At 44.8% G+C, this 67,023-nt stretch overlaps 4 protein-coding genes across 7 annotated transcripts in view; 3 read left to right on the top strand and 1 right to left on the bottom strand.

Moving 5' to 3' along the window:
* The first annotated feature begins 6,170 nt into the window (after positions 1-6,170).
* Positions 6,171-11,364, top strand: smkr1 (small lysine rich protein 1). The gene is made up of 2 exons (XM_078553858.1): positions 6,171-6,209; positions 11,076-11,364. Exons 1-2 carry the CDS (start codon positions 6,171-6,173, stop codon positions 11,322-11,324), a joined length of 288 nt encoding a protein of 95 aa, XP_078409984.1. The 3' UTR covers positions 11,325-11,364.
* A 3,562-nt stretch (positions 11,365-14,926) lies between these two features.
* LOC144687554 (carboxypeptidase A1-like) lies at positions 14,927-27,178 on the bottom strand. Its single transcript, XM_078553844.1, has 11 exons — positions 27,114-27,178; positions 23,584-23,665; positions 22,427-22,561; positions 21,342-21,440; positions 20,671-20,772; positions 19,759-19,860; positions 18,639-18,749; positions 17,567-17,657; positions 16,817-17,016; positions 15,693-15,777; positions 14,927-15,111 (listed from the first exon to the last, which is right to left on the bottom strand). The coding sequence occupies exons 1-11, from the start codon at positions 27,176-27,178 to the stop codon at positions 14,927-14,929; spliced, it is 1,257 nt and encodes a 418-aa protein (XP_078409970.1).
* A 4,342-nt stretch (positions 27,179-31,520) lies between these two features.
* On the top strand, positions 31,521-55,904 carry tmem209 (transmembrane protein 209). Of its 3 annotated transcripts, XM_078553087.1 has the most exons (15): positions 31,521-31,573; positions 31,900-32,044; positions 32,668-32,726; positions 33,479-33,610; positions 34,994-35,235; positions 37,603-37,807; positions 39,538-39,716; positions 40,495-40,566; positions 42,843-42,939; positions 44,033-44,158; positions 44,838-44,935; positions 48,240-48,354; positions 48,967-49,064; positions 49,877-49,950; positions 52,266-55,904. In XM_078553087.1, exons 2-15 carry the CDS (start codon positions 31,902-31,904, stop codon positions 52,318-52,320), a joined length of 1,695 nt encoding a protein of 564 aa, XP_078409213.1. In that variant the 5' UTR covers positions 31,521-31,573; positions 31,900-31,901; the 3' UTR covers positions 52,321-55,904. The 3 variants fall into 3 exon arrangements, 2 of the variants coding, with proteins under 2 accessions (XP_078409213.1, XP_078409214.1); XR_013578102.1 differs by lacking the exon at positions 48,967-49,064; XM_078553088.1 differs by lacking the exon at positions 31,521-31,573 and having other exon boundaries at positions 31,900-31,985.
* Positions 55,905-64,672: 8,768 nt separating this feature from the next.
* Positions 64,673-67,023, top strand: part of cax1 (cation/H+ exchanger protein 1) — a 53,669-nt gene continuing 51,318 nt past the window's right edge. For both annotated transcript variants that reach the window (XR_013578101.1, XM_078553084.1), the window contains exon 1: positions 64,673-64,868. Coding sequence is in view for 1 of the 2 variants with exons in the window: in XM_078553084.1 (XP_078409210.1) it covers positions 64,805-64,868 (64 nt within the window). In the remaining variant the exon portion in view is untranslated. The remainder of the gene's footprint in view (positions 64,869-67,023) is intronic.

The following is a 67,023-nucleotide window of genomic DNA, read 5'->3' as shown; positions in this document are numbered from 1 at the left end:
ATCTCCAACAAGAGAGAATCTAACCATCGCCCCTCGACGTTCAATGGCATTACCATCACTGAATCTCCCACTATCAACATCCTGGGGGTTACCGTTGACCAGAAACTGAACTGGACTAGCCATATAAATACTGTGGTTACAAGAGCAGGTCAGAGACTAGGAATCCTACAGCAAGTAACTCACCTCCTGACTCCCCAAAGCCTGTCCATCATCTACAAGGCACAAGTCAGGAATGTGATGGAATACTCCCCACTTGCCTGGATGAGTGCAGCTCCGACAATACTCAAGAAGTTTGACACCGTCCAGGACAAAGCAGCCCACTTGATTGGCACCCCATCCACAAACATTCACTCCCTCCACCACTGACGCACAGTGGTAGCAGTGTGTACCATCTACAAGATGCACTGCAGGAACTCACCAAGGCTCCTTAGATAGCACCTGCCAAATCCATGACAACTACCATCTAGAAGGACAAGGCAGCAGATAGATGGAAACACCACCACCTGGAAGTTCCCCTCCAAGCCACTCACTATCCTGCCTTGGAAATATATCACCGTTCCCTTACTATTGCTGGGTCAAAATCCTGGAACTCCCTCCCTAACCGCACTGTGCGGTGTACCTATACCACAGGGACTGCAGCGGTTCAAGAAGGCAGCTCACCACCACCTTCTCAAGGGCAATTAGGGATGGACAATAAATGTTGGCCCAGCCAGCGAAGCCCACATCCTGTGAATGAATAGAAAAAAAAAAGTGCCAATCTGATGGATTGAATGGCCTCCTCCTGTGCTGGAAAGTTCTCTGGATTGGAGGTTTGGAGGGTTTTAACTGCAGAATTTTGTGCTCTTGTCCTGTCGTGGGATGTGCTGCTGCTTATATTAAATTGTGGATCCCCAGTAGTGTTAGTCACAATGACACACAAGACAGTGAAATGTTGAGACACAGTGAAGCGCACGATGCTAAAGTGCTTTTAGTTAATGTCTGGGAACCTTAGCCGAATTGTGCTGGTGGCTTCATATAAAAGTGTTTTTTTTGTGTTGCTGATGTATTTAAATTGTGCAATAAGTTGTGGGCCAGGCTGGTCCAAGCAGCACTACTCATGTGTGGGACCTGTAGCACAATTGTTAAGTTTGCATCTTAGCTGAAGCTGCCACCTCACTACCTGAGAATGCAATCAGGGCTTTGGTTTAATGTCCCGTCCAAAAGACTGCGGCTCTCCCTCGGTACAACACTGGGGTCTCAGCATAGATTCTGTGCTCACGTCTCTGGAACGGGACTTGAACCCACGACCTTCTGGCTTAGGTGCGAGAGTGTTACCACCGAGTTCAGGCTGACACCATTGCGTCAACCAATGAGTTTGAGATGGGCAGGGACATCCGATGGAGTGGCAATTGAGTTGGGTTGCCACTCCGCTCAAAATGACTGACCTGGAAATCCAGGCGATCCTATCTTGCCCGACCTTCCAACTCCAGCCAGGCGAGATCTATGTAGTGCAGCTTGCTCCCAGGGCATACAATTGAGGGCAGCTCAGTCAAAGGTAGATAATTTTATGGCGCTAGCTGCTGTCAACTACGTAAGCTGAAAAGTCCAGCCAAGTTTAAAGGTCTTTAACAAGCCAGAGAGAAGATAAGTGTATAAAGTAAGTGGGTAGGTTTTTTTGGGGGTGGTGGGGGGTGGAGGAGGGGTTTTTGTTGGGAGGTCGGGGATAGGTTTCAGGGAGTCGTGACTCAGGCCTGGGTAGCCGGGTGGGGGTGAGTTGGGCCTGGGGAAGGGGTGGGAGGAGCCGTGAGTCAGGCCTAGGGGAGTGGGAGGTGTCATGAGTCAGGCCTGGGGGTTGGTGGAGAGTCAGGAGTTGGGCCTGGGGGGTGGTGGTGAGTCGGGGCTGGGGAGGAGTGGGGTGGTGAGTCAGGAGTCTGGCCGGCGGGGGACGGATGTAGTCGGGAGTCGGGGCTGGGGTTGGGCGGGGTGGAGGGAGTTGAGCATGGTGTGGGGGAGGATTGAGAATCGGGCCTGGGGAGTGGGGGGAGGGTTTCGGGCCTCGGAGTAGGGGGAAGAGGGTTGGGAGTCGGGCCTGGGGAGGGAGCAAAGGGTCGGGAGTCGGGCCTGTGGGGGGTGGGGAGAATCAGGAGTCAGGACTAGGGAGGTGGTGGTGGGGGAGCAGGGTGTTGAATGGGGTTGTGTGGGTTGGGAGTCAGACCTGGGTTCAGGAGTTATGCCTGAGAGGTGGGTTGGGGAGGGCAGTCGGGGTGTATTGGGCAGGTTGGGGGGAGTCCAGTTTGGGGTTAGGAGGCTAGTCCTGGGAGATCAGGGGCATGGTGTTAGTCCCATGGGGTAGTCCTGGGTGGGGTTGGGAGAGGTTGATGGAGTCCTGTGGGGGTTGATTGGTGTGGGGGGTTGGTCAGGGGAGGTCAGTGCAATAGTTAACCCAGAAGCTAGAAGTGGTTTTAATTCTTCTAACTTTTTCTAGGTAACTATTACTGCAAGATAGTCGGAACCATCCAAAGTTTGCAATTTAAATCACATTTTCAGATGTTTCCCAGTGCAGGGCAATTATTGCCCATTGGAAGTTTGAACTTCCTGGGTAATTGTCATGCAATCCTTATCTGGGAAATTCAGGGTTGGGTGGGGGTACCCCCCAGATACACTGCCCTAGAGCTCAGAAGTTACATCCCAATATTTCACAGCAGACAAAAGTGCATTTATTCAGCAAAGAGTCTATGTAAACAGCTAACAGCCTACAGAGTCTACTTTAAATGAGTATTTACAAACTGGAAGAATCAAAACTCAGAATTTGAACGGCAGCAACTTCTGATAAAAACAGCCTGGTTTCTCCAGAAAAATGCAGTGAGTGGGGAATAGTGGCATGATATAAATTGTGTGTGTAAAATCAATCCAGTCGCTCACTACAGTGCAGTTTCCAGAATTGATCAACTGGCTAATTCTCCCATCATCTCCATTGTGACTGGGAACAGTGGTGTCCCCATATTGCTGCCCAAAGGATTGGTAAACATCATTGGATTATGCAACACAGAAGGAGACCATTTGGCTCATCTTGCCTGTTTCTTTAAATGAGCTAATTAGTCCTACTCCCCTGCTCTTTCCACGTTGCTCTGTAAACCTTTCCTCTTCAAGTAATTATCCAATCCCCTTTAAGTTACTATTGAACCTGCTTCCACCATCTTATCAGCACTGAAATCTAGATCATCGTATCCCACGGCTTAAAAAAAATTCTCCTCCCACTACAGTTTTTTTTTGACATTTATCTTAAATCCATGTTCTCTATTCACCCCCCAAACACCCTCTGAATCCCCTCCCCAATCAGTGGAAAGCTTCTTTTCATTTACTCTAGCAAAGCCCTTGGCGATTTTGAACACTTCTGTTAAACCTCCACTTGACTTCCCTGCTCCAAGGAGAACAATCCAGCAATTCCACATAAATTAAGTTCTACAACCCTGCTACCATTCTAGTAAATCTCTACATTCTCACCTTGACATCTTTCCTATTGTGTGGCGCCCAGAAATGGACACCATTCCCTAGCTGGGGCCTAACCAAGAATTATGAAGGTTTACCTTTGGATTAATTTTTTTGGACCACTTGGTGTAAGTAATGGAGTTGTAGTTAAGTGTATTGATATGGGGGGAGGGGAAGATAGCTTTCAAATAAAGATGTTACAAGTGCTGTGTGTAAAGGCAGTGTGCAGTCTAATACATTCACCATATTCCTTAACATCATGAAAGGAATAATATGCAGTTGTACTTTTTGCCACAGTAGTAACAGGCCATTCTGGTCGATGCAGTTGATTATGCTGCATTTAGTTGTGCTGTTCTATCAGCACATATCTTCTATTACTTCCTTCAACAAGTGTTAATCCTAGCTTCCCCTTAAATGCACCTATACTATTCTCAACCACTCCTTGTGTTTGTGAGTTTGTCATTTCTCCTGAATTCCCTATTGAATTTATCGACTGTCTTCTATTTATGGCTTCGTGGTTTTGGACTTCCCCCAGAAAGGGTAGACATACAGAAAGCGTTTTACATCAACCCTTTTACAATTGTAAAGAGCTCTTATCAGGCCAGTTATTCTGGAGAAGCCTCTGTTCCCCTTTATTAACCCATGTCAGCCATATTCTGTAAGCCTCACTCTGCTGTGATGACATGAGTAGTGTGTGTTGCCCACGATGCACTATCCCTATTCATGATGTCACAGCAGATAATGCATTAGCTGAAGGGTCTACCTGTAGGGCCTTCCTGACCAGCTGTTCTGGAGCCAAAATCCAGGTGGCGTGGTTGGCTGGGAAGCGGTAGGTGTGCAGATTATAGAGATATTTATTGCATAATTCAGTAACATAAATGAATGAAAATCAATGAGGTGGAAAATAAATATGCAAACTGTCAAATACTGGGGAGAGGGTGTATGGGGGGTGCGGGGGGAGTGAGAAAAATATCTTGATTTGCTTAAAATCTGTGCTGCCAGGTTGGATGTGTGAAACAGAAGTGCAAGCATTTTGGGATTGAAAGATGTCTAGCAATGTCAATAGCACACAACCTGATAACGTTTATCTTATGGAAGGAAGTAATTTGGCCCATTGTGTTTGTACTAAAACAATACAAAACTCATTGCGCTTTTTCTCCACCTGCTTCAAATATGTGTTCAGTTTCCCTTTAATAGAAGCAGTGATTGCTGTCATATCCTTTCCATATGGAATCGCATTCCTGTGATCCCCTTGCTTTGCAACCTAGTGACCATCCTAACCAGAGAATTATTTCCCTATTCACCCTATCAAAACTTTTCATAGTTTTAAGAAATTTAATAAAATCTTCTCTCCTCCAATGGAAATAATCCCAGCATCTCAATTTTCACCTTCTACATAGGATCAGGAGTCAGGCATTCAATTCCTCTTGCCTGTTCCACCATTCAATTAGATCATAGTTGAGTTGCATCTCAGCTACATTTTACCGGCCATAACTCCCTATCCCCTGATATCCTTACCTATTGATCCTGGCCTTGCATTGATGTCATGTGATTGAGATTGGCCTCCACAAACTAGAACCATCTTTGTGAGAGGTATGACTCCAGCCATTGAAGGATTTTCTCCCTTGACCACACTGACTCCCAGTTTTGCTGGGGGCTTCTCAGCCAAATGCTGCCTTAATATTGAGGACAGTTAGTTTCACTGCTCCTGTTGACCCTTGTAGCCATGTCTCGATCAAGGCCTTGATGGAAGTCTGAAGTCGCATGATTCTAGGTGAACCTACGGACCATTGCTGAGCAGATTATTGGAGACTGGCTCATGTGATGGCACTATTGATAACTCCCTGCATTACTTTATTGATGATTGGGAGGAGATGGATAGGGCAGTAATTGGCTGTTAAATTTATCCTGTAAAACATTCCTAGGTAATCTTTCATATTGTTAGGCGTCCTAGTTAACTTGACTTATACAGGCCAACTCAGTTAATCTGAGAGGGAAACATTTTATCACTAAAGGTGAAAAAGAAAATCATTAACACATTTATCCATCTTCACATTTCTATTTTTCAGCCCTAGCTGGTGATTTTCCACACATTTCCCTTTAGTCCACAGCATAGATTCCATTCTTTCTCAGAGTATTTGAACACCTTGATCTGTACTTACCCCTAAAACCACTAAATCTAATTGCTTCCTTTCCACATGTTCGTACAGTTCATTTCAATGCCTGGCCCTGATCATTTGTCACCAAACAATTGTCTTTTAAGTTGACAACTTCTGCCTAACTTTCATTCTTACTCAAACTTGTGGCCAAGGTTCTTGGTTGGTGATACTGGCACCTTGTCACCTACACCCATCTCCAAGGGTTTCACACAATGAATTACATTTTGGAATGCGGTGACTGTCATTCTGGAGGCAGATATATTTGCCATTTTATATTTGCAACACTACAAATAGCATTCAGCAAATGACCTCTCTAACTCTTTCTCTCCTGCTTTAAGATGCTCCTTAAAACTTCCTCCTTTGACAAAGCTTATCAAATTTTGTTTGATAATTGCTCTTGGGAAGCATCCTGGCATGTTTTACTACCTCAGAGGCACTATATAAATGCAAGTTGTTGACAGTTATTAAAGGGGCTTTGGTGTCTATTGATTGAACACTTTTGGCTAGGCATAAGGACATTATTCCTGTTCTTCAAACAGTACCATGGTGCAGTACAACTGCTCCTGGGTTCTAATGCAGGAGGTAGTTTTTCTCAGAGTCTGTGCAGACGCTGGGCCAGAATTTCATCCCTCCATGGGAGGTTTTGGCCAGTGGCCTTAGATTTTGTTGAGTGATCATTGTTGTTAACAGAATAACCAAATGCTCTGACCCTGGACTTGTTGTATGGTGCTAATAGTCCTTCATGAAATCCCTATGTAGCAAACAAAAACCATCAAAGCAAGCTTGGTTAAGGAAGGGCGGGTCCACCATCCTATCCACTACTGTGCGTGTTGGGAATAAATTAAAAAGGCTGTAATGGATACAGGGTTACAAACCAATATGGTATAAATGTCATCTGCCTTTACAGATTATATTACAGTCTCCTTCATTCCTCAACACAAACTTTTCTTCTGAATACTGCTGGCATGATAGAATCAACGACCATTTATAATCAATTGCTGCAGCGTACTCCCCCATTGAGTGTTCATTCATCGAGCAACTGTAGAATATTCCTTCACAGACTAATCACTATTAAGAAGTGATATTTCAATAAAGTGCTTTATAATATTTCAATAAAGCTTTGGAAGGTGTCGTTGACAGTGCTATCACATGAAATTTCACAGTGTCACAGTATTGTTACAGTGCAGAAGGAGGCCTTTCGGCCTATCAAGTCTGTACTGGCTCCCTGAAAGAGTTTATTCTTGGTTTGGATTCCACCAGAAAGGTAACTGGGCCAGTTCTATTAATATTGTTGTGACAAAAGCAGGTCAGAGGCTGGATATTCTGCTGCTAGTAAATTATCTGACTTTCAAAACCTGTGCATCATTGAGAAAACACAAATCAGGAGTGGAATGGAATACTCTGCATTTTCCTGGATGAAGGCAGCCCACTTCATGAGCACTCCATCCGCCAACTTAAGCATTCACTCCTCCCATCACCAGCACAACAAGTGCATTCTGTAATATATGCTGCAACAACTCAGCAAGGCTCCTTTTGCAGCGCCTTCCAAACCCACAACCTGTACCACCTAGGAAGACAAGGGCAGCAGGAACAAGGGCACACCACCACCGACGAGTTCCCCTCTTAAGTCTCACACCGTCCTTACGTGGAAATATATCAGCCACTATTTAACTGTTGATGGGTCAATATCCTGGAACCCCCTCCCTAACAGTACTGTGGGAGTACCTATATCACATGAACTGCAGCGGTTCAAGGTAGCAGCTCATCAGCACCACCTCGAGGGTAATTGGATGAGTAATAAATGCTGGCCTTCCCTTGAATGAATAAAGAAATTACTGCAGAGTACAACTCTGTTGATTTTTAATTAATTAATAGGACATGAGCGTTGCTGGCTAGGCCGGCATTTGTTGCCCTTCTTTAATTGCCCATGAGAAGGTGGTGGCGAGTTGCTACATGTGGTGTAGATACTCCCACAGTGCTGGTAGGAAGGGAGCTCCAGATTTTTGACCCAGTGACAGTGAAGGAGTTTCAAGTCAAGATGGTGTGTAGCTTGGAGAGAAACTTGCAGGTGATGGTATTCCCATGTGACTGCTGCCCTTGTCCTTATAGTTGGTAGAGATTCTGGGTTTGGAAGATGCTGTCGAAGGAGACTTGATGTATTGCAGCAGTGTGTCTTGTAGATGGTACACTCTGCCACCACTGTGCCCCTGTAGTAGATGGAGTGACTGTTTAAAGTGGTAAATGGGGTGCCATTCAAGCAGGCTGCTTTGTCCTGCTTCTTGTCAAGCTTCTTGAGTGTAGTTGGAGCTGCACTCATCCAGGCAAATGGAAGGTATTCCATCACACTCCTGACTTGTGCCTTGTAAATGGAGGCCAGACTTTGGGAGTTAGAAGACAAGTTACCACAAAATTCCAAGCCTCTGACCTGCTTTTGTCACCACAGCATATATCTAGCTGGTCCAGATATGTTTCTAGACAGTGGTAACCCCTGGATGTTGATGGTGGGGGAATTCAGCAATGGTAATGCAGTGAGCATCGTGGGGAGATTGTTAGAAACTCTCCTGTGGCAGATGGTCATTGTGTGGCTTGCATGTTACTTGCCACTTACCAGCCCAAGCCTCAATATTGTCCTGGTCTTGCTGCACACAGGCAAGGGCTGCCTCAGTATCGGAGGAGTTGCAAATGGTGCTGAATTCTGTGCAATAATCATCAAATATCCCCAGTTCTATCCTTGTGATGGAGGGAAGGTTATTAATGATGCATCTGAAGATGGTTGGGCCTGGGACACTGCCCTGAGAAAGGAACTCCTGCAGTGATGTCCTGGGGCTGAGATGATTGGCCTCCAACAAACAGGGCCATCTTCCTTCGGGCTAGGCATAGAGTAGTTACTGCAGAGAACTCCATCATTGAGAAATCACTGCAGAACAGAGCAAGACCTCGTTTTGTTGCATCCAGAATGTTTTCACCCCCACACGCAATCTGAAGGCTCTGTCTCACGCAGAGATTAAACTGCACCCTCTATTATCTTTCATTTTTCATGGTCTTAAAGGGAGATTAATCCACTATTCGACAATTGAGAATGAAGCAAAGGTTCTCAATGTTTGTGGAGTGGGCTTATCCTCACACGCATTCACATACAGTATATAGCACCTCTCAATTACTAAGTGTTTCTAAGGAGACGGTCTGTCAACAATTAGTTTCGACTTGAGTGGACAGCGAGAGTTTATCATTTCAGCTCTGATTCAGACTCCAGGCAGTGGGAGAGATCAGTAAATCCCGACACAGGGAAAACTCACCAGCTCCTGACAAACTTCAGGAGAAAGCAGAGGGGGGGGGGGGGGGGGAAAAACTTTCTGAGACCAAGCAAAGTTCTTGCAACTTTGAAGAAGCCCTTCCCCAGTCGGTGCTGCCTCTTTGTTAGTCTCGGTTCCCCCTGTGACCTGAGCCTGGACATTTCCACCGCCGCCCCCCCACCCCCGTGAAGCAGATCCAGTAAGTGTTTTATATCCATGCAATTTTTGCATTCGACAAACCGAATGCTCTTGACTGTAAATGTTAAAAAGAAAAACCGAATACGGTTGCTGGTGATATACAGGTCAGCGAATGTGTGAAAATGTAATACACAGGTTGGCATTAATATTCCCGATGATATAGAAATGATGTTTCCACTTAGCAACGGGACCCTGGGCAGCATTAATATAAGACAGTAACTACGAAATTTGATAGAGAATTCAGGAGAAATCTCTTTACCCAGTGAGTGGTTAGAATGTGAAACTCACTACACAGTAAGTAGTTGAGGCGAGTAGCCCAGATGCATTTAAGGAAAACCAGATAAACATGTTGGAGAGAATAGAGGGATGTGTTGATGGAGTTAGAAGAGGATGGGAGAGGCTTGTTGGAAGCATTAACATGGATTCTTTTTATTTGTTCATGGGATGTGGGCGTCGCTGGCTAGGCCAGCATTTATTGCCCATCCCTAGTTACCCTTGAGAAAGTGGTAATAAGCCACCTTAATGAATTGCTGCAGTCCATGTGGTGTAACTCTTTCGAGTTATCAACAGATCGCATGTAACTCTTTCGAGTACATTCACAGTTCTTGGTTTCCGGGAGTGGGACATGAACCCACAACCTTCTGACTCAAAGGCGAGGGTGCTATGAACTGAGCCACAGCTGACACCTCAATCCATGTGGTGTAGGTGCACCCATAATACTGTTAGGGAGGGAGTTGCAAGATTTAGACCCAGTGACAGTGAAGGAACGGCAATACATTTCCAGGTCAGGATGATGTGTGACTTGGAGGGGAACTTGCAAGTGGTGGTGTTCCCATGTGTCTGCTGCACTTTCCCCTCTAGGTGGTAGAGTTTGCGGGTTTGGAAGGTTCTGTCAAAGAATCCTTGGTGAGTTTCTACAGTGCATCTTGTAGATGGCACACACTGCTGCCACTGTGTGTTGATGGTGGAGGGAGTGAATGTTTATAGGGTCCCAATCAAGCAGGCTGCTTTGTCCTGGGTGGTGTCGAGCTTCCTGGGTGTTGTGGGAGCTGCACTCATCCAGGCAAGCGGAGAGCATTCCATCACACTCCTGACTTGTGCCTTGTTGGTCGTGGACAGATTTTGGGGAGTCAGGAGGTGAGCTACTCACCTCAGAATTCCCAGTCTCTGACCTGCTCTTGTAGCCACTGTATTTATATGGCCAGTTGAGGTAAGTTTCTGGTCAATGGTGGCTATTTTAAATTTGAGGCTTTGGGAGACCAGGAGTTGATGTAGGCCAGTGAGGTCAGCATGATGGGTAAATGTGACTTGATATGTGGAATAAGGTTTGGGCTTTTTGAATGAGTTGAAACTCATGGGGTGGGGGTGGGATTACCATCCTGGAGACCACTGGAGTAATAAAGTCTAAAGTTAATATAGAGGAAGGTTTCAGTAGCAGATGAGCTGAAGTAGAGGCAGTGACTGGCAAAATGCTGTTATGGTAATGTCAGTGATGGATTTATTGGGTTTTGGCTGTGTCAATGGTTACTGTCCAACTGCTCTTTTTATCTAGGAAATGGTTGCCTTTGAACAACACTAGGAAGTTACGTCCCCTGCAATCCATACAATTTCACAATGGCAAGTATTGATTCATCTTCTTTGTTTTAAGGGTGTTTATACATTGATGGGGGCAAGCTTTGTCCATCAGTTTCCTTCCTATCATATCACTAAGTCCTGTGCCTCTGCTGGGATGAGAAAGGATGACTTGACCAATGTCTGCCACCTCTTTGATTGACCAGTGGAAGGCCAGTGACACTGATTCTGTTGCTCAATGGTGGGGTGGGGGGGGGCCAGGAGAGTGCCACCAGCTATCAGTTTCTTTTGGGGTGCAGGTGTTGGGACCCTTGCCATTAGGCACCTCTCGTTGTGAGTGACCATTTGGTTGGAGTGAAGCTGAGCTTGTCTGCTTCTGTTGCAGCTCTCCAAAAGCCGCAAGCCAAAGGGAAAGGCCCAAAGTGCCGGCGGCAAGAAGGGAAAGGGCGGTAAGAAGGGAAAGGGCGGCAGGAAGAAGAAGAAAAAGGACAAGAAGGAGAAAGAAACTGAGGTGGATATTCTGAGCCCGGCAGCCATGTTCAACCTGTACTACATCTCTCACAATGCCACCGACAGCCTAACCTTTCGAGGCTTTGCCTGGCCTGGTGGTCCAAAGAAGAAAGGACGGCGATGAATTGGCTAAATAAATAAAGCAAGAAAGAAAAAAGACATATGTAGAGAAATAAATATTTAATATTTTAATACATCACAGTTGGGAGGAAAAATCCTCTCTCTTTCTCATTCTGGGCTAAATCTTGAGAGTTCATTTGACTCTAATTGCCTCATCTGAAGACAGCCTGGGTACAATCCCATTATGTCTGGGTGCCACCTGATATTTTGGAAACGGTGGATAGGGTGTAAAAAAGAACAAAATTGATTATATTTTGTCAGTACACCAGTGGTGGGGACATATACCAGGGATGTGCTACACTGTCACTGTAATGTTATCTAGCTCGCAACAAAACAGGACACAGACTGTCCAGATAGCTGAAAGAGGTAAGCTGTGTCTCACCCCAGGCAACTATAGTTAAAAAGAACCAGGTGGATATAAAGGATCCATGGCACTGGTCAAAGAACAAAGGAGTTCTCCTGGTGTCCTGGCCAACATTCCTCCGTCAGACACCAGCACCAAGAAAGGTTCAGCGATCATTTATCTAATTTGTTCATGATGTTTAGATTGTCTGCAAAATTACCCTAAGTAACAACAGTGACTACACTTCACAAGTGGTCCCTAACTTGTGAAGCAGTTTGAGATTCTTGAGAATGTGAAAGGTGATTTATAAATGCAGCTTCCATTTATTTTCATTTATTCTATTTAAAATGGTTGATGTGATACCGTGTTAGAAGCTGAGGGAGGAAATCTGGAACACTCTCCCCCTGACGGTCAATTGATAATTTTCAAACCTTGATATCAGTAGATTTTTGTTGGGAAAGGCATCAATAGATATGAATCAAAGGCAGGCCGATGGAGTTGAGGTACAGATCAGCTATGATCTAATTGAATTGCAGAACAGGCTCAAGGGTCTGAATAGCTTCCTGTTGCTAATCCTATGGCGTTATACAGCCTTTGTACCAAATGTAATGCACTGTATTTATATTGGTGTTAATTGTTCAGTGGCTTTGACTGGGAGCAAGCAGGTCATCGACTACCCCCTTTCACCAGAATAGCAGTGACTTGGAAGGAAACCAAGGAACAAGGAAGCAATGAAAATCATTTTACAAGGTATATTCATTTCAATAAAGGAATCCTAAACCTGTAATTAGGGTGTTCCCAGGCCCAGTGGTGATCAGGGTATTATTAAATCATATTGAAGATCCCGTTTCTGTGACATAACCTCTGATTTTTAACTTTGGCTCCTCCATAACTGCCCCACGGCCAGTTTTTAATTTAAATTTGCCATTCTCCCTCCTTCTGTCACAACATTGACTCTCTCCTGGAGACCCTTCCACAAGTATCAGTGGCTATTCAACACCTCATGCAAGCATTTGCTGAGACATTGAGTGTCCACGGGCTATTTTACTATGAACTCATCACAGCCATGCTGAGCTCTTCCCTCTCCCAAAGACTGTGCATATAAATTACCAAGAGTGGGCGTGGTAGTCACTGAATAGTCATCAGGGCCAAGAAATCTGGCCAGTCTTCCCAAGCCTATCTGTTGTGCTCCTAACGCTGAGCCAATGGAGAACTCAGCACAGACCTGGGATTGAAACTAGTACCTTGTTCCCAACCGTGTGGCTCATTTTTAAAAATTCATTCACAAGGTGTGGGCATCACAGGCCAGGCCAGCTTTTATTGCCCACCCCTAATTACCCTCGAGAAGGCGGAGGTGAGCCAACTTCTTGAACACCTGCAGTCCATGTGGTGTAGGTACACCCACAGTGCTGTTATGGGGGGAGTTCCAGGATTTTGATCCAGCGACAGTGAAGGAATGGCGATATATTTCCAAGTCAGGATGGTAAGTGACTTGGAGGGGAACTTCCAGGTGGTGGTGTTCCCATGCAGTTGCTGCCCTTGTCCTCCAAGGTGGTAAAGGTTGTGGATTTGGAAGCTGCTGTCAAAACATACCTAACGGGTTATTTATCCACTGAGCTAGGGGGGCAACCAATATCTTTCCTAATTTAAGGATAACCATTCAGCCAAAATTTTACAGTCTGCTACTATCAACAGCAACATCAACTTGCATTTATATAATCCCTTTGATGTGGGGAAATGTCCCAAAGCTCTTCACAGGAGTGTAGTCTAATAAATGTGAACTTTGAGACAAAGAAGGAGATATTCGGAAGGAAGCCCAAAAGGTTCGTCAAAGTGATGGATTTTAAGAAGGGTCTTAAAGGACAAGAGTGAGGCTGAGAAGCACAGAGGTTTAGAACCATCTAGGCATCACGCTAGTACTGAGGAAGTGCAGTTTTTTCAGAGCTTCCAAATGAGATGTTTAAGTGGCAGCCTTGGCTCAGTGATTGCACTTTTGCCACTGTGTTAAACCAAGGCCCTGCTCCAGCTGTTTAGCTCAATGTGAAAGATCCCATAGCATTATTTGAAGCACAGGGCAGCTCCCCCCTGTGTCCTGACCAACATTTATCCCTCAAACAATATCCGGAAAACAGATTAACTGGCCTCTTCCCTCATGGTACCGGTAGGACTTTGCTGTATACAAATTGACTGCCTATAAAATAACAGCAACTGCAATTCATAAGAAAGAAAGGACTTGCATTTGTATAGCACCTTTCACAACCTTAGAACCTCCCCAAGTGTTTCATAGCCAATTAAGTACTTTTGAAACATCATAACTGGTCTAATATAGGAAAATACAGCAAGTTGCACATATCAAAGACCAAATAATCTGTTTGAATGCTGTTGGTTGAGAGATAAATATTGGCCAGGACACCAGGAGAACTCTCCTACTCTTCTCTCAGTAGAGCCATTGGATCTTCTACATCAACCTGAGAAGGGCAGATGAGGCCTCAGTTTAACCCGAATGATAGCACCTCAGATGGTGTGACACTCCCTCAATACTGCATTGGAATATTGGGCTGGACTATGCCCAAACCTCTGGACTGCAGCTTGCAAAATACTTTATTGGCTATTTTGGGGTTTTCTGAGAGCGTGAGAGGTACTAAAAAATGAAAGTTAATTATTTTTTTCAGCAATGGGAGAAGAGGTTACCTGTGACTGGGGGAGAGGTTTTAATGATTGGTTTACTAGTAATGGGGGTTACTAAAGATTACGGGAGGGTTTATTAATGATCAGGGGTAGTTTCATTAGTGGTGGGAAGGGTTCACTTGTGATTGGGGAGTGTGTTGCAGGAGGCTATTCTGTGAGGATGAGCGCTTACAATCCCGAAAGTTTTTTTCTCTTTTTTTTAAAACTTCCTTACACAACTACTGCCCAATAATATGAGGTAAACGCAGCACCAGAGTCCTCAGCCACTCAGGACAATTTTGTTCCTGTTTGTCTCTGTTTCCAATAAGAAAACTTTCAGCTCAGTCTAAAAGGATTGAATTTCAAATATCAGTCAGGATTGTCCCTTTCTAATCTTTATTTTTTTTGACGATGGGGGGTGGTGGTGGGTTTTGCTCATACATTTTCATGACAATGCATTGATAAAAATACAAGTAAAACAGAAGCAGCTCAATGGGAGTTGTTGCAAATTACAACATGTTTGACATAATGAATGATCATCAAAGGACAAGTTTAGCCATAACCCTAACTCTATGTTGTCCCAATTGGTATAAAGGTCATGAGCGGTCGCTAACGTACTCCATGATTGTCCTCATCGCCAGCCAAGTCTCCTCAGCAGTTGGGAGAATCTGCCTGGATGGCAGCATGAAACCATAGCGACCGGTGTCACGGAGTTCAAAGGCAAAGGAGTACTTGATGCCCTCGTTGTATGTCCAGTCAATGCTGCCTCCGCTGGCCTGGTCTGAAATGGAAAAGGAGAGCGTAAGCCTTAAGAGTGTTTTGTCATCACAGCTTATCATTTCCTCATTCAAAAGAAAGATTTGCATTTATATAGCACCTTTCACAACCTCAGGACATCGCAAAGCATTTTACAGCCAATTAAGTGACTTTTGAAGTGTAGTACCTGTTGTAATGTAGGAAATGCGGCAGCCAATTTGTCCATGGCCAGCTCCCACAAACAGCAATGATGAACAAGCAGATAATCTGTTTTCGTGTTGTTGGTTGAGGGATACATATTGGCCAGGACAGCAGGGAGAGTACCCTAGATTTCTTGAAAATAGGGCTATGACATCTTTTAACTTCCACCTGATGGGGCATGCAGGGCCTTATCTGAAAGGTGGCACCTCCCACACTGCAGCACTCCTTCAGCACTGCACTGGAGGGTCAGCCTGGACTATCTGCTCAGTTTCCTGGGACTTGAACCTTGGACTGGGACTTTCTGACTCAGGGGAAAGAGTGCTATAGATTCAGCCAAGGATGACCCTAAAAGACAGCTTTTGCCCCATCTATGTAACTGTTACTGGGCGCGGTTATTGTACTTACAGATTGCATCACAGATAGACCCGATCTTATACCGTGTTCCGTACAGTGAGGTTAAAGAGCTGACAGCGGATTTAGCAAGTGCCTCCTGCAGAGAGAAAACAGAATCAGCACACTTCACCAATCACCTTCCCATGGTCCAGTCTGGAGCACTGATCATGGAAAATGAGAGCAGAACTAGAAAAGGTCACTTAGCCCCTGCGTCATCTACCCAACCATTAATCGCTATCCCCTCTATAATGGGAAGTATTTTTATTATTAATCATTCACAGGATGTGGGTGTCACTGGCAAGGCCAGCATTTATTGCCCATCCCTATTACAACTGAGTGGCATGCTAGGTCATTTCAGAATGTAGTTAAGAATCAGCCACATTGCTGTGGGCCTGAAGCCACAATTGGCCAGCAGATTTCCTTTCCTGAAGGATACTAGTGAGCCAGATGGGTTTTTTACAACAATCTAGTAGTCTTATGGTCACCATTACTGATACTAGCTTTTTATTTTATTCCAGATTTATTGAATTCTGATTACTAGTCCAATAACATAACCAATGTGCTGCCAAAACTCCTCCCATGACCCATAAACAGTCCACTGTATCATGGGTTCTATCTGGCCTTTTAATATCTTGCAGGTGGGTTATGTATAAATAGCCCCAGTTACTAAAGTGCAAAAAAAGCAAAGTGCAAAAGAGAAAATAAAGAATTCAATTCATTTAGCACTTTTCATGATTGCAGGGCATCCCTAAGCATTTTACAGTCAATGAAGTACTTTATGAAGTGCAGTCACTGTTGTAATAACCAAAAGAATTCGTCACTCTCCTTCAAAGACCACCACTGAATATTTTACATCCATCTGGGAGGGAAGGGAAGGCCTCAACATCTCATCCTAATGGGAGTGCAGGCCAGGGACCAGGACAGCACTGGGCCTGCTGGTGACGTTGATTAGACTGGCCATTTGGAGGAGTTAATGGAGGGGACACAGCTTCAGTGAAACAGTCCCCTCACCTCATCAATGGGTCCAGCCTGCTCAAGAAATGGGGGAATATTCATAGGAGATGGAGGAAGAGGCAGCGGGGTGGGGGTGATGTAGAAAAGTGGACAATAAAGATTGTAAAGAAGGTTTGACCTACCAGCTCCTGGTAATTAGCAGGGTGCACACACTTGTACCCAAAAGGGAACATGAGGAGCTGTGAGTAACTGTGAATGGTGATGAAGCTCTTGATGTTTCTGTGTCTCCGCACAAAGTTCACGATGGCCGCGACCTCGGGTTCAGAGTTGGGGTGGGGCCCACGGTACGTCTCCATGCATGGATTGTTACTGGTTCCAGGACCTGTCACATGGGCAGCAGCTGTCATTAATCTTTACACAAACACCTTAGTCCCTCTGTATTGCTCTCAGCCCATCTCACCTCTTCCTCCTCTGCTGCTAATTCCCAGGAACTGGTGCATGCCACTATCTTGCCCAAAGGGCAATGACCAGCTATTCAACAACAGGGGCATCAAAACCAAGTTTGATCCTGTCCCTACCTGAAGTCTGCACTCTCTTACTTCCAGCCACAGTCCTGACATGAACTTTTGGAACCCATTTGTCTGCCTTCAGTTAACCTGATCTCAGTCTCCATATTCCATATTCAGCTAGGATTCTGACTTCTGGTGACTTATCCAGTGAAAACCATGTTTCCCTCAGCCCACCCCTCCTCCAACCATTGTATGGTGTCTGTGTGTAGGCGTCAGGTGAAGGCAAGACTAGACACAGTGGTGATGCCTACAGTGGTCAAATAGCTCTCTGGCATTCACTAACTGATGACATCAGGACGCGCCTTAAGGGTCATATATTCTTATGGAGCTAAAGGAGGAAGAAAACAAAATCATCTCACGCACCTCCAAACCCAGCATCAAAGTTCCTGTTGGCATCGACCCCGACACATTTCCTTCCAGGGGCTGTGGACCTGGTCTTACGCCACATACGGTTCTAGAAAAAGGTCATGTTATCAGAACACCAGCATTACACCAGACTCAACTATTCCAATGCACTCCTGGCTAGTCTCCCACATTCTACCCTTCGTAAACTCGAAGTTATCGAAAACTCTGCTGCCTGTGTCTTAACTCGCACTCAGTCCCGTCCCCCTATCACTCCTGTGCTCGCTGACCTATGTTGGCTCCTGGTCAAGCAACATCTTAATTTTCAAATTCTCATCCATGTTTTCAAATCGCTCCATGACCTTGCCCCTTGCTTTCTCTGTCATCTCCTCCAGCTCCACAACGCTCCAAGATATCTGCGTTCCTCTAATTCTGGCATCTTGAGCATCCCTGGTTTTAATCAATCCTCTATAGGTGGCCATGCCTTCAGCTGCCTCGGCCCACAGCTCTGGAATACCCTCCCTATACCACTTCCACCTTTCTTTCTTCCTTTAAGATCTTTGACCAAGCTTTTGGTCATGTGATCTAATATCTCCTTCAGTATGCGTGTCATATTCTGTTTTGTAATGCTCCTATGAAGTGCCTTGGGACATCTTATCACATTAAAAATGTCATATAAATATAAGTTGTTGTTACAGCATCCTCATGAGCGCAACGACTACAGCATCTTCATGAGGTCAGGAGAAATAGAAGGCACTTCAATTTATGTAGCGCCTTTCATGACCTGAGGACATCCCAAACCACTTTACAACCAATGAAGTTACTTTCTTAAAAGATGGTTATAATATAAGGGAAACGCAGCAGCCAATTCGTGCACAGCAAGCTCCCACAAACAGTGGCGTGATAAGTGACCAGATCACCTGTAATTACTGACAGCGTAACATATCGCTCAGTCATATGAAGATTGTATTCCTTCACATAAGGGACCAACGGAAGCTGCTAAGCGTTTGTGGTGAATATTGACAGAGCCTAACCCAAGATTTTGAAGATGTCGGAGTGGTTCGGTCAAGCTGGAAACCCTTGGGGTACTGACCTTGGTGTGGGTATAAACATAACCATCTGGGTTCACCACAATTTCCATATAGATGTCCATTTTCCTCAGCAGTGATGTGATGAAAGGTTCCTGGCCATAGTCAGTGCAGATCTGAAAGAGAGAATTTGTGATATAACAAATTGTGCTTGATCCCTGCTCTTTTCCTCAGTGTTATTTGGGACTGGGTTGAATTTCGACAAAGATTAGCAGCCATACATCGCTCAAGGATCAAACTTGGTGCATTCCAGGTGTGCAAACCTCAGTTACCATACACCCCAAGGAACCTGGACTGCAGCGGTTCAAGAAGGCAGCTCGCCACCATCTTCTCAGGGGCAATTAGGGATGGGCAATAAATGCTGGCCTAGCTAGCGACACCCACACCCCATGAACAAATATAAGCAAAAAACCCACAGTGCCATCCAGCACAGTGCAAATGCTCGACAACCTCATCTGTCTCTTGATAGTGGGGACAAACAAAGAGAAAAAAGAGCAAGTGAGAGAAGAGAAAAACAGACCAAGTGAGCGAAACCGATAGAGGGAGATAGAGTGAAGTAGATAAAACGTAGAGAGAGAGAGATAGTGAGATAGAACAAGTCACAGATAGCTAGATCGATAGCAAGTGAGACAGAGAGTAAGGTAGAAGAGAGTGAGACAGAACAAGGCACAAATAAAGAAGTAGAGTAAGTGAGACAGAGTAAAATGAAGAGAAAGAAAGTGAGACGGGAAAAAACAGATAAAGAGAGACAGTGAATGGGATGCAACAAGAAACAGATAAACAGAGAGCGGGGAAACAGCTACCCAGCCACCAGGGTCAGTCAATCTCCATCTGTCACACAAAACCTCACAATTCTGTCCATCCTCAAACCCCAGGGTGCTGATGCTGACTCTATTGCTCCCCTGCTTCTCTCCCTTCCACAGGGTCCTGAGGCCAACCCTCCTTCCTCCTCCCATCCTCCCCTCCCACCACCCCCCCATCGCCTCCAAGCACTGAAGTCAGCTAACAGAGCACAAAGCAGGAATGGGACCCCAGACCTTTCCTGCTCTGTGTGGCTCAGTTTGATCTATGATGCCATGGGTGTTAACCACGCCTGACAACTCCACTGATTATGGGTTGGTTTACCTTCTTCGCCATCCAGATTGCACTGGCAGGAGAGACCCACTCACGGGCATGGATCCCACTGTCAATCCAGATCGCCGGGCGTCTGGTTCCACCGGTGCTGAACTGTCAAAGTGAATAGGATATGGTTACAAGGAGGAACACGGCCCTGCAGTGAGGGGGGGCAGATTTCCCCCCTTAGAACTTGGCAGGCTTAAAGCGTCGTCTGGGGGAGCAGAGAGGAAACTGAGAGCACAGCCCATAATACAGTCTGCCTGTCCACTCAAATGGATCAAATATCAGAGGCAGGCTCTGTCACAGGCTCATGATCCTCCCCAGTCAAATTTCCCCAAACTGCACCCAAGCAACAGTTTATATCCCAAACGCTAACAAGGAAATTTTGTCCTCATGGAAACATGCCCTTCATAGTGGATTTACCAACAGGTTCCCATTGTGCCACACACAACATCGGTGAAGGATTTAAAAAAGGTAGTCTGCCTGGGTGAACTGGTAAAATCTACAGGAATTTGTCCAACTAGAGTTGGCAACCCTACAGTCCATGTCTGACTCGCTCAAATTGCTTTATCTGCCTTGGTGTTGGATTAAATCCCACCAAAGGGAGAGTAATTCTTCTTGTTTCAGTGAGAACTGAACAATCTTGGTTGGACATTCGGGTCTTGGGGACTTCTCTGGTTAAGCTGGGTCCTAGAGCACAGGCCCAGAGTTGGGCCTAGGTTGATGATCATGCCAGTGGCTCCACATGATAACTGGGCCCAAGCCCCCTGGCTGGGTTGGAACTGCCCAATAACCCCAACAGTTGGCAGCAAGAAGAAAAATTCAACGTTCAACCCCTCACTCCTGGCTGGATGTGGAGAACCTGGTGGTGGGAGGCCAGTGTGTAATTAGTCCCCAGTTACTTTCAAATCATTTCCATACCTTTAACACATAGAGCGGGCGGCCTTCGAACGATGTCCCAATCTGTTGCTTCTCTACCAGTCCTGGATACTCAATAGCAAGACTGTCCATCCAACTATAAACCTGGCGCAAATGTTAAAGATAAATCAAAACATTGCAGACTAGCACTTCTGTGTAGAGGAACAGGAGAGGAAGGAACACGTGAAAGAAAGACGGCGATTGAAAACACTCCAGCTTTGGCTATTTGCACCAACTAATCTAGCTAGCCCTGGTCATACTAACTAACCAATCTAACTAGTAAATGACAATTCAGATCTTTCATAATAACTAAAGTAAGTGGCTGGGGATGTGTAAATGAGATTGTCTGGAGTGTTCCTGGAAGTATTCCTGTAGTGGAGAGTCAGTGAAAGGTCTGTAGATGAAAGGAGCCTTAGAGGGCACTGTCCTGCCCTTCTCCTTGTCCCTGTCCCACCCTCCCTCATGCTTTCATCGACTGTATCTGCAAGACCTGCACGCAGTGACCAAGAGCATCAGGAGCTGGCTGGTGCCCAACTTTACCTCTGACCACTCCCCCCACATCACCCCCCTCCCCCCCCCACCCCCCCAAGACCCCCCCCTCAGTCACTGTGTTGTCAGAGCACAGCAGACAAATGTGATGCAGCTCCTTCCCAGTAAAACCCCTGAGTGTGTACCTCGTCCAGAGTGTGGTATTTGCCATAGCTGAAGGAGGAAGCGGTATGTTCCATCATGGTCATCTGCTCCAGCTCAGCTTTCTCATCGTCAATCAGCACCTAAAGGTAAGATGTGGCTTTATACAGAACGTATCACACCCTCAGCACATCCCTAAGTGCTTCCCAAAAATACTTTTCAAGTGTTGTCAATGTTGTAATGCAGAGAAATACAGCAGTCTGTTTGCACACAGCAAGGTCCCACATCCAACAATGAGGTAAATGACCAGATAATCTGTTTTAGTGATGTTGGTTGGGAAGACCAGTATCACTAATAGTCATTTTCTCTCCCACCTATTTTCTTCCTTCATCTCTAGCTCAGCAGGTTATCCAATGCTGCAGACATGACGGGCCAGCTGTTCTCATCTAATATTGTTCTTATCTGACATTTCATACATCCTTCCAGACACACACACACCCTACACACCACTGTTCACATATATACACACCCCATGTGCCCCCAAACACACAGCTCTACTCACATATACTTATGCACATATACTTATACTTCATACACACCCAAACACACATTCCACACACGCACACCACTACAAAGTCACATACCCACTTCATACAAATGTAAACACACACAAACCTGTTCACAAATACACATACCCCAAAAACCTCCAAACACCCACCGCTACTCACATGTACCTACCCCCCACATGAACACAGAACACTATGCACTCCCCCATTTGCATAACCTCATGCACATGGTCACATCCACTAGACACACACACACACACCACCACCACCCCCCTGCAAACAGTCTACACTCACAACCAAGTACATGCAGTCACACACATGCCACTGACACATATTTGCATATACTTACACATATCTCTACTCACACATAGGCCCTCACACATAGCTCATATACACAGACACTTGCATAGGCTTCCACACAGCCCAGTCACAGACATGTACAGCAGGGGCCACTGGAATAAAATTAAGAATGGGAAACCTGGTCAAATATCTCCCTCTCTGACCCAGGAAACTGAGCCCAATTGTAGCCCCTCTATTTGGCTTAATGTGGTTTAGTGTCATACCTGCAAGTCTTCAATCATCGCTGAGTACTGAATACCATTGTGCTCCAGAAACACTTTGAAAGACTGAAGGCTGTTCTCCGGAACATGGATATCTATAATGAGGTCAGACTTCATGGGACTGTGCCATATATCAAGCTGGAGAGAGAGGGAGAGGACAATTGTGGTTATGTTTAACATATAGAATATATATTTGCAGAACATTATATAATATAGGCTACATTTCCTGGCAACGACTTGTTGACTAGTGTACAGCAATATACGGCATCTGAAGCAAGGTTTTGTTCAAAAAACAGATGTTTCCACACAATGTTGCTAGTCACCGTGTGTAATTGGTTGGCCAGATCCCAATGATAAGCTGCTGAATTTACCGTAAGAGTTTTCACACTGTAAGTCATCTGAACCCAGCTTTATTCTACTTCAGTGACAGGAAATATAACAGGAAGGAAAATCGATCAGTTACTGATCATCCCCATCACACACCAGAGTCATACCTTGTTTTCAAATCCCTCCATGCCCTTGCCCACTCTACCCCTGTAATCTCCTCCAGCCCCACAATCCTCTGAGATATCTGTACCCCTCTAATTCTGGTCTCTTTTGCTCCAGCAATGGTGGTCGTGCCTTCAGCTGCCTAGACCCTAAGCTCAGGAATTCCCTCCTTACACCTCTTCACCTCACTTTCCTCCTTTAAGACACTCCTTAAAAACTTCCTCTTTGACCAAACTTTTGGTCATCTGACCCAATATCTCCTTATTTGGCTCAGTGTCACATTTTGTTTGATAATGCATCTGTGAAGCCTTAGGATATTTCATCACGTTAAGAGCGGTATATAAATATAAGTTGTTGTTTCGCTACACGGGCAAAGGAAATTTAAAAAAGGGGGAGAAAGTCATTTTTTGACTTAGAGCCTGACATTTACAACCTGTTGGAACTAATCTCTGGTCCCAACAGTTTATAAGTAGCGTCAAAACCTGATGAGGCCAGTTTGAATGGCAGTCTTAAAGGAGCAGGACAGATTAACACTGAAACATTGGAATGATGATGTAGACTTTAGTCTATCTTTCAGCAATGCCATGGGCTGGCCACTGATGAAGAGTTCATGTGTTTGTAGCTCCCTCTATAGCTTATGGTGAAAGGTGCCGATTTACAGTTTGACTCACCTGGAGATGCTCCTGATCCTCCAAGGACATCACTAGGCTCGCCTGTTCTTCATCTCTTGGCGTTATCCGGAGGACCTGATCCCTACAAAGAGGGCAGGTATCAGTGCCAGTATTTCATTTTTGGGCCTTTGATTAATTATTAAGAAAGAAAAGAACTTGCGTATTTATAGCACCCTTTCATGATCCCAGTATGTCCCATAACAAGGTACTTTAAGATATAGTCACTGTTGAAATGTAGCAAAATGCAGTCAATTTGCACAGAGCAAGGCTCCACAAATAGCAATGAGTTAAATGACCAGATAATCTGTTGTAATAAAGTTGGCTGAGAGATAAAGATTGCCTCAGGGCAATGGTGAGATACCCCCTGTTCTTCCAGCAGTGCTGCGGTATTTTTTTACCTTCACCTGAGAGGGCAGTCAGGGCTTCGGTTTAACGTCAAGATGGCATCTCTGACAGTGCTGTGCTCCCTCAGTTCTGCTCTGAAGTATCAGCCTAGATTTTGTGCTCGAATCGCTGAAGTGGGACTTGGACCCATGACCTTCTGAGGTGAGAGTTTGCCCCTGAGTTGATATAGCACAGGTACCTCATGAGAAAAGAGATGTTGAAAGATACTTTGTGAAGCTATGAGAGAACTTCTGGGATCGTTTTGATCTGCGGAATGCATCACAGCTTTGGAGAACAACCAAAGTGAACAAATATATTTTAGCACAAAACAAAAACAAAAATACCTGGAAAAACTCAGCAGGTCTGGCAGCATCTGCGGAGAGGAACACAGTTAACGTTTCGAGTCTGAATGACCCTTCAACAGAACTAAGTAAAAATAGAAGAGAGGTGAAATATAAGCTGGTTTAAGGGTGGGTGGGACAGGTAGAGCTGGATAGAGGGCCAGTGATAGGTGGAGATAACCAAAAGATGTCACAGACAAAAGGACAAAGAGGTGTTGAAGGTGGTGATATTATCTAAGGAATGTGATAATTAAGGGTAGAAAGCAGGACAAGCAAGGTACAGATAGCCCTAGTGGGGGTGAGGTGGGGTGAAGGAATCAAAAAAGGCTAAAAGATAGAGATAAAACAATGGAAAGGAAATACATTTAAAAATAATGGAAATAGCTGGGAAAAGAAAAATCTATATAAATTATTGGAAAAGAAAAGAGGGGGATCGGAAAGGGGGTGGGGATGGAGGAGAGAATTCATGATCTAAAATTGTTGAACTCAATATTCAGTCCGGAAGGCTGTAAAGTGCCGTAGGAAGATGAGGTGCTGTTCCTCCAGTTTGCGTTGAGCTTCACTGGAACATTGCAGCAGGCCAAGGACGGACATGTGGGCATGAGAGCAGGGTGGTGTGTTGAAATGGCAAGCAATAGGGAAGTCTGGGTAATGCTTGCAGACAGACCGAAGATGTTCTGCAAAGCGGTCACCCAGTCTGCGTTTGGTCTCTCCAATGTAGAGGAAACCGCATTGGGAGCAATGAATGCAGTAGACTAAATTGAGGGAAGTGCAAGTGAAATGTTGCTTCATTTGAAAGGAGTGTTTGGGCCCTTGGACGGTGAGGAGAGTGGAAGTAAAGGGGCAGGTGTTGCACCTTCTGCGGTTGCATGGGAAGGTGCCGTGGGAGGGGGTTGAGGTGTAGGGGGTGATGGAGGAGTAGACCAGGGTGTCCCAGAGGGAACGATCCCTGCGGAATGCCGCCGGGGGCGGGGGGGTGAAGGGAAGATGTGTTTGGTGGTGGCATCATGCTGGAGTTGGCGGAAATAGCGGAGGATGATCCACCATATATATAAAATATATTTTAGCAATTATTTATTTCTCCCTTCTGTCCCTCCTGCATGCTTTCAAAGAGCTAACTCCTATTAAGGTCTGGTTTCATGGTTCCCAGGTCATTCCTTAAGAGAGTCTTTACAGTGGGGGCACGTTTAGTGTAAGATTAATACTAGGGATGAAGTGTGAATCCCAGGATCAGTCTTTAAATGTAAAGTTAATACAAGAGATCGGGGCGTAAACCACAGCTTTGGTCCTTTAGTGATTATTTAACAAGGGACCAGGTGTAAACCCAAGGATCAGTCCTTTAGCATATGGTTATTACAAAGGGTGGGTTTAAATCCCAGGATCACTGAGATGAAAGACTAATTCTGCAGTAATTGCAAGAAGTATGAGGTCAGGTGTGAAGTCTTGCAGATGTTATCACTATGTGAGAAGAGATGTGAAATGGAAGGGGTGTAGGAGCAGATAGTCAGGAGACCAGAGACGACCAGTCACCATTAAATAAGTGACATTGTTTCAGGCAATCGGTGCATTTGCAGGAAAATCTTCAGACCGTTGCCATCCATATTCTTAAATTGAAAACTGACACTCAGAAAAGCCTGGCTACAATTCAGAACCATCCAGTAGATGAAGCTCTAATCCTTGCAGATATTTCGGGGACTCCATGGGAGCACCCAGCAGCATTCCCAGTGGTCTTTGTTACAGCCCAAAGTCGTCTCTTCCTTCTGACCTTCCAGGGCTTTAATTTGCTGATCCCCCCCAACTTGATAGGCTCAGTTACAAAATGGTCAGATGATCACTACACAGCTCTCTCTACTCAGCCCCAGCCATGAGCCTCAGACCCATCCTGAGAGGGGCACTCACAACTACCCTAAGATGACAATTCTCCACTTTCCGTACCCAGTTTCCTTGATTGCCAATTCAGTGCCAACTTGTGGACTGAGTTGCCTTGTTGGTCCTCACCCATGAGGAATTGGAGTAAAGACTTTCCCAGTCATTTTGTAGGCAACCGCTAGAGGAGGGAGCCAGATGCGATCTTCACCCCATCACTTTGGACAATGTTTGAACTTAGATAGCGAAGGTGTAAGTTCAGCATACTAATCACTGCATCACTCATTTCTCCATCTTTAGTCTCTATTAGGTTCCAGGTCAAGGTTTGATTTGCTATGGATTAGTGAAGCTTTCTAGTTCAGTCACTAACAGTGCTGCTCCTTAAACATCAGCAACTATATCACAGCCAACACTCTGGAATTGAACAGAACACTTGATTACTCTCAGTATGTTTATCCTTGGCACCAATGGTGCAACCACTTTGGTACTAATCAGGGGTGCGTTAGCACACCACAAGCTTATGAGTAGCCATCAAAAGAGCAACTCTTTCCCATTTACTCTCCAAGGTTTGGATGAGAACATCTCATCTAGTTGATCCATGTGGGAATCTCGGCCATTAGTGTTGGCTGGCTATTTTGGCAAGAGAGACGTCACAACCAAACCTAATTCTCTTCACACGCACACACATCTTTTAGATGGAGGATGCCTGGGTGAGTTTCCCCTTCCCCACCCCAATTCTGAGCTCAGGGCCACAGAGATCAACAGTCACAACCCCTCCATTATGCATCAGCAAACTCAACAAATGGCAAGGATTGAACCTGGGAACTTTCTGATTCCAAACTCAGATTCCAAACCAAGAGGTCCTTGTAAAGGCCTACCACCCTTGTGTCTGATTGGAATAATAACATTGAGGAACCTGGCTACAAGACTGCAACTCACCCCTCGAAACCTCTCTGAGCATAAACGGCCACCAGCAGAGCCAAGAAAATCAGAAGTGTTCTCATGGTGAAGCTTTGTGGAAAGATACAATGCGTTGGGCCATATTTAAAGGGTGAGAGATGCCAAGGCAGTGACTCGGACCAAAGATTAATGACCAACATTAATCTGTACAAAGGTGGAATAATTCCCACACAAGTTGAAGCCGTTCATATCAAAACCTTGTTTGTTTTTCCAACAAACCCCTTATACCTGTGAATAAAAATGTGTACCTCTTCATAACTCGACAATGTGCAAACAAATTCAAGAATGGAAAAACTGTGCATTGGTGACTTCCAATTCAACCAAATCACTCAATGCTGTTGCTCTTTGTGATTCTTTATAAAACTTACTTTTGGGGTTAGAAGCGGTGGCAGTGGGAGGAAATGTACAGATGGTTTTGTGAGTTGGCATGTTCCTGACCCTTTCATTATCAGGGGGGACAAAGTTTCAAAGCCTGTTCTACGTTGAGTTACCTAACCTCATCTAGGGCACTTGTTGGGGGAGCAGAGGAAATAGTTTCTCAGTATCTGCTCCACAGAATTCTTTTATCATTTGAAACAACTCGATGAGATGACCCCTCAAACTGCTATACTCTATAATATATAAATCAAGCTTATGCTGTCCTTATAATTTAACCCTTTCAAGCCCCAGGATCATTCTGGTGTATTTGCACCGCACTCCCTCCAAATCCAATTTATCCTTCCTGATGTGCGGCGCCCAAAACTAAATGCTATTACTCCAGACGGGGTCTGACTAAGGCTCTGTACAACTGATGCTTCACTTCCTTATTCTTGTATTCCAACCAGTAGTAGTTATGTAGATGGCAGCAGGAAGTTACAAAGGAGCATAGACAGGCTAAGTGATGTGCAAAACTGCAGCAGATAGAGTTCAGGATGAACATTGTGGGGTCATTCATTTTGGATCCAAGAAAGACAAATTGCAAGATTTTCTTGATGTGAGACACTCGGAGCCATGGAGGATCAGATTAATGTATGTGTCCATGTACACTAATCACTAGAATCTAATGCACTGGTGTGCAAAGTGATCACAAGGCTAATAATTTGGCACTCCTCCCCCAAAAGCTGTGTGTTTTAGGTAAACTAAAATTTTTCAAGCTGAGATTGGTAGATTTTTGTTAGGTAAATGCATCAAATGAATATGGAACAAAGATTGATAAATGGAGTTGAGGTACTGATCTTTGATTGAACTGAATGGCAGGACAGACTCAAAATAGCTGAATGGCTTCCTCATGTTCACCATGTTCCTATGGTTAACCCTGGACAACCATGGTCACCTTCCTCTGTTGTCATGTTTGACCCTTGCCACATGAGGGTTTATCTCTTAACCTCCATTAACCTCATTTTTCTAAGGGCTATTGGTGGTGTACATGGTCAAATCTCCCTTAGGTGGTTAATCTAATTGGTTAGAAAATGTAACACTGCTATTCAAGAAAGGAGGGAAGAGAGAAAACAGAGAACTATAGGCCAGTTAGCCTAACATCAGTCATCAGGAAAGTGCTAGAATCAATTATTAAGGAAGTCTTAACAATGCACTTAGCAAAACATAGTATAATTGGAACAAGTGAACATGGTTTTATGAAAGGGAAATCCTGGCTGATAAATTTATTAGAGTTTTTTGAGCATTTAACTAGTAGAGTAGATAAAGGGGAACCAGTAGATATAGTATACATGGATTTCCAAAGACATTCAATAAGGTGCCACACAAAAGGTCAATACTCAAGATAAGGGGCAGAATTTTCACCTCGGTGGGCGAGCACAAGCCTGACCCGCTCGAGTGTGAAATGATGCATGTTGACATCAGGCGAGTGTCCCAACACCAACGCACAGTTGTGCAATAGTTCGGTCAGCAGGCACGCGTGGGAATCGGCAGCGCGCCCACTGACAATTAAAAGGCCTATTAAGGCCATTAAAGTATCAATTAACTTAAATTTTTCAGTGCCCATCGAATCTTATGGTTGGCGGGCAGGCGAAAAGACCAAGCGGCCTTTGCAGGCAGGATGAGGTTTCCAATGTCAAATAAAAATGAAATAAAATGTTTTAAATTTCATTTATAACATATCCCTACTCATGTGACAGACTCACTTAAGGGGATATGTTTTATAACATTTTTCAAATCTTTATTTTGTTTTTTTGAAAATTCTTCATCTCCCTGAGGCAGCTCTGTGCCTCAGGGAGATTTTCGAGCATGCACTCGCATGCATGCGCGAAGTTCACGCTTGTCCCGCTCACTCTCCTCCCCCACCCCCGCACAGGCAGCGCTGATTGCCTGAAGCTCACGTTTCAAGCTGGGTGGGCCTTAATTGGCCCGCTAGTGTGAAATCGCGGTGCAGCCCAAATCGCAGGCGGTGGTTGGCTTTCCCAACTGGCCCCACCCACCCCTGCCGAGCCTTCCCAACAAGGGCAAAGATTCTCCCCCAGGGCTCATAGATTGGGGATGATACGTTAGCATGGACAGAGGATTGGTTAAATGACAGGAAACAGTGAGGAGGGATAAATGGGGCATTTTCAAGTTGGCAGACTGTGACTAGTGGAGTGACACAAGGATCAGCGCTGGGGCCTCAGCTATTTATCATTTATATTAATGACTTATTATTGCATTGGAGGCGGTACAGCAAAGGTTCACTAGATTGGCCCCTGCAATGAGAGGGTTGTCCTATGATGAGAGGCTGAGTAAATTAGGTCTATATTCTCTGGAGTTTAGAAGAATGAGAGGTGATCTCATTGAAGCATTCAAGATTATGAAAGGGATTGGCAGGGTAGATACTGAGAAGTTGTTTCCATGGCTAGGGCTTCCAAAACACAGAGGCACAGTCTCAGGATAAGGGGCCAATCATTTAGGACTGAGAACTAACTTCACGCAGAAGGTTGTGAATCATTGGAATTCTGTACCCCAGAGGGTTTTGGATGTGTCATATTTAAGGCTGAGATAGATTTTTGGCCTCTCAGGGAATTGAGGGATATGGAGAGCAGAGAATAAAGTGGAATTGAAGCCCAAGATCAGCCATCCATCATATTGAATGGCAGAGCAGGCTCAAGGGTATGCAACTGGTCCTATTTTTTATGTTCTTATCAGTGCCTGGGCATTGGACTGAATGCTGATTAGCAAGTTATTGGTGAGTAGATGTTGTTTGCTGGAACTGTGGGATGTCCTGAGAACATGAAAGGTGCTTTATAATTGCATTTTTTCTATTAACTATCCTTTATATGTTCCTTGAAGATAAATAAGTGCCTGAGCACTTCTTATTTTACCAATTTGCCAATAAGGGATGTTTTGTCTATAGCTTAAGATCCAGTATTTTGTTTCACTTTCCCATTGGGAAAAAAATAAATTGGTCAAACAAAATAGTATTTTCTAAAACATTTACCATATGCGCTGGAGGTTAAATAATCACCTAATAATGAAGTGGGTGCTTCCAGCCCGGTTTCTTCATGTGTGACAAAAACAAAAATACCTGGAAAAACTCAACAGGTCTGACAGCATCTGCGGAGAGGAATACAGTTAATGTTTCGAGTCCGAATGACTCTTCATCAGAACTAAGGAAAAATAGAAAAGAGGTGAAATATAGGCTGGTTTAAGAGCGGGGGTGGGGGGGGGAGGACAGGTAGAGCTGGATAGAGGGCCAGTGATAGGTGGAGATTGCCAAAAGATGTCATAGACAAAAGGGCAAAGAGGTGTTGATGGTGGTGATATTATCTGAGGAATGTGCTAATAGGGTAGAAAGACCCTTAATATCCCATTAACACATTTCTTAGCTAATATCACCACCATCAACACCTCTTTGCCCTTTTGTCTATGACATCTTTTGGTTATCTCCACCTATCACTGGCCCTCTATCCAGCTCTACCTGTCCCACCCCTCCTTAAACCAGCTTATATTTCATCTCATTTCTATTTTTCCTTAGTTCTGTTGAAGAGTCATATGGACTCGAAACGTTAACTGTATCCCTCTCCACAGATGCTGTCAGACCTGCTGAGTTTTTCCAGGTATTTTTGCTTTTGTTCTCGATTTCCAGCATCCGCAGTATTTTGCTTTTTTCTTCATGTGCGATCCAGTCAGTAGGTGGATGGCCACAGTGTGGGGGGGATTGACCCAGGCTCAAGGGGATGTGTCCGGTGACTCGGGGGGGGGGGGGGGGGGGGGCTGGTTCTGTCGGCAGGGGGCGTGTCCTGCGAGTCGTGGGCGTGTCCCGTGTGCCGTGGGCGTGTCCTGTGAGTCAGGGGGCGTATCCCGCGGGAAGTGGGCGCGTCCTATGGGCAGTGGGCGTGTCCTGTTGGTCACGTGTTAAATCTCCCGGGCCTGTTCAAAACGTTTTGGCAGACGTCAGGTTTGACGTTTTTGAGCGGAAATATGTCATTCCTTTTCCGGCGCGGTAGAGCGAGTACTGGAAGAACGGTCAGTGAGTGAGTGAGAGGGGTGAGGGGAGAGAAGGGAGGGGAGAGAAGGAGAGGGAGAGAAGGGAGTGGAGGAGAGAGGGAGGGGAGGCGAGAGAAGAGAGGGGGAGGAGAGAGAGATGGGGTGGGGAAGGGAAGGGAGGGGTCTGCAGGGTGAAGAGATGCTTGGGGCATTGGGCTATCAGGTGCTCAGGGACTGGAGTCCTGTACTAGGCACAATTCCCACACACACACGTGCCTTTATGTTGCTTGTCCATGTTATGGAAGTCTTCACTTCTCCAGTTTATCCTTTATTGAAAATCAATGACTGTTAAACTATTACTTTGTGCCCACAGAAATGAACCCAGTGGGAAATGGGGTAGCTGGCACTGCCCTCATCGACCGCACCATACAGATGAGGAAGGAGGTGCAAGCCAGGAAGGTGATGCTGGTCTGGGGCTTGCTCAACGTAGGACTCGCTGGGATGGTCTATATGGAAATGTCAGTAGTTTTTCTTTGAATTCTATTTTGTTTCTGTTGTAGAATAAAATTGTATACCTTTTGTTAGAAAGATGGAACTTACATTTCTGTGGTGCCTTTCATGACCATAGGATGGCCCAAAGCACTTTGCACTGAAATACTTTTGAACTGCCAGCACTGTCGTAATGTGGGAAACACGGCAACCAATTTGTGCACAGCAAGCTCCCACAAACAACAGTGACGAAATATGTTTTAGCAATATATCTGCAAATCTCTAATTCTGACCTCTTCTGCATTTCTGATTTTAATTGCTCCACCAGTGGGGGCTGTGCCTCTACTAAGTCCCAAAGCTCTGGAATTCTCACCTTATACTTCTCTGACTCACTACCACTCCCCATCCCTTTACAACACTCCTTAAAACCTACATGTTTGGTCAAGCTTTTGGTCAACTGCCCTAATATTCCCTTGTGTGGCTCAGTGTGAAATATTGTTTGTTAATCCTCCTGTGAAGTGCCTTGGGATATTTTGCTATGTTCATGTTCTGAGTTCAGGCATTTGATTTATAGTTGATTGTATAATTTTTTTCTGTATTTTCAAGTGAAGGTGTGCACGTTTATCATTTTTAAAAAAATCTCATTCTGCAGGACAGGCAAATTGCTGAGCAAATTCTACAACATCAGCTACTGGCCCCTTTGGTATATCGGTGAGTACCTTGACCCTATCTGGTGATTGTGTCATCTCCCACAGGTTAAATGTGAGGGTGGCTGCTCTGGGATGACACTATGGGGGAAGGAGGAGGTCACAGCAGGTGATTAGGACAGTCAGATGGGGTGTTGCCTGCATGTTGCAGGCTGTTATCACTGCCACCTCGCTGGGGTGCTTGGAACATCCCACAGAACTTTCCAGTGCCCTAGTTGGTTGCTGGTCCACTTTTGTTCTCACTTTCAGCCTCATCTTTGTGCTGAGGCCAATTGCGTGTCTTTTGTTTCTGTTTTGTAGAATTTAGTTCAGAAGGAGGCCATTTGGCCCATGGTGTCTATCCACACAGTCTCATTCCCCTATTCATTTAACTATTTATTTTTCAAGTGTTTGTTTACTTCCCTTTTAAAGATTTTTCCCCTACCGTTTCTGCACAGACATCCCCTGTCCTAACCTCTGTCTCCTTATAAACAGGTAGGCTCTGGTTACTGACTCACCTAGTGGAAATACCTCCCATATCCTTCATGCTGCTTTCTGATTCTTCTTTCCACTGAGGCCAGCCACTGCTGAGAGCAGCCAACTCCACAATGAACATGAGCTCTATTTGAATCCTTCTGTGTGTTTCAGCTTAAGAAAGAGTGAATATCTAAGGAGCCAGTACTATAGCATGAATCCTACACAAACACTGCCTAAATTTAATTTGGTCTTTTCCGTTGCATATCTTTTAACTTTGCAATTTCTTTATTTTTGTTCCAGAGCTTGTGCTTGTCATCTTGTTTTGCTTGAATGCTCTATTTGATTTCTGGTGTTACTTCAGGAGCGCCGTGGTCCCAGCCAACCTGGCGATGACCCCACAGCAACAAACCCTACTGGGAATGATGAACCCAGGTAGGTTGGAGCACAGCAGTGGTGTGGTGTGAGGAGAGAAAACAATTTCTGTTTATGCAGCGGCTGTCATTAGCCCCAAAGTGTTTCACTGTTAAAATAAGGCAACTGGCCAAAATGGGATCTGTGAGAAGTCCTGCAGTGATCATTGCATATTCAGGGGGTGGAGACCTGCAAAGCTGACCTCGGGACTGGGGAGAGGGAGTGATCTTCACTCTCCACCTCCGCACCCCCCTCACTCCCCCAACTTTGCGGTGTATTTAAACCCATTGTCCTTTAACCCAATAGAAGAGAGTGTGAACATTAATTACCCAAAGAATAATATTCTCAAATATCTATCAGCTCGGTCCTCAAACATTACTCCATTTGGAACAATGTCCTCGCTTCTCAAGTTTCTTGGTAACTGTAATATCTCATCCTTGATAATATCCTATTGAATCTACACTGCAATTTCTTCCCTTAGTTTTCTTCTTTTGTATCCATCCTATAATGAGCTGGCCAAAAGTATACACAACACTCCCAGTGCAATCTCACTGAAGTCTTGTATCAGTCAAAAAAAAAATGTTGTCTTGCTTTTATAACCTCTGTTCCAGGTACTGAAACCAAGGAGGAAAGGAAGATTGATGGGATGGGGGATTTTGGGTGGGAGTGATGTAAGAAACACCACAGTGTTAAATTGGTTAAAGGATCAAGAGTACGAGACGAGAATGAGTTCAGCACACTGAGGGTACAGGGACGAGGGCGGGTTGAGACTTTTGAGTATTGGAATAAATGGGATGAAGGGTCAGAGCAACACTCTTCAAAGTATGGAGATGAGAAAAGTCTCAATGGGGAGACAACAACAACTACTTGCATTTATATTGCACTTTTATTGTGGTAAAATAATAAGGCACCTCATAGGAGTTCTTAGAAAATAATTATTGACACCAAGCCATATAAGGTGATATTAAGACAACTGGGGTAACTTTTAAGAAGCAACCTAAAGAGGAGGGATAGGCAGAAAGAGGTAGGCAGGAAATTCCAGAGTTTGGGGCCAGGTAACTGAAGACATGGCTGCCATAGACAGAGCGATTAAAATCAGGACTGTGTTAAAGGCCCAGGATCGCAGATATCTTTGCATGTTGCAGGAAGTTATAGAGAGGTGAGAGGCCCTGGAGGGATTTGTGAACAGGATTTTCAAAGAGAATTTTAAAATCGAGGCATTGCTAGACTGGGAGCCAGTGTAAGGTCATCGACTGCAGGGTGATGGGTGGGTAGGACTAGGTGTGAACTAGGACATTGGCGGCAGAGTTTTGGATTAACTCAAGTTTATGGAGAGTTGAAGATGGGAGGCTAGCCAGGTCTGATGCTCAAGTAATTAATCTGTCAAAGCTCTTCTCTCCTCAGCGATACTGACCACTCCGCAGCAGAAGCCAGCCACCACATCCACCCCCAAGAGCTCCTCACCAGGCATTGCACAGGGACAGAGTGTCCTGTCCTACAGCCCTCAACGCCCGCTTGGCTCCTGCCCCAAGTTCAGCCCCAGCTGTATGACGGGATTTAGTCCAACCATGCAGACGCCTTCTCCGCCGGGGAGCGGATCCTTCCCATCTTCTGTGATGTACTCTCCTGGCAGCAGCTTCAATACGGTACTTGGGATGGGGATTTAAAATCTAACCATTGGCAGCAGTATTAAACCTTAACTGGTATCTCTTAAATCACTATTACCGGATTGTAACTGTGAGGCAGCACGGCAACCAAATAGTGCATAGCAAGCTCCCATAATCACCAATATGATGATAATCTGTTTTTGTGATGTTGATCAAGGGATAAATATTGACCAGGACACTGGGGAGATCTCCCCTGCTCCTCTTCAACTAATGCCATGGCATCTTTTACAACCACCTGAGAGATCAGACGGGACTTCAGTTTAACACATCATTTGAAAGACGGCACCTCTGACAGTGCAGCAGTCCCTCAGTACTGTATTGGATTGTCAGCCTTGGTTTATGTGCTCAAGCCCTAGAGTCTGACTTGACCCCACAACCTTCTGACTCCAAGGCAAGAGTGTTGCCCACTGAGTTGTGGTTGACACTGAGCAAGCCTTGCTGTTCTACCACCCTGCTGAACCCTGCCCAGTTCCACATTAGTTGATATGGGAGCAGCGCATCCCACCTGAAAGAGAAATAAAAATGAAGTTTCTCTTTAAATCCTCGGTGGTTTGCAGTGAATTAAAAGGAGATTGTAGCCAAAGTGATTGTAAAAGGTTTTTTCTTTCCATTTTCTGGTCAGGCTGGCTGTGTTCTGGCAGCAGGTGAGCATGATAACTCTTCACCCTGACCTTTGCTGCCATATGTTCTCTTCAGTCATTTGCCCACCATTCCCATTTTTCTTGGCATTCCAATTCCATTAATAGCACTGCCATCTGCTGCAGAGGTTCCAGGCTCCCAGCATTTTCAAAGTGCGTCAGTCTGAGCTAGAATGGCTTGTAATGACTACATGAATTAATATCCACACAGACCAAGGAGTTTGCACTCCTGTGAGGAATTGGTTGATCTCATCTGATGTTGCGTTTGCACTGTTCTGATCAGTGTGAGGATCATGGCTGAGTGAAGTGGCCAGGGCTCTGCTCCTGGTCACAATCTATTGGCCTTTGTTTAAAGTCTGCAGACAGTGGAATAGGATAACAGATTTGCCGATGATGATCCCATTTGGAAAAACCCTTTGACGTACATTGGAGCACAACTTTGTTATAACTGTGGAAGTGTCAGGTCAGACCCTTCTCCCTTTAATCACTCCCATCCAAACCCCTTTACGTTTCAGATCTGCTTCAAGTCGAATTGTAGCAACAGCTTTGGAATTGACCGCATGTGACTCCACTCCACATACTAGCCCTTCAAATACCCCTTGATTAAATTGTTATATGCCTCACCGTCACAGAAGTGTATATTTGTTTTCAATTTGCGGTAGCTGCACTGATATGAAACTTGACATTTTTTAAAAATTAGAAATACAAAAAAACTCTGAAGTTTTCTGGTCAGAAAAACCAACGGAGGAATGTGATAGTGTGGTGTTTGTTTTTTTTTTGAAGACAGCGCCTTTGTTTTTTCAATCCCTGTATGTTCATGTGATTTTTGGTTCTATAGTTCTATGTTAAGCACATCATGTTAATAAAAGGGAATTATATTCTGAGGGTGTTAAGTGAGGGCCAAGGCCCTCAGCGCAGGTCACCAAGGTTGAGAAGAGTATGACAGGTGACAAGGAGGAAAAGCCTCACATTTAAATAGCGTCTTTCATGACCACAGGGCATCCCAAAGTCATTTACAGACAGCCAAGTACTTTTGAAGAGTGACCACTGTTGTAATATAGGTAATGAAGTAGGCAGTATTGTACACAGAGAGCTTGGAAAACAGCAGTGTGATAATGACTGGATGATCTGTTTTGGGTGTTGGTTGAGGGATAAATATTTCTAATCATCCAATAGGGGATTGGGATCTTTTTCCAATTGAGAGGGCACACATGGACTCAATTTAACTTTGTGTCTGCAAAAGCAGCAACTCCAGTGCAGCATTTCCTCCATTCTGCACTGGGACTATCACCATACATTATGTGCCCAAGGCTGGAGTGAGGTGAGCCAAATTTGAATGGAGGTAAATAGAGATGTGTTATGGGGACTCCAAGTTTAGATTTTAAAAACTTGATTGTTGTGGGGAGGTAGAGTGTTCCTCGGTTTTGAAGCCCTAGGAAAGAATGTTCGAGTAGTGATGAGCTTTGTTTTTGACACAGTGAGGGGGAGGAAGGGTGGGTAGGATGGTGTGTTTGAAACAAAGGTTGTGACAGACCTGGGAGAGGGGGAACCTTGCTAAGTTGGAGGCCAGAGACAATCGAGAATTAAGATTAAGATAAAAGCAAAAAACTGCGGATGCTGGAAATCCAAAACAAAAACAAAAATACTTGGAAAAACTCAGCAGGTCTGGCAGCATCTGCGGAGACTTAATCTTTCCTCTTTCCTGCAGGGCTCCCCCTTCAGTCCTGTTCAGAATTCGTGTTTGTACAGTAACAACGCCGGGAACACAGAGTGCTCCAGCCTGAGAGCTCGTTACCGATCTGCCCCTTCCGTGTACAATGCGCCCCTCACACGAGATGAGTGCGTGACCGATATGAAATCTCTGGAGAACTTCCTTCGCTCTGAAGAGGAGAAGCATGGCCGCAGTCAGCTGGGTTAGTTAAGGTTTGAGCTGTTCATCAGCTTCTATACTGTGATATAATCTGAACTGGATGGCACAGAGAAGGAACCAGATACAGGGCCTGTTATGTATAGTAAGTCCCTATTTTAAGTTGTTCTGCTTTAATAATGGGAAATAGGGTTAATTAGGGCCCTTATTTGCCTTTTGTTTAAACTATGTTTCATGCTGGGCCTGACACAGTCACGTGACCCAATCAGATCCATTTTGGAGCAGCATCTCCTGCTCCCTGACACTCTGGTCACTGCCGAGAGGGAGGGTTGGCAAGCTGGAGGTAAGTAGAATGACTCAACAGATTTATTTTAGATTTTAAAATTTATTTTATTTTATAAGTTATTTCATTTATGAATATAGGAATTTAGCAATGTAAAGCATTTCAACTAATAGGGTGTAATGTTTTAACTTTTTTTGAGAAATATTCTACAGAACCTCACCAGCTTTTACATTGGTTATAATGGGAAAATCTGATATCATTTAAATCTGTTTCATTTAAAGTTGCACTTTTCAGGAATGCAGCTACAATGTTAAGCGAAGACTTACTGTACTGAATTCACCAGGTTAGTTGGAGGAGGGTTGCAATTGTTGATGTCTCTGGAATTTGGATGGGAGGCCAAAGAGAGATTTTCTCACCCGATAGCCATCTAGTGACCCCTCCTACAATGTGTATACCTGGGCATTGGGTGAGCAAGAACAATTTAAGGAAATTAGAGCAGGGGGAGTGGGATTATAACTCTTTCAACGAACTGGCGCAGCCACGATGGGCCAGATGGCCTCTTTGTGCTGTATGATCCTGTGAACAGGGTTGGGCTTGGCCAGAACTGATTTTCTTTGCTCTTTCCCAAACAGTTGGGACTATTGTTAAGTCAATGTCCAAGTTCACACATATATACGGGAGGAAGATTTGGTTTGAGTGAAGCCAAAACATGGCACAGACCTTCAAAAGGAAGGGGAAAACTAGGGGGAGTGGATAACTTTAATTTGAGAAAATCTCGCTCTCTTTTGCAAATTGAAAAGCTGTTTTCTGGTATTGAGGTGTGGGACGGAAGACGGGTGGGATGAACCACTTTTCTGAACAGCCATTCAGAATGATCATTTGTTAAACAGAATTTCTGCCAAAAGCTCATTTGATCATTTCCCTGATGGATGAACTCAATTAAGTTGTGAGCAGCTATCTGTCTAAGTCTGTGCTATTGGCCCCTCTGCCAGGATAACAGTGATGCCTTTTAGTTGGCCTCAGCAGTTCTAGGTTTGGGACTAGGTGAGTGGAATTGAGGTATCTGCCGAAAGTGTCTATCTTTTGACTGAGAGTGGCTTCAAGCTTAGCTTTGCTGTGGTTGAATAACTTACCGAAGTGCTCTTGTGTAAATAATGCTGAATAGTCACTTGCATGATGAGAGCTTTCCTCCAATCCCCCCACCGCCCCCCGCAATCCCCAACCATCCAGCAAAGAAGGGGCAAAGACTTGTTTCATAGTCAAATTGGAAGCGAAGAGGCACTCTGAACTTTAATCAGATTGAATACATCTACACATTTAAGACTATAACGTTTTAAGAATGAGTACAGTGTCTAGACTGTGAAAGTGAAGCTGGACCTCAACTCTAAATGGCCAGAGATTGAAGATTTTTGAGATTGGATGATAAAGTTTCTGTCTATGTCTCTGTTTTAATCACTGAATGCTTTGCCTTTACTTGATGTGTGTACACACAGGAAGCCCCGAATGTACATCCAGCAGCAACAGTCCTACTTCCTTTTGGAACTATAGCCGTACCACAGGAGACTACGCACAGTCACTGCGCAAGTTCCAGTACCAACTCGCCAGCCGTTCCCAGGCCCCCTCGGCCCACAAGGATGACACTGATCTGGGCTCCAAACTGCTTGCCGAAGAGGTGTGTTATAATTTCCACATGAGTCCTAACCCCACCGCCCTCTGTATCAAGATTCATTTAAAGGCATTGTCCCCATTCATTTTCCTTTATTAATCAGTTTCATATATGTAAATTGTGAATGTACAACTCTTCCAGTGACTCATTTGATAGATGGTGGAGCAGGAGGGGGCCATTCAACCCTTTGGACCCTTACTGCAATGTATTAAATTGCGGTTAATCTGTGCCTCAACTCCATTTACCTGCTTTAGCTCCATATTCCTTGGTACCCTTGCCTAACAAAAATCTATCAATCTCAGTCTTGTTTAGTAATTAATGGGGAGAGGGTTAGAGAAGAAAATAGAAAGTGAAATGGAAGGGTACTGAATGAAGTACTATGCTAATTGTGGGGTTTTCTAGCTCACCACTCAGCCGGTTAAGACAGCGAATTGCTGAACCATACAGAGACCCCACATTGGAGCCCTGATCAGCACAAAGGGGCAGGAGGTGGGCAACAACAACTGAAGTCCGTGTCCCAGGTTACATAGGAGGCAGCTGGGCAGTCCTTGTACTCCTGATTTCCACCCAGCAACCTTTGCGGGAGAGTGAGGGCGTCTGGACCCCTCATGTGGATGGGGCTTGACCATAATGACACTGTCTCCCCCAAGCTCCCTGACAAAGACTGGAGAAGGCTTTGGAATTGTCACCTAGCGGGGAGCTGTCGGGGACAAGATGAGAGGGTAGGAAATCAGTATGAGGAGGGATTGACCAAGACTCGAATGCTGCCCTTCATGCTTTGCAGGTGTGGATCAGGCTGAATATGAATCGACAGCAGTTGGACCTTCTCGATTCCTGGACAGCCAACCTGAGGAATGTAAGTAACCATTCACAGCACCCTGCTATTCTGTGGTTCACTCGTTGGGAGCCTGCTGTTCTTGTTAGGCCTTAGCAGCAATCCCATTAAGTTTTAAGTGACAAGATCCTTAATCTAGTTTGGCACAATTCATCCTGTCCGCCACACCAACTCCACCATGCTCCCAGCACAGCACCAAGCTACTTCTTAAAGAAGTCTAGTTCAACAATGACATAATGAGCATGGGTAGGGGTCTGAGCAAGTGCAACCTGTAGTCTAATATAGTCCCCACCACCTATAGTGGGTGTAAATGAGATTTGTTGCTATACATGATGGTAAAACCAAAAAAGCAAAGTAACCAACTTCTGTTTATATTTATAAAGCACAGAAAATCTCCTTAGCAATAGCCTCTCAGGCTACCATTGAGCCCAGAATTCACATCACAAAGGTAATTTCAGTTTAACCAGGTGTAAACAACTGATTGAAACCAGTTGAAGAACTAGCTTTGCCTGAAATCAGCAGAGCCTTTGAAATTGGTCAGTACTTTACCTGAAATAGCTGGCAACCTATCTAAGTTACAGTGGCAACTTTGTGATTGCCTCTGGGGCTGGCAGTGATGGCCAATGGTTAATGCCATTTACCCTATACAGGCAACACCTATGATGAGCACAGATGGTGTTGGTGGTAACTGTAACTGGATCTACAGTGTATACAATATACAGTATATACTGGAAACTGAACTGGACTAGCCATATAAATACTGTGGCTACAAGAGCAGGCCACATTTTGTGGCGAGTAACTCACCTCCTGACTCCCCAAAGCCCATCCACCATCTACAAAGCATAAGTCAGGAGTGTGATGGAATACTTCCCATTTGCCTGGATGCGGACAGCTCCAACAACACTCAGGAAGCTTGACACCATCCAGGACAAAGCAACCTGCTTAATTGGCACCCCATCCACAAACATTCACTCCTCCACCACCAACCCACAGTGGCATCAATGTGTACCATCTCCAAGATGCACTATGGAAACTCACCAAGCCTCCTTAGACAGCACCTTCCAAACCCATGAACACTACCATCTAGAAGGACAAGGGCAGCATGGGAACACCACCACCTTGTAAGTCCCCCTCCAAGCCACTCACCATTCTGGCTTGGAAATATATTGCTGTTCCTTCACTGTTGCTGGGTCAAAATCCTGGAACTCCCTCCCTAACAGCATTGTGAGTGTACCTACATCACATGGACTGCAACCGTTCAAGAAGCCAGCTCACCACCACCTTCTCGAGGGCAATTAGGGATAGGAAACAAATGCTGGCTGAGTCAGCATCGCCCACATCCCATGAATGAATTTTTAAAAATTGTGCCTCATCTGGGGCGGGGGACAAAATTTCAATCACCCCCCACCAACCTTGGTTAAAGGTTCCTCTTCCTGTTTCTGCTGTTTTGAGCGCTGATAGGGAAATTGGAATGTCAAGACTTGGGCAGCTTCCCAATGCTTGTGAGCAGGCTGCATTCCTGATGTGGAGAAGAGATTGTAGGGCTGAGGAAGCAACAGCCTGGAAAAGAACAAAAGCAGAGGAAAGTGTAATCAGGCTCTTCTACAAACCCCCTAGAACACCTGCACAGGATACAAGAAATAACTCATGACCTGATTCAGTATTCCCCCTCTGCATGATGATCACTGTCCTCTGTCCCCCAACGTTTTAATGCTGTTCTGATTTCTGCTCCTATGGAACAATGGCGTCAATGATTTCATCCAGAAGGCAACAGATTTGTGGTGCATTTACCCTAATTCGCTGTCTTTCCTTATTAACGTCCTAACATTTAACTTCTGTCTACTTCTATCAACGCATGCAGTAATTTATTAGAAGTACATAGTTTCTAGCTACTGTTGCAGACCTGGATATAATCAGTGAATTCACAAGGAGTCCTCCTTCCCTGAGCCCTGCACTCAGTGAAGAATTAAAAGTAGTTCCTGGTGATAAAAATTATCTTCTTGTGTCATTGAACATGGAAAGAGTAGAGGACCACTTGCACTTGATAACGGAGGGTTTGCTCTACCATTTTGTTGCCATTCACTGCTTTCATTCTTTCATACCAGTTCCCTGATTTTTCTTCATATCTTGTATATTTCCTAAATGTGTCTCCTTTTTAAACGCTGCACCAGTGGCTTTCTGGGGCAGGTCATTCCACATTTGATTAATGTTGTGCAGAAATATTTACTGGATTCACTTGTACCTGACTTGGTTCAGACTCTTAAGATTGTGCCCTCTTGTATCTTATCTGAATGTAGTGGATCAACGAGACCATTTTGAATCGTTTGGTCAAAGAGATTGACAGTGTGAACACACAGCTAAGGAGACTAGGATGTCCGGAGCTGCAAGTGGGAGGTATGTATGTTGTATAAGGACTTAGCAACACCCATGGCTTGCCATCTTTAAGCAGCAAGTAGCAACACCAGTCAAGAAGATCCCAGGGTCAATTCCCAGTCTGTGCTGATTTTATTGATGCTGACCAGGATGGTCGTAGTGGGTGCTAAGATTGTCCTCAATGCCCTGTGGGTTTTGAAGGGGTGTGTAGGGGGGGAGCATTAACTTCCTGAGTAGATTACTCCACATATTTGCCATTATGTGGTGATGTGTAACTGTGTAAATGCCTGCATATAGTATCACTGTTTGGAATGGAGCAGAGTAAAGAGTTTGTGTCTGCACTCGAGAGGGAAGGCTGATAGGGATCTCTGTTCAGCAACCCCCCACCCCTTCTTATCGACTTTCCTGATTCCCTGTGGAACAGTCAAAATGGGTACTTGAAGTGTACGGCTTTGGAGTTGTGTGAATGTGTCTTGCTGTTCTTTGCACTCGGTGTAGGGATTCCCGGGTGTGTGCTGTACCTCACTGCTCTCTGACACACTCGGTATAGGGATTCCCGGGTGTGTGCTGTATCTCACTGCTTTCTGACACACTCGGTGTAGGGATTCCCGGATGTGTGCTGTATCTCACTGCTTTCTGACACACTCGGTGTAGGGATTCCCGGGCGTGTGCTGTATCTCACTGCTCTCTGACACACTCGGTGTAGGGATTCCCGGGTGTGTGCTGTACCTTACTGCTCTCTGACACACTCGGTATAGGGATTCCCGGGTGTGTGCTGTATCTCACTGCTCTCTGACACACTCGGTGTAGGGATTCCCGGATGTGTGCTGTATCTCACTGCTCTCTGACACACTCGGTATAGGGATTCCCGGGTGTGTGCTGTATCTCACTGCTCTCTGACACACTCGGTGTAGGGATTCCCGGATGTGTGCTGTATCTCACTGCTCTCTGACACACTCGGTGTAGGGATTCCCGGGTGTGTGCTGTACCTCACTGCTCTCTGACACACTCGGTGTTACAACAGTGATACAGGACCTTTGGATTTGAGAATTTATTTGTGTGGTATCCTAAGTAAACTCCAGTGGTTGACTAGAGTTGCTCTTTGCTGTTTCAGAGACCAGTATCAGCAGCCTAAGGCAAGCGGCTCTAGTCCGAGCTCCCCAGATTCCAACACTGAACATAGTTGTCCAGTATTTGGACATCACTTCAAACCAAGAGTACCTGGTGGAGAGGATCAAAGGTGAGTGTTTCCATTTAATCTGCTGTTCACAATTCAAGTGGACATAGCATGAAATTTCAGGCTCATAAAGTTAAGCACTAAAATCCCGGTGACTGCATCGCGTCAGAACCATCGACATTGACTGAGTCTTAAGGGGATGAGATGGTGTAGTGGGTTAATGTGCTGAGGTGTGGTGTTGAATGCAGGCTAAACCTATAAGATGAAAGTTCACTTTAACTCTCTCTCTTCTCCCCATTTCCACTATGGGGGCTCATTAATGAGTTTTGGGATCGCTACAGCTCCTTGCTATCGTGTTGGATCCACAGCGTTAAACTGACCATCTGAGTCTGAGAAGCAATGAGATGTTTGGGGTGGGAAATGTCACAATTATGCAGTTGTTGGGGTGAAGGGAACAAGAGATGGAATTTAGACACGTTGAACAGAATAAAAGAAGATTTAATGATGCATCCGGCTGTTGTACCTGCCATCGAAATGCTTGATGCTACCTTTGGGTGCACCAATGGAAAATAATTAATTCCTTAGCACTAGCATCCCTATCCTGAGCACAAATGTTTGGGAAAAATTAGTTGCGGAGGGCAGGGAATTGATAATGAATGAGGAGCCTTCAGCCATCTACTTTGGTTGTTAGTCATCTGCATCTAAGTTCAGGGTTCCCATTAAGTGGCTTGGTTTGTTGCAGAGCTTGCCCACGGTGGTTGTATGAGCTCCTTCCGATGGAATGGAGGAGGAGAGTACAAGTCCAGGAAATGGGATACTGACCTTCCCACAGATTCAGCGGTGAGTACCAAAGCAAGAAGCGAGCAAAGCTTTTCTTGGGCATGTTTAGCATCTTTTCACTGAGTCTCCTTATGTGTATATATTAATTCCTGGAACTTGGCAACAAATGGGTGCATGAGCACCCACCTTGTCTACCCCCCTCACCCTCTCTGCTTCTGACGGAGACAGGAAGCTCACTGTTTTGGAGGAATGGGAGGGGTTGGGGACTGTGATTGAACTGGTGCATCATCCCATTCACTGAGGCATCCAATGGATGTGCAGGTGATAACATACAAGTATAGCAACATCATGCATTCGTGTAACGCCTTCAATGTCTCAAGGTTTCTCACAAGTAGAGATAGGGAATGCAGAACTCAGCCATGGGTGGGAAAGATTAGGAGGGATGCCTCGAAGGTTAGAGGTGGACTTTGAGAACGTTTAAAAAGGAAGCAAGGGAAGTGAATAAGTGTAGAAATTTGTGGTAGGAGCTTTGGTGAATTGGGCTGAGGCGTCTGGAGACTGCTGCCAATTCTAGGGTGAAAGAAAGAGTCAGAGGAGCAAATGGTGTGGCATTGGGTGTAAAACTGGAGGAATTTGCAAAGACACTAGGGTAATTCTGTGGATGCTTTTTAAAATGAGGCTCACTGACTGTGTACTTGTACTCTGTTTAAAAGCTCAAGTGGAGCATAATCACAAACATAGACCAGTTGGACCTAATGACCTGTTTTTCTGCTGTACATTGTATGTAAAATCCAGTTATTAAAGAAAGAGCTTGCCCTTTTATAGTACTTTTCTCAACCTCAACATCCCAACACACTTTACAGCCAGTGAAGTAACTTTGAAGCGTAATCACTGTTGTAACATAGGGAGATGCAGCAGCTAATTTACGCACAGCAAGCTCCCACAAATAGCAATTAAATAAATGACTGGATTATTTCTTTGTGATGTTGGCTGAGGGACCACAGGAGAACTCTCCTGCTGTTTTTTGACGTAGCACCATGGAATTTTTTTACTTCCACACAAGAAGGCAGAGGATTTTAATTTAACATCTGATCCAAAAGGTAGCACTTCCTACTGTGTAGTACTCCCTCAGTACTGATATTGAAGTGCTGGCTGGCACTGTGTTCAAGCCTTTGGATTGGGTCTTGAGTCCACAACCTTCTGTCTCAGGTGGGAAAGCTATGTCTGAGCTAAGGCTAAATGGCAGTGTTGTAAGTCCATTGGATAGGTTGGTGTACCCCTGACTCAGAGTACAATAACAAAGCGACCAGTTAAATCCCAGTTGTGTCCACAAAGTTTTTCTACTGAAGAACAGGATTTTTCGATTTAGTTTGAGTTTGAGTCTCATTAATTATTTCTTTATTTGCTTTCAATCTCACTTTATTTAACTAGAATAGGTACAGTTTTATATTGTTAACTGACTTGAACTGGGGCAAGTAACTGCTTTACAGTCGGCACTTAAGACCAGGGCTAAGGGTGGTGAGGTTGGGGGAGGAACTATCAGCCAGTATTCCTGCTCCAATTTACTGTTCATTGAATCCTGCTGGAAGGATGTACATATCTGTTGGAGCCCTTGGCACAGATTTATTAGAATCATACTGGGGTTGAGAGAAACTGGGGTTGATCTCCTTAAAGCCAAGACAATCAAAGGAGAGATTTAACAGAGGTGTCAAAATCATTAGGGATTTTGATGGGGAAAGAAACTGTTTCGACTGACCAGGATCGATGACCAGAGGGCACAAATTCAGGATAATTGGGAGAAGAATCAGAGGGGAGATTGGGGTGGAGGGAATTTACTCAGCGAGTTGCTTTGATCAGGAAGCAGATTCAAAAGGGAATTGGATAAATACTTGAATAATTTGCAGGGCCATCGGGAAAGAGCTGGGCAAGTGTGGCAAACTCAGACAGCTCTTCTGAAGAGTGGGCACCAGTGTGATGTGCCAAATGATTATCTTCTGGATTGTGTAATTCTGTTAACAAGCGTTTCCAATTGGGTTGCTGGGAAGCAGGCAGCTGCAACCCTGACTGATTTCCTCAGGTCGACTCTCACAGTACAGACCCGACTGAAAATCCAAGACCTTCCTGGTGTCTGTGCCGCCTCTCCTTGCTGGATAAACCCACGCTATTGGAGGGGACCTGATGCAGTCCGCAGCGTCAGCTTTACTGTGTCACAACCATTTAAAAGATGTTTTCTTAAAGCGAGCTAAGAATTCATGTGTACGTGTATAGCCCCCTTTTAATTTGAGTGGTTCAAATTAAAAATAACAGCAGACAAACTTAAACAAAAGTCTTAAACAAGATAAAGGTTAGTTTTAACCACTGCTGAAAGTTAAAAGTGATAGTTATTAGCTAAAATGCAGATAAAAGAAATAAAGATACTTAAAGTTGAGATTTCAAATCCTTCTTCTTGAGATATCGTTACAGGCTCGTTGCTTGAATTTTTTATTTCCTTCTTTTGGAAGTGAAGTTGAAACTTGAGGTTCGGTTTAGCAGCTGTGATGGCTTGTGTAGTTGAAGAGTTGGAGTATGCGTTTGCAGGTGGACTCACCAAGCAGAACAGGAATAGGTCCTGGGAGTGAGTGGAAGTTCCTGTTTTCACTTTTATCGTACTGTGGGTGGCTCTTGACAGCTTGATTTAGTACAGCAACCCGATAGCTGCTTCTGGAAACCTTCCTCAGTGTCTCCCTGTCGAGAAGCAGTTTCTGTTTCAAGGTGTCACCCTCATGATGTTCAAGATGGCTGTGCACAAAATGGCTGTTCGCAGCCAGACTTTATGTAGTTCCAAAACTTAAAATGGCTGCTACCCCAAACTGTCGAATCATGCTTCCATATCAGGTGTTGGGGTAGTCTGGGGGCATAGTCCCATCCATTGTCTTTTTAGCTGAGGTAATTAACCTTTTAAAAGTCTCAGCCATTAACTTCAATACTTACCATTCTCCCGGGTTTGAGGAGGTAAGAAAGACCTATTCAGTCCTCCACAGAAGCCACAAAGATTTTCTGTTTACACTGGTGGAAATGCGAATTGAATTTCAAATGTCCTCACGTGTCCGGATGTGTCTACTTGCAGTCCGCTTGGAGCTTTCTGGGAGCTTGACCACATTGCAGTGGAAAAGGTCAGGTGACTTTTGGCAGTAATCCTTAAGGATTCTTGTGTCCATTTATAAAGGAAGATTAGCTCTTTACAAAATCTATAATATCACAACTACACGTTCGTGACAATTGTATCAACATATTCTGTGCTCCTGTCTAACTTGCGGTGGTATTCTGTGCTGCATAGGGAAAATGGTGCAACCCTCTCATACATTCTCTGATTTCTTTATTTCAGATTATAATGCATATGTTCTGCACATATCTTGACTCCAGGCTGCCTCCACACCCCAAGTACCCTGATGGGAAAACATTCACCTCCCAACATTTCATTCAAGCTCCAGATAAACCAGGTATTTATCTATAGCTGGCACCTGTATACCAGCAACACTGCAGGTTGCGCTTTTGGATAATAATTGTGATGTTTCCAGCGGTACCTTTGCGTGGAATGACATAGAACAGCACAGAAACAGGCCAGTTGGTAACAGCGAGCTCATGTAATGTGCAGCTGTTGTAACTGTTGCTATGTAGACAAAAGCGGCAGCAATTTTTGCACACAGTATAATCCCACAAGTGGCACTGGGTTGAATGGTGAGTCAGTTTTTGTTTTGAGGGAGGAATTTAGGCCATGACATCAGGAAAACTGTTTTGATTTAGTGCAAAAGGATCTTTTAACATCCAACTGAATGTAAGAAAAGATTTTGATTCAAAGTCAGATGTGAAAGATGGCACCTCCATCCGACAGTGCAGCGCTCCCTCAGTACTGCAGTGAGGTGTCAGCCTGGATTACGTGCTTGGAGCCTACAATGGGCTTTAGACTCGGAGGTGCAATTGAGCCCACCTGAACCAGTGCGTAGTTAGTTATTAGCGATAGTTTCCCACTGTACTTTAGCTTGTGTTGTTAAAGATTTGGCTAGCTATTCAGTTGTGGCTAATTTTTCTCTGGTTCCTAATTCTGTTTGCAGACACCACGAATGAGCATTTGTTCTGTATACACCAAAGCAACATCAATCCCCCACACTACCAGCTCATCTACCACGGGCAGCTATATAACTTGCCAAAGGTACCCAAAGGAAAAGTCTCCTTCTGACTTAATTTTATTATTTCTTTTCTTCTTTTGAATCCTGTCTAGGTGATGCAATGAATGAAACAATAACTTGCATTTATATGGTGACTATCCCATCCTCTATCTCCTCAGTCACTTCAAAACCAATGAATTGTTTTTTACTTTAGGGAAATGTGGCAGTCAGTGTATGAACGGTAGGATTCCACAAGGAGCAATCTAGTGAATGACTGGTTAATGTTGACTTGGACACCAGGAGGAATTGCAGCTATTCTTGGTGCCACACAGGCAGACTGGGCCTCTTGTTAACAGAGCTCCCTCAATGTTCCACAGAAGTGTCAGCCTGGATTATGTACTCAAGTGTGTTGCACTACCTTCGTAACTCGGGCAGCATGCTACTCCTGAGCCTCAAACCTCCATGGTGAAACCTCAGATTGTTAGAGGAATGAAACTGCTGTTACCAAAGATTAGACAGAAAGACTTGTGTTTATATAGCACTTTGTGACCTCTGGACATGCCAAAGTACTTTACACTTTTGAAATGTTGTAACTTCTGTAAAGTAGGAAATTTTTGCATGCAGCAAGGTTCCACAAACAGTGTGATAATGATCAAATAATCCATTTTATGTTTTATTTGGGGATAAATATTGGTCAGGACATCGGGGAGAGCTCCCAGCTCCTCTTGGAAATAGTGTCACAAGAACTTTTTACATCCACCAGAAGGGACAGTCAAGGTCTAAATTTAATGTATCATCTAAAAGATGGGATTCAATTAAGTGATCCAACTTGAAATAATCTTCTTTCATTTTGCAGGACAGGAGTAACATGTTCCACACCATCCTGATGTTTTTGTACATAATTAAAACAAAGGAGTCGGGAATGCTGGGGTACGTGGTTATTTTCAGACTTCCCTAACAAACACTTCGCTGATGGATTTCTCCTGTAATCATTAGCAATGAAGACAGATAATTTAGAGTTTTTGGGTCTGATTTGTTATCTTTCTCATCACATTCTAAAAGATGATCGCTCGCAATCGATCAAAAAATAGAAATCTCCATTCCAAGACTCCTGATTTGCCGAACCAAAACTTCCGACCTCCCACTGAAAGAGGGAAGTGATGTGTAGCTGACTGCCTCTGCCTCAGTCCCTGTGCCAAGCTCTCTCCTAGGACTGAAGACCAGCTCCCAGTAATCCTGTGAACAATGCCAGGGGAGATGTGCATGGTGACGACCCTGGAACCAGTGCAGTTCCACGTTGGGAAGTTTTTGGTTCCTGGTCTCCTTTCCGCCCCCCCCCCCCACCCCCGTCCAAAGCATGAGGTCTTTGCGTGCAGCATATTGATGGCCTGGATAGGAAGGTCACATGCACTGCACCAGTGCCCCTTATTACTTAACCCACTGAAGGTTTTCTTAAACCCCTTGAAGATGTTCGTGTTTCTCAGCACCTCGATGTGAATGAGCTATTTGTTCGGTGGGGGGGGTGGTTTTAGCCCCAGTTTTCTGCTTCCCCTCTCCTGTTCCCTTTCCTTCCACAGGCTCTTTACCTTTTGTTCAGGATTCAGAATTATACTGTAACTAAAAGGGCAGGTTGCACAAATTTGGCTTGCATTCCCTTGAATGGTTTAGGAGGTTCGGGTGATCTAGTCGAGATTTTTAAAACGAAGAAAAGATCATGTGTGATACGTACTGAGAAGTTATTTCTTCTGATGTGGGAATCCTGAACAAGGGGCATAATCTTTAAATTAGAACTAAGCCAGTCAGGAGGGAAATCGGGAAGTACTTCTTTACAGAAAGGGTAGGGAATATCTGAAATGCTGTCCCCCAAAGACTGTGGATGTTGAACATTTGGAATTCCCAACACTGAAATCAGCAGGTTTTTAAGTATATCGAGTGTTATGGATTAATGATGGGTAATTGGACTGGAGGTACAGGTCAGCTATGATCTGCTAACAGAATGGTAGAACAGACTTTAGGGGCTGAATGGCTTCCTTCTGTTCCCATGTGCCTCAGGCATATTGCTGTGGGTTTTGGCACCGCTCCCAGGCACTGCAGTTGTGTGGCTGTTCTTTGAGAGCTGAGCAGTGCCTGTTGATGGTATATTCAAATGGAAGGAGGCATCGCAGCTAAACTGTCCTGCGCTGATACTAATACACATGGATCTTCCAGATTGGGGGGGATGAAGAGGTGAGAGGGTAATCGTTGGTTAGCCGTTGGGATTCTGTCCCCTCACTAGCCAGGCTGTTTGTAACACTCCACAGAGCCACCCGGCTAAGATCAGCTGATTCAACATGGACCAGCGATAAAGCTTGGGATTTTCTTGTCTGTGTGGGACACTGTGCAACACTGGGAGGAACATTTACCTAATGAGCCACCAGATGGCGCTTTGGCTGTTGAATTGGTTTGGAATCTGTCTTTCCATAAAGTACTTCTGTTCAGTCAGTCATTCTGTTTAAATAAATAGTTCAGTTTGTCCCTTTGTATAACTTGGCAGCAAGGAAGAACTGTAAGAAAGAAGGACAGGCATTCATTTCTGTTCATGTCCTGTCTTACAAAATGCTTCACAACCAATGAGTACTTTTCAGATGCAGTGACCAATTTGTGCACAGCAAGCTCCCACCAACAGCAAATGCATTGAAGTATCAGCTTAGCTAAAGTAATAATATGTAGAGTAATAAATTCCCACAGCCTAAAATATAGATGATCCAAGTAAGGTCAGTCAGTGGCTCTTGGGAATCCCTGATGTCATCAGCTTTCTCTATGGATTTATTGGTGTTTCCCATGATTTATAGTAAACTAATGAAACAGGGTTTCTGATGGCCCTACAGAAGACCGGGCAGCGTGTCCTTGTACTTCAGGGGTGACTAGTAGTCTGCCCTTATTTACAGGGGGTGTGTAAATATTAGTACCAAGCTCCCCCATTCAATAAGGTGTGAAACACGATGCCCTAGAATGTTTTCCAGCAACCCTGAAAATAGGTTTCAGGAACCTCTTGTGTTGCAAAACCAGCCCTTACCTAAAGGGGGAAGACTGTTCCTGAGACAGCTGGTGGGGATAAGTAACCTGGAGTCAAACACTGAAAAACATTTTTATAAAACACCCCCCCATTTAAAAATTTAAATGATTATAAATGTTATAAATAAATATTAGAATGCAATCTGCATGAACAGTGTATATTTAATCTAATTATTTATTTCCTTTTACAGGAGGGTGAATCTGGGCTTGTCTGGAGTGAATGTTCTGTGGATTTTTGGAGAATAAGGAACAATTGCCAGGAGATGTAACTCCACAACATTTGTATTTGATTCGTGCAGAAACTGAACAGATTCCACATTTTAGCCCCTCAGCTCATTCCCCCTGCCCCCCACCCCCCTCCCCCAAATTCTTTTCCCTTGACCTTTCTCATGCAGCCAGCTGACTGAGAAGTGTGGGACTCTGGAACAGAAACTCTAAAGCCAACCTTGTGATTTTTTTCTGTAACTCTGCCATCACTCTGTGCTGACTGAGAATCTGGCTGCAGTGCAGCTGCTTCACTACTGAAAGACCTATTTTTCTCTTTTTTAAAAACAAAGACTTTTTTCCGTCTCTCAATGTTTGAAGAGAAGGACTTCTTTTATACTCTCCAATGAAAGTGTGTACACTTTTCACGATCTTCATTGCATTGTGTGTGAGGCAGCAAAATGCTGCTGGTTTTGCTGTGAAAGACCAGCATTAATTCCTGTCAGCATTGTGGTATTTCTGCTTTGGGATTGTCCAAAGGTGAGAGGGGGTGACAGAATTTGTGTTTTCTTTTCTGCTGCTGTTCTGAGGACACAGACACTTCATTGATGCCTCATACTGCTGGAATAATGGCATGCTACAGCTATGCTCTCTTGGTCATCTCTTTAATTTTGCCCCCTTTTAAATTGGTGGTGTCAATGAGCCTTTTATTTGGAGTTTATAGGTACTCTGAGCAGCCTGGTTGTAAAGTACTGCAGGAATAATTTGGGCTGTTAGACAGGCTGTCAAGACACAACTATCTCCATTAAAAATTGCCTGAGAATAAAAATAGGTGAAAATGAAAAGCTGATGGGCTTTCACTCGGTAGGGGAAGGAGATGGATTATGGCAAATAATTAGCTCTGGGATCAGTCCATACTGTGAGAGTCCTTTCAATTGAATTTAATATGGTCTCCCTCAGTCTGCCTCCCAGTGGGCCTGGGCTGATAGCACAGAGCTTATCCTCCCCAGTTCAAGGAAATTGGTTTTGTAAGGAGTGGTCCATCAGACATAGCTGATATTAGTGCTGTGACCCCCAGGGAGGGAGCTTTTCTCTGAAGCCAGCCTAGGAAGTACTGGACCCCACTGTGTATGGCTACATTGGAGCACTATCACTCACCCTTCAGTGACAAATGCACCATTTCTTCTTAATATTATTCTGAGCAGGTTCTGCTGACTCGAATATGTTTATTGTTTTGATTGTGATCCAAGATCTTAACAATCAGTTGCTGTAAGAGATTTGTATGTATTTTAACACGCCAAGCTATTGACAACTAGGATAGTTTTGAGAGTCAGTTAAGGGGTACATTAAAGCGAGCTGCTCTATTTAAATAAAGCATCTTGTACCCTTCCCTCCTCTCCATCCTGAGCTCCACTTCCCCAAATACCAGAAGCCCTCCAGTACCTCACCTCTGACCATTTCTTCAGGTGTGTATGTTGGGATATTTGACTGCATGGGGTAGTGCAGCAGAGGCCAAACCCAGCCAATTTTCCAGCAGGACCAACTAAATGCGCGCAGGAGAAGGAACCTGTGACCTTATTGTAGCTGTCCTCTCTGGGGTCCCTCAATAGCTCAGCTTATTGAATGACTGAGCTGCACAGACTAGGAAGTTTCTTCCCCCGCACCCTGCCTCCATTCAGTGCCCCAGACTCTGCTGACTTTTACTGGACTGGCAGCATGTGGTTACGGCCAGGGGTCCCATTGTGGAGGTGAGTGAGCATGAACGGGATTGGGTACTACAGTAACTGCTCAGTCCCATGGGTGAATGGCCACTTGAAAAAGGTACTAGAGGGTGACTGATGTCTGTGGAACTTGTATCAGCAGGAGTTGATGCCCTCAGGCATATTGAATGGCATTTGATAATCTCATTCAGAGAGGCTGTGGAATATGGAAAAAGATCTCTCTGGTGTGATAGGGGGCACACTTTTGAGATTGGGGCTGAGGAATGTGGTAAACAGGTGTAAAACTCTATCGATGCAGTTCCCGAGGGGGCACTATACACAACTTTACTGTGCATCTAACTATGAAGTAACTCAGCCTGGGGCCATGAAAATGTTTTATTTGATACTGATACGCATTTGTCTTGAAGAGACCTCTGCTATTTTTATAAAGTGAGATGCCGGTGGTTACAGTTTACTGAGGTGTGGGGTCTATTTTGATTTGTGGGGCACTGCAGATTCAGTTTGAAATTCTGCAGTCTGATTGAGGACTATCATGACCTCTCCTGTAACTATCCAACGGATTTGTAATAATTTATAGATATTTACACCCTTGGTTTCCTTGTCCATTTTTGTGCTCAGCAGTTTCCTCTCATCCAGCATTCGATTCAAGCCAGCCCTAAACAGCGCACAGCAAAGGGATATGTCTACATATGGCAGGGAACAGCACTAGACGGAAGAGTAAAAACATAAGGCAAAGTAACATTGGCTAACAACTGCTTGCTAGCAATCAATAATACATCATTAAACGGACATGGGAGAAACTATTGGAGGGCCGCTGGGGAGGAAGAATGGATATTTCTCGCCCAGTTTGGTATGCAGTGCTGGATTTAGAACATCAACATTCCAGAAACAGAATACTCATTGAAATGGAGTCTGACCAAGGATTCTGGCCAATTATTGACAAAGGCAGTGTGGGAAGTCCAGCTCTCGAACTAAAACTGTAATAATAGATCTTGGAACAATTCCTGTCATTGCAGTTTCATCCCTGGCTCATTCCCAATCACTATATTCCGACCTCGCTCTTTAGCTATATTGGGCACAAGAGAAAGGTCCAATTAACTGGACACAAGTGCACAGCTTCTTACACAGTATTTCTCTACTTAATGTTTTGACACCATTGAGATGCCATTCTATACTGTTTAGCCTTTGATAGGTCCAATATTTGAGATCGAAACATTTGTATGTCTAACCCCCGAAACCAATTCTACAGTGGTGTGAAAAATCAACACTTGCTACATTCAGTCGCTGCTGAGGATCACTATAGATTGCAATGATCAAATATTCCCCAGGGTGATGGACAGTGCTGCCCATTGATAGCAGTAAGCTAATGGTTTTCTTCCTCTTCTGTTTTCCATTCTTCTCTCGAAAGTGTTGACTCTGTGCTGGAGTACAGTTCTTGGGAAGTGAAACACCTATACTGTAACTAGCCCATGTGGCTGCTGTTAATTTGTGAACTTGACTGTGAATATCAACGTACTTGGACACAGATCCTGATCCTATCCTCTTGTGAAAGTTGCTGGGAAATGATTGTGAACAGGAGATTTAGAAAAAAGATTTTTCCTTTGGGTTAGTTGTAGTAGTGCCTTTGAGGCTAGTAAACTCTCACCTACTGGAGTTCAATAGTAGGGATAGAATCACAGAATAGTTACAGTGCAGAGGCTTGGCCTGTCAAGCCTGTGCCAGTTCTCTGCAAGAGCAATTTAGCTAGTTTGACTGCTAATTACTTCCTGTAAGCCTGCAAATTTTTGTTCCTTCAGCTGCTTATTCAATTCCCTTTTGAAAGCCACAATTGAATCTACTTCCACCACCCTCGAGCAGCGCATTCCTGATTAAAACAACTCACTGAATAAAAATGTTTTATCCTCATATAGCCTCAGGTTATTTTGCCAATCATTTTAAATCAGTAGTCTCTGGTTCTTGCCCTTCTGTCCATGGGAACTATTTCTCATTACTTAATCTTTCTAGACCCTTCGTGATTTTGAATAGTCTTATCAAATCTGTCCTCCACCTCTTTAAGGAGAACAAGCCCAGCTTCTCGATCTATCCACATAACCGAAGTCCCTCGTTTCGTGAAAACATTCCTGTAAATACACTCTGCACCCTTTCTTAAGCTACATCTTTCCTAAAGTGGGCACAATCCTCCAATTGATGCTGAACTAGTGTTTTGTAAAGGTTCATCTTACGTTCCTTGCTTTTGTACTCTGTCCTTATGAAGCACAGGATCCTGTGTGACTTTTAACCACTATCAACCTGCCCTGCTCCCTTCAATAATTTGTGCACGTATATCCCCAGGTCTGTCAGCTCTCGTGCCTCCCTTTAAGATTATGCCCTTTATTTAATATTGCCTCTCCATGTTCTTCCTATCAAAATGTACCTTCACACTTCTCTGCATGTACTTTCATCTGCCACTTGTCTGTCCTCTTGGAGCTTATCACTATCCTCTTTAGGAGGGTAGTTGAATTCTGGACAATGCATGATGAGAGAATGTACCAGGTCTAGATAATTTGGTGCTTTGAATCATTCTAATTCAACTAATGCTGCACATGATTTAATGGCGAAAACATGTTTTTAAAAAAAGTTGCATTTATATAGCTTGCTATTGAGGACATTGAAAAGTATTTTACAACCAATTGGTTACTGTTGGTGCAATTACTGTCATTATGTAGGTAGACATGGCAGCCTGTTTGTACACAGCATGGTCTAACATATCAGCCATTAGTTTGTTCTTGGTGTGGGTTAGGGGAGGAATATAGGGAAGGATGTAAAATAAAATTTCCTTTGCTTTCAGGGAACCTTATACATCTGAGCAAGCAGATGCTCAATATCTTAACTGAAAAGCAATACCTCTTTAGCACTATCTCAATACTGTACCAAAGTATCAGCTTACATTACACCCTCCAGTCTGTAGTAGGGTTTGAAGCCATGAGCTACTGACTGGGAGATGGGAGTGCCAGCAACAGAACCAAGGGGAAGAGTGTCCTACAGTCAGCATTGCGGTGAAGCAGTCTGGGAAAAGTGTCCTACAGTCAGCATTGCGGTGAAGCAGTCTGGGAAGAGTGAAAGACGCTCTTTGGTCTGCCCGAAATTTGTTGGTCTTCTAATGCAAAGAGTTGTCCCCGACCGAGTGTTGCAGACTGGCACATTCCAAGTTTCAGGACTACGTGCTGAGGGACGCACTAAAGCTTGGGGCAGCTGCCTCAAAGGTGCAATGGGAAAAGATCGCTGTCTAAGACGTTTCTGCCAAAGTGCAGCAAGGGGCTGGGAATTGCATAGACCCCTTGGGCTGTATGACTCACAAAGATGGTATGTAGTGAATACTAAATGTATTATAATTGTATTGAAGCACCTCAGAGTGCAACATGATGTATGTCGATAACTCCAATACCATTGCAGTGTGACTGTAATGACCATATTGAAATGACTGTAATATTTATTGATTGTATTGAAGCACCTCGTGATCCATGAGGAAAAGTTGAATTTGATTGTACTATTTGTGATGGCCATTTAGAAATGTTTTGTAATGTTCTTTCAGATATTTTATGAATAAAGTATATTCTTCCAAAAATAAAGAGTGACATCATAAGACAACGCGAGAGAGCGGTGGAGAGATCAGAACCAGCGTGAGTGTGGGGAAGCTTCAAAAAGTGACGTCAGCACAAGGGTGAGAGCTGATTGGTGAGTAGTGGGTAAGTGTTTTTCTCCAGTTTGAAATAGGTTAAGCTAAGGAAAGGTGAAGGTTCTAGTTTTTAAAGTATATAAATAATTTAACTTTTTTTTACTGTATTCAACTTAAAGTAAGGGGTTTTTTTTCAACTAGAGGCATGGCAGGGCAGCTCAGTCCCATGTTATGTACTGCGTGCAACATGTGGGAAGTCCTAGATGCTCCTTGCGCTCTGGCCGACCACGTGTGCAGGAAGTGCCACCAGCTGCAGCTACTTGAGCTCTGAGTTTCGGAGCTTGAGCGGCAGCTGGAGGCACTGGGGTGCATCCGTGAGGCTGAGAGTTTCGTAGATAACACGTTTTTAGACATGGTCACCCCACAGCTTACGGAAGTGCAGACAGAGAGGGAATGGTTGAACATCAGTCAGAAGAAAGGTGTCAGGCAGGTAGTCAGGAAATCCCCAGGATGCATTTCACCCGAGAACCGTTTTTCTGTTCTGGAAAATAGTGATAATGACGGTTCCTCTGGGGAGTGCAACCACGCTCATGGCACTGAGTTGCTCAGCTACACAAGGGGGAGGAAAAAGAGGGGAAGAGAAATAGTGGTAGGAGACTTGATAGTAAGGGGAACAGACAGGCATTTCTGCGGCTGTAGACGTGACTCCAGGATGGTATGTTGCCTCCCTGGTGCCAAGGTCAAGGATGTCACTGAAGGACTGCAGGGCATTCTAAAGGGGGAGGGCAAACAGACAGAGGTCGTGGTACATATTGGTACCAACGACATAGGTAGAAAGAAGGATGAGGTCCTGCAAGCAGAATTTAGGGAGCTAGGAAACAGATTAAAAAACAGCACTTCAAAGGTAGTAATCTCTGGATTACTTGCAGTGTCACGTGCTAGTGAATATAAAAATAGGAGGTTAGTCCAGATGAATGCGTGGCTGGAGAGATGGTGCAGGAGAGAGGGCTTTAGATTTCTGGGATATTGGGACCGTTTCTGGGGCGGTGGGCCCTGTACAAGGTGGATGGGTTGCACCTGAACTAGAAAGGGACCAACATCCTTGTGGGGAGGTTTGCTAGTGCTGTTGGGAAGGTTTAAACTAACTTGGCAGGGGGATGGGATCCTGAGAGGAGGTTCAGCAGGGGGAGATGAACAGCAATATTAGAAGAGAGAGCAAGTGAGTCTGGAAGGCGTAGAAATTATAGGCCAGTTAAGGCACAAGGGAGTTTGGCAAAGTTGGATGGTATTTATTTTAATGCAAGGAGTCTGACGAATAAGGCAGATGAGTTAAGGGCACAAATTAACACATGGAAGTATGATGTCATTGCTATCACAGAGTCATGGTTGAGAGAGGGGCAGGATTGGCAGCTCAATATTCCAGGATATAGCGTCTTCAGGAGAGACCGGGAAGGAGGTAAGAGAGGAGGGGGGTATCACAATATCAATTACAGCAGTAAGGAGGGATGACATCTTAGAAGACTCCTCAAATGAAGTCATATGGGTAGAACTGAAAAACAAAAAAGGAGCAATCATTGCTGGGAGTGTACTATAGACCCCCAAACAGTCAGAGCAAAATGGAAGAGCAGATATGTAGGCAAATTTCAGAGAAGTGTAAAAATAATAGGGTAGTAATAGTGGGGGTATTCAACTTTCCCAACATTAACTGGGATAGTCACAGTGTGATAGGTTTAGAGGAAGTGGAATTCTTAAAATGTATCCAGGAGAGCTTTTTAAGCCAGTACGTAGAAGATCCTATAAGAGAAGGGGCGGTCCTGGAATTCATTTTAGGGAATGAAGCCGGGCAAGTGGTAGAGGTATCAATGGGGGAGCATTTTGCAGATAGTGATCATAACTCTGTTAGATTCAAGGTTGTTATGGAAAAGGACTAGGATGGGCCAGAAATCAGAGTTCTAAATTGGGGGAAGGCCGATTTTAATGAGATCAGATATAATTTGGTTAGAGTGGACTGGAAGCAGCTACTTTTAGATAAACCTGCATCAGAGCAGTGGGACCCATTCAAGAAGGAAATAGGGAGCGTACAGGGCCAACATATTTCAGTAAAGACAAAGTGTGGGACCCTGGCTGTCGAGGGATATACAGTATTGGATAAAGAGAAAAAGGGAGAGTTATGGCAGATAGCAAGGGCTCAAAACAGTGGAAGCCCTAGAGGAGTATAGACTGTGTAGGGGGGAACTTAAAAAGGAAATCAGGTGAGCAAAAAGGGGGCATGAAAAAACATTGGCAGGTAAGATAAAGGAAAATCCAAAGTTATTTTACAAGTACATTAAGAGTAAGAGGATAACTAGGGAAAGAATAGGGCCCATTAAGGACCATAGTGGTAATTTGTGTGTGGAGACGGAAGACGTAGGTAGGGTTCTAAGTGAATACTTTGTGTCGGTGTTCACAAGTGAGAGGGACGATGTGGGTATGGAAATCAGGCAGAAGGACTGTGATATAATTAAAGAAATTAGCATAGAAAGGGAGGAGGTTCTAAGTGGTCTGGCAGGCTTAAAAGTAGATAAATTTCCAGGCCCGGATGAAATGTATCCCAGGCTGTGGAGTGAGGCAAGGGAGGAGATAGCAGGGTCATTGACAATAATTTTTAATACCTCTCTGGCCACAGGAGAGGTGCCAGAGGACTGGAGGACAGCCAATGTGGTACTGTTATTCAAGAAGGGAGGAAGGGATAAACCAGGGAACTGCAGGTCAGTCAGTCTGCCCTCAGTGGTGGGGAAACTATTGGAAGCAATTCTGAGGGACAGAATTAATCTACACTTGGAGAGGCAGAGATTAATCAAGGACAGTCAGCATGGTTTTGTTAAGGGGAGGTCATGGCTGACCAATTTGATTGAATTTTTCGAAGAGGTGACCAGGTGTGTAGATGAGGGCAATGCATTTGATGTAGTCTTCAGCAAGGCTTTTGATAAGGTCCTGCATGGGAGATGATAACAAAGGTAAGAGCCCATGGGATCCAAGGCAATTTGGCAAATTGGATCCAGAATTGGCTGAGTGCCAGGCAGCAGGCCATTGACTGGTTGGTGGGCACACAGCTAATTCAGCTGAGCCCCCGCCAACCTGAAAATTGAAATGAGGTGGGGGTGACTTCGGGAGTTCCGCCTGATGTCATCCCGCGTAATTTTATGTGTCAGCGAGCAGGCCCCGCTCCCCGCTCGCTGACTGGGAAATGCTGGTCTAAGAGTCTGGTTTTGTGTGTGTGTAAAGACTGGAGACAATGTTGAGGCCAATGCACCCCAGCTCCGGGAAGCTGAGAGCAGCAACGACCCTGAAGGGAAATGGGTGGAAGAGGCTTCTCCAACAGAGAACAATCCAAACCTCGCTCCTTGCACGAATCTTTCGATGTCACCCAGGTGGAATATTTTCAATGGGGCGTTCGGGATAATTTCCTCAGCCCATCACAAGCGAGACAATTTCCAAACACTATGGACATACAGGAGCAGGCCAAAGGACTGGAACTGTCAAAGACAGCAGGTCTGGTAAGCAACAAAATGCTTTAAAATGGGGATAAAGATTGTGTCCATTAACGTATGTAGCATTACATCTACTACGTGATGTGTTGCAACCTTGGATTACCTTGCCAAGGTCAAAGCTGACCTGTTTCTGCACGAGTGTGCGATACCGCACCTCAGCTCTGACAGGCAATGGCCGTCAATCTGGTTGTGAGGAAATGACTCACGTTCCTCCGGCCTGATTATTCTGCTGGGGAGAGGCAACTTCACCATCTCTGAAGTTGAGGAGGCGGTGGGTGGGTGCCCCCTCGTAGCAGATTTGCAAAAATGCTCTGCTCCGGTTAATTAATGTGTATGTCCAGGCTCAAAACAGCGAGCGGCTGGCAGTCCTTCAGCAGCTCCCACTGCTGCTGGCGACTTCCAGGCCGGTCATTCTGGGCGGTAACCTCAACTGCATCATCAATGCAGCTGGATGATCCGGCAGAACCAACAGCAGACTGGACGCCACGTGCAGACTCCTGATGGAAACACTGAAAGATGCCAAGCTGCACAACGTCTTCAGCAACCCTGCAGATGGAACACTGCGTAGTTACACCTGGTCGCAGCCAGACAGGTCCGTTTGTTCCAGGATAGATTTCCTGTTTGTATCCCAAGCGTTCACAGTCAGATCCACCAATGTCAAGCCTGTGTTCTCTGACCACTGCCTCCTACTGGCTGACTGTCACTTACAGGAAGACCAGAGGGTTGGCAGGGGAACATGGAAGCTGAAAGTGAAACTGTTGACCCCAGAAAGCATTGAGGAATTCAAAAGGGATTACAAAAGTTGAAGAACTGTGAAACCCCTCATTGAATCCCTGACACACTGGTGGGAAGCGATCAAGGAGAACATCAAGAGGTTTTTCATCCTTAAAAGGTGTTCAGAAGGCTAGAAAGGAACAGAGGGAAATGTCCGGACTCCAGAAAAGCATGCAGAGTCTGCTCCGGCTGCAGTTGATGGAGGTCTAATCAAGGAGGACCTCCAAGAGTTGAAGGGTCAGCAAGTCTCGCTCTTTGCCTCAGAGGTCTCCAAGATCATCTTCCGTTCCAGAGTCCACTCTGTGGAGCAGGATGAGATGTGCTCACTTTCTTCTTCCAAAAGGTACACACAGAGAGCTCTGTGATCAGCAGCCTGAAGGAAGAAAACAGCTCAGCCTGACATTTTGAGGATCAGAAAATCCTTTTCTGCCAGATTATATGATATGAAGCCCAAAGACAGCACAGCCTCCCAGTCCTTCCTGTCCTCTATCACGGAGGTCTTGGATGACAGTATACAGGAGAGTCTGGACAAACCACTAACTCTGGATGAGCTGACTAAGGCCTTTGAATCCTTTGAGAACAGTAAAACTGCTGGAAGCGATGGCTTACTGGCTGAGTTGTATTCGTCTCTGTGGGACTGCATCAGCCCAGACCTACTGGAAGTGTACAAGAGTATGCTTCTGGCTGGCTGCATGTCAGAATCCAGGAGCAAAAGCATCATTCTACAGGTGGAAGAGGGAAAGGTAGGAAATTAAAAATGGGCGACCCATTTCACCATTGAATGTGGACTATAACATTCAGTCCAAAGCCATCGCCAATCGGGTCAAGTCTGCTCTGGAGTTGGTGATCCACCCTGACCAGACTTGTGCTGTACCTGGCAGGAAAATCTGATAGCCTCACGCTAACCAGGAATACGATTGTATGGGATAAGGGTGTGGACACCTGCCTCAACAGCCTGGACCAAGAGAAGGCCTTTGACAGGGTAGCACACACCTACATGATCTCCAAGATGGGGTTTGGGGAGGGAATCTGCAATTTGGTCCAACTGCTCTACACAAACATCAGTAACACAGTTTCAATCAGAAAGCTTTCCAATTAAATCTGGAGTCAGGCAGGGCTGCCCTCTCTCCCCTGTCCTGTTCATGTGTTGTATAGAACCCAATACTGAGTCCATCAGGAAGGATTCACGCATAAGAGGAGTGACGATCCCAGGCAGTGGAGGCACTCAGGTCAAAGCCTCCCTGTACGTGGACGAAGTCGCCGGATCCACTGTCAATGGGTGGACTGATGAACATTTGCAACCAGTTTGAACTAGTCTCAGGAGCCAAGGTAAATCGTGGCAAGAGCGAGACCCTGTTCTTTAGGAACTAGGTTGGCTGATCCTATGCCCCCTCACCGTCAGGTCAGACTGCCTGAAGGTGCTGGGGATATGGTTCAGAGGAACCAGGGCAAGCACTAGAAACTGGAAGGAGCGAGTATCTATGGTCAAACAAGAACTGGGAATGTGGGAATGATGCTCCCTCTTCATTGTGGGTAAGAACCTGGTCAGCAGGTGTGAGGCACTCTCAGTGCTGATGTACGTGGTGCAGGTCTGGCCCATTCCTCACTTCTGTGCTGTGGTGATCACCCGAGCCATCTACCGCTTTATGCGGAGGGAAAAAATGGAGCGTGTTCACAGGGACACCATGTACAAACCTCAGATCTTTCCTACATGCCTGGAGTCTCACCCCCTCTGCATGTTGCCCTCGAGGTAGCTGTAGTGGGGAAGAAACCGTTGTTCACTTCCTTGAGCAATGTGCCTTTGCAAAGAAGGTCTGGAGAGAGATGCAGTGGTTTTTGGCAAGGTCCATCCCGAGCACCTCCCATGACGCAGGACGGTGCTCTATGGGCTGTTTCCCAGGTACGCACACTGCAAACATCAACTGCAGCTGGAGGATCATCAACTTCGGTGAAAGATGCTCTTTGGTCTTCCCAAAACTTGTTGGTCTTCCTATGCAACGAGTTGTCCTTGACCGAGTATTGCAGACTGACACATTCCAAAGTCCAGGACTGTGCACTGAGGGATGCACTAAAGCTTGGGGTAGCTGCTGCAGAGGTGCAATATGGGGAAAGGTCACTGTCGAAGGCCTTTCACCCATAGTGCACCGAGGGCCTGGAAATTGTATACTGTAAATATTACATGTATCAAAATTGCATTGAAGCACTTCAGAGTGCAACATGATCTATGTAGAAAATTTGAATATTATTGCACTCTCTGTAATGACCATTTTGAAATGTTTTGTAATGTTCTTTTAGGTATTTTATGAATAAAACATATTTTTGCAAAAAATTATTCTTTTCTGCTTGCATGTATTAAAATAAAGAATGCTTATTAGACTCCTTTACCCTACGGCAAGAAAACACATCCTTCCCAGTCTGATGCTGGTGTACCTTGCCTGTTTTAATTTCAGATTTTCAGCTTTCCCAACTTTTTACTGATGGCAGCCAAGAAAAAAATGACTTCTTTTTGCTTTTCAGGGTGTTTTGACCATTCTGAGGAACGCAAAAAAAAAAAAAATCAAAAAAAAAAAATCCCCAAGTTGTCAGCAAAGCGACAACAACCGCGGAAATATCCGGGCTGGGGCTTTGTAGTCTCCCTGAGTCCCTCTGAAACAGGTGGAAGTGAGCGGAGAACTACAACTCCCAGAAGGCTTTGCGGAGGGGTAAGGCGGCTCATGCGCAGCGGCGATAAGAGAGGAGCCGAGTGAGCGGTCAGCAGGTGCCGAGATCGGCGCCTCCTCTCTCCCCCTCCCCCCCACCCCCCCCCGCTTTTTCCGTACACCCGCAGCGGTCTTATCCCTCCAGTCATGTCGGAGATCGAGCCGGAGCCGGAGTCCAGCTTGCGGAGACGGAGCACCCAGGATGCATTGAGTAAGGAGCCGCGTGGAAACATTGTATCATCGGCTTAAACATTGTATCATCGGCTGAACCCAGTCCCTTTAGCCGGCACTTACTTCCCATGGTGTCTGACAGCTGCTCCTCATCCAAGCCCCCAGGGTGCTGTCAGAATTTGAACAGCTTGTCTGTAGATTTTTCTTTTTTTTTAAAAAAAAAAGAAATTTCACTGTTATGTGGACCTTTGAAAGCTTTACCTGGCAAGGTTGTTGGAGACTGATGCCGTGGATAATTTCAGCAAGGGGAGGTGGACAGGTACTTGAAGGTGACAAGCTTCCAGGGTTAAGGACAAAAAGTGGGGGAGGCGGGTGCAGACGCGCGACTGCGCTTTCAAAAAGAGCCAGCACAGGCAGACGGGCTGAACGGTCCCTTTCTGTGCTGCAAGTTTCTGTAATTCTGTGAAATGAAACTCTAAATTTAATGCCCATATACCAGGGAGAACACTTCCTTTTGCTAATTATTTTTTTAAAATGGGGTGGGAAAGAATAAAGCTAATTATTTTTAGTGGAGTTGTTATTGATGTGGAATGAGCTGCCTGAAAGGGTGAAGGAAGCAGATTAAATAACTCAAAGGAGGATAGGATACATAAGTGGAAGGTTTTCAGGGCTATGGGGACAGGGCAAGGACTAATTGGGTCGCTCTTTCAAAGAGCTAGTACAGCCATTGTGGGTTGAATTGTTTCTTCTGTGCTGTATGATTCTGTAATACGGTCTTTATTGTAATTGTGATTAATGTTAATCCCCATCCTTGCTGTGTTCTGTGGCCTGTCCTTGATGACAATTATGTGATTTTTATATAACTCTTAATATGAAACTTAATATTTTGCTTAAACTGCTGAATGTGGCTTTGTTTAGCTTTGGTTTGGATTTGCTGTTTTATACTAAGATGCTGAAACCTGGACAGATTAAGTAATACTGGCCTGGTTTGCTGGCATTTTAATATGGTTGGAAACAAAACTTGGATTTGATGGTTGTTGTAAATACATCAACTCTTTTTCAGTCTGATTTTGCTTTTGTTTCAGTTGGATTAGTACTGTCTCTGAAGGCAGAGGGGCATGTTAGTGGGGTGGTGAAAAAGGCATACGGGACACTTGCCTTTATCAGTCGAGGCATAGATTATAAAAGTAGGGAGGTCATGTTGGAGTTGTATAAAACCTTAGTGAGGCCACAGCTGGAGTACTGTGTGCAGTTCTGGTCGCCACATTATAGGAAAGATGTGATTGCACTGGAGGGGATGCACAGGAGATTCACCAGGATGTTGCCTGGGATGAAACATTTAAGTTCTGAAGAGAGGTTGGATAGACTTGGGTTGTTTTCGTTGGAGCAGAGAAGACTGAGGGGCGACCTGATCAAGGTGTACAAGATTATGAGGGGCATGGACAGGGTGGATAGGGAGCAGCTGTTCCCCTTAGTTGAAGGGTCAGTCACAAGGGGACATAAGTTCAAGGTGAGGGGCAGGAGGTTAATGGGGGATGTGAGGAAAAACTTTTTTACCCAGAGGGTGGTGACAGTCTGGAACGCACTGCCTGAGAGGTTGGTGGAGGCAGGTTGCCTCACTTCCTTTAAAAAGTACCTGGATGAGCATTTGGCATGTCATAACATTCAAGGCTATGGGCCAAGTGCTGGTAAATGGGAGGTCAGGTGTTTCTCACGTGTCGGTGCAGACTCGATGGGCCGAAGGGCCTCTTCTGCACTGTGATTCTGTTGCTCTATACACAATACTGTTTGAGACAGTACATTTTATTAAGCAAAATTCACTAATACAAATATGCTGCTTGTTTTTGGCTGATTCCAGTTTCTCTTGCTGCCAGCATTTCATCTTGTGCTGCACAATTAGAATGTCTGTTTTCAACCATAATGCAAATTTGGGAGTTCTCAATATGTAAATGAGCTTCCCAAAGCCTGTGGTAGATGAACACTGAGCACTTTACTTACCTGCTGTTTGATTCCACTGAAATCTTGTAATAAATATTACTGCAGTAATATTTATTACGCTTTAATCCCTCCATAGGAGTTGTAGTGTAGCTCCATGCTGATTGAGTATTGTTTGGGCTGCACGCTTTGTGGGGGAGGAAAGTAGCCCCTTATCCTTGCTGGCCTACATCAGCTCCTGGTTCACCAACTCTTCAGAT

Source organism: Cetorhinus maximus, chromosome 12, assembly GCF_964194155.1.
Source record: "Cetorhinus maximus chromosome 12, sCetMax3.hap1.1, whole genome shotgun sequence".
In the NCBI taxonomy this organism is placed as follows: Eukaryota; Metazoa; Chordata; class Chondrichthyes; order Lamniformes; family Cetorhinidae; genus Cetorhinus; species Cetorhinus maximus.
This window is presented reverse-complemented; position numbering and strand designations above follow the sequence as displayed.

Coding starts and splice junctions, on each gene's coding strand:
- smkr1 (XM_078553858.1), top strand. CDS start 6,171: ATGGTGCAGTACAACTGCTCCTGGGTTCTAATGCAGGAG. Junction 6,210..11,075: donor CCTGGGTTCTAATGCAGGAG/GTAGTTTTTCTC, acceptor CTTCTGTTGCAG/CTCTCCAAAAGCCGCAAGCC.
- LOC144687554 (XM_078553844.1), bottom strand. CDS start 27,178: ATGAGAACACTTCTGATTTTCTTGGCTCTGCTGGTGGCCGTTTATGCT. Junction 18,750..19,758: donor CAATCTGGATGGCGAAGAAG/GTAAACCAACCC, acceptor TCTCTCTTTCAG/ATCTGCACTGACTATGGCCA. Junction 15,112..15,692: donor GTCTATCTGTGATGCAATCT/GTAAGTACAATA, acceptor TTTCCATTTCAG/ACCAGGCCAGCGGAGGCAGC.
- tmem209 (XM_078553087.1), top strand. CDS start 31,902: ATGAACCCAGTGGGAAATGGGGTAGCTGGCACTGCCCTCATCGACCGC. Junction 33,611..34,993: donor ACTGGGAATGATGAACCCAG/GTAGGTTGGAGC, acceptor TTCTCTCCTCAG/CGATACTGACCACTCCGCAG. Junction 49,951..52,265: donor AAGGAGTCGGGAATGCTGGG/GTACGTGGTTAT, acceptor TTCCTTTTACAG/GAGGGTGAATCTGGGCTTGT.